Genomic DNA, 60,526 nt, shown 5'->3' on the forward strand with positions numbered 1-60,526 from the left:
GTTGGTTGGTTGAGGCTATTTGACTACCGTTTGCGCCACCTGAAAATATTACACCATTTGTGCTAACCTTGGTTTTTCATAAATCCCATCTTTATATGTTTACCTTGATAAATTATGTATATATATATATATATATCCCAACAAAGGCAACATTCTAAGTGGGTGTGGAGGGGCCCTCAATATGTGGGGTATGAAGACGCGGTCTAAATCGGAACTGGGTAATAAAAAAAGGTTTGAAACCACTGTTGTCGAGTCAAATATAACTTTTGTTCTAAACGTCCTAGATTACTTAAACTTTTGGTTACAAACATGCACGAACAGAAGTTCAAGTAATTAATGAATTATTTTCGTCTTTGTAGATGTAATAGATAACGTAACTTTTGTACAAAGCGCCCTGGATTACTGAAACTTTTGGGTACAATCATGCACATACATAAGTTCGAGTGTGAAATAAATTATTTTAGTAGTAATAATTAAGAATTTCATGAGTTTTTCGGGAGTCACGCTGTAATAATAACACACAAAACAATAACTCTTGAATATATGAGTTATGAATAAAATATCATGCTTCAGCACAACTTACGTTGGCTTAGTAGACTGTTAACCAATACTTTATTCACAATATGGCAATGTTACATAAAATCAAAATATAATATTACTTATTATCACCTGTATTTACCGCCACATTCCGTCCACCGGCTTGGCCAATATTCTGTTGAGCCATTTTAAAGGAAGAAACTTTTTGAAGAAGATATAACAATTCTACCAGAAGAAAGGATGTTACAGAAGCCAGAAAATATCTATACAGTACAATAAAGTCTAAACATCTGTAAGATCTGAATATATTCGAATAGTTATAACAATATTGAATAAAACCAAATCAGTTTATCTGTATTTTTCTCTAAATGTAAGACAATCCGATCCTTAGAACCTAATTCTCCGATTTTCTGTTTCATTACTATCAATACTTGATCGGTGACATTGTCATAGTATCGCATTTTGGCGCCAAATATATAACCAGGAAAGAGAACGCGAACTATTTGAACGGGAGTGGTTTGCGCGCGACGTCGTTGATTGGACGCGCTGAATATTTAAATATTCCGAGCAGCCTCAATGGCCTAGTGATAAGGACGTTTTACCCAACTATATTAGAATCGCAGGCTCAATTTCCGAGCTTCACATCCCATCCGAAATGTATAAAATAAGCCGCCAGTGCCAAACAGAGACGATTCCGGTACTTCCAAAAGATAGTGACTTCTTGCATATCAGTGACAACTTTCTATTACATAACGCTCGACTTTCAGTGAAAGCTTATTAGCCTGATCTAGGATATAAGAAGATAAAAATTTTCTACTCAGCTTCGTTTTAAACAAGTTTATTTGACGCTCATGCTACTTCTTCAAGCTATCAACGAAATATTCCCTAAGGAAAACCTTACAAATATCGACTCATATTCACTCACACTGTCAATACACGTCACAATTAAATATTTACTAAATACCTTTCACGAGCGTTTCCACTAAAAAGAAACATAGTGAGACGACGAGCAGTATCAATTTTTGTATATCATTAAATGAAACAAAACATCACCTGTAGATTACATAAGTACATGATACAAATTAGTGAAAGGCACGCGGAGTATGTCGCATATTATTTCTGAATTCCATTGTCATAAACTGACTTATCATTATAGAGCTCATAACAAATTACTCTCAAAAGGTTTGTCGACTCGAATTCAATTCAACTTAATGTAACAAATAGTCCAGATTATCAACTCAAACAGACTGATTACCAGACTTTATCTATCATTCCAACGCTTGACTACTCGCAAAAATTTTGTGGTTTCTTCCAAATCGAATATCCTTCACAGAAATAAATATAACGGCCGAACTTCAAAATTATAAGAAACAACGGCAAATATCGATTTACCATTTAATTTGTTTAATACGAACGCCACGTGCATTGCTACTGCCTCACCGCTCCAAGTAAAGTTAATTTCTACTGAATATAAAAGTTGATTTGTGGTATCCTGCTCACTCGAAGCGTTACATCGGTGATATTCCGCCTTTAAGAGAAGAGTTTCACTTTACTGTAGAGTCTGTGTAGACAAACAAGAACGCTAAGCAAATATAACCTCGAGTCACGAGCGTCGTATATTCACGTTCGAAGATTAAAAGATATTTGTTCTAACAATATTGAAAAATAGAGATCAGCGGCGAATTTGTAGCGCTATGAAAGGTAGTTAGCTATGACTCAAGTCTTTTTCCATGCCCGCTATACCATCCAGAATGCGGCGAGGCACGAATTGCCTCTCTTTCATTGTTTTATTTCTCTACATTGCCGTAGGAGGGGGTTTGCGTAATCTGGTTTGGACTGATATATCGCCCATTGCGTAATCTGACTTCGACTAAATATATCGCTCAATGGGTCAAATTTGACTATTTTTGGCTGGCTCCGAGCACCCCAGTTCACGTGACCCTGTTGTGGTATGTCTCCGGTCTGACTGCTGTTAAGGATGGAACGCGTTTTTTCGACTGATATCTGTTCATAGACGTTAATATCTGCTGAGAAATAAACTTCTTTACCCGAGTCATCGATTCACCAGACAATCGAACTGTTTGGATTTGCAGCACATAAATCTACTGACGATTGCACTGACTTGCTTATTTGTGAAACTGCACCGCTGCATTAGGCAATGCCCCGACCAGAACGATTGCGGCCCTCCAAAAAATATTCCTTAGATTTCGTTAGATATCAGTGGCTGCTTGGGATGGGACTAATTCATATCGAATGACCTGAATAGGCCGCTTTAAAAGAACAAAACATTTTTAACTTCCAATAGCCTTTGATGCATAAATCCTTATTCAAAATGAAAATGCCATAAGCCTCGCCTAAGCATCAAAGGTTTTTTGAGCTTCCCTCCAATTAGCGCATAATCTGTATACGTTTCAATATCACGGCTATTCCAGTCTCATTATTCTGGAAATAACAATGTGACGCTTAGTCTAATACTCACCGTATTCGATCAACGAGATATTTTCATATGCTCAAATACTTCCGAGCGTTTCCACTAAAAAGAAACACAGTGAGACGACGAGCAGTATAATCATTAAATGAAACAAAACATCACCTGTAGATTACATAAGAATGATACAAATTAGTGGAAGGCACTCGGAATCTGTCGCATATTATTTGTAAATTCCATTGTCATAAACTGACTTATCATTATAGAGCTCATAAGAAATTACTCTCAAAAAGTATCGACTCGAATTCAATTCAACCCAATGTAACAAATAGTCCAGATTATCAACTCAAACAGTCAGACTGATTACCAGACTTTATCTATCATTCCAACGCTTGACTACTCGCGAAAATTTTGTGGTTTCTTCCAAATCGAATGTCCTTCACAGAAATAAATATAACGGCCGAACTTCAAAATTATAAGCAACAACGGCAAATATCAATTTACCATTTAATTTGTTTAATACGAACGCCACGTGCATTGCTACTGCCTCACCGCTTTAAGTAAAGTTAATTTCTACTAAATATAAAAGTTGATTTGTTGTATCCTGCTCACTCGAAGCGTTACATCGGTGATATCCGGCCTTTAAGAGAAGAGTTTCACTTTACTGTAGTGTAGAGTCTGTGTAGACAAACAAGAACGCTAAGCAAATATAATCTTAAGTCACGAGCGTCGTATATTCACGTTCGAAGATTAAAAGATATTTGTTCTAACAATATTGAAAAATAGAGATCAGCGGCGAATTTGTAGCGCTATGAAAGGTAGTTAGCTATGACTCAAGTCTTTTTCCATGCCCGCTATACCATCCAGAATGCGGCGAGGCACGAATTGCCTCTCTTTCATTGTTTTATTTCTCTACATTGCCGTAGGAGGGGGTTTGCGTAATCTGGTTTGGACTGATATATCGCCCATTGCGTAATCTGACCTCGACTAAATATATCGCTCAATGGGTCCAATTTGACTATTTTTGGCTGGCTCCGAGCACCCCAGTTCACGTGACCCTGTTGTGGTATGTCTCCGGTCTGACTGCTGTTAAGGATGGGACGCGTTTTTTCGACTGATATCTGTTCATAGACGGTAATATCTGCTGAGAAATAAACTTCCTTACCCGAGATTCACCAGACAATCGAACTGTTTGGCTTTGCAGCACATAAATCTACTGACGATTGCACTGACTTGCTTATTTGTGAAACTGCACCGCTGCATTAGGCAATGCCCGACCAGAACGATTGCGGCCCTCCAAAAAATATTCCTTAGATTTCGTTAGATATCGATGGCTGCTTGTGATGGGCCTAATTCTTATCGAATGGCCTGAATAGGCCGCTTCAAAAAAACAAAACATTTTTAACTTCCAATAGCCTTTGATACATAAATCCTTATTCAAAATGAAAATGCCATAAGCCTCGCCTAAGCATCAAAGGTTTTTTGAGCTTCCCTCCAATTAGCGCATAATCTGAATACGTTTCAATATCACGGCTATTCAGTCTCATTATTCTGGAAATAACAATGTGACGCTCAGTCTAATACTCACCGTATTCGAGCAACGAGATATTTTCATATGCTCAAATACTTCCGTGTTTGTGCTCTCTTAAAATCACATTACAAATATTTTTGCGACGAGGTTGCAGCGACAGCGACAATATATATATAATTATTCTTACGCTTGATCGCTGTATTTCACAATGAAACGGCCATTCAATACGCGCCGGTGTAACTAATATTTTGACTGGCCTATAAGCCATTACATTAAAGTTATGGAAATATTTTAATAAAAAAATGAATTTCTGGAATTTCTGCTGTTAGCAATGCCGAACTAGAAATACTTACATTACAGAAATACCACTCATTACAGAAATACTTCTTAGATATCGTTAGATATCAATGGCGGCTCGTGAAGGGCCTAGTTCAGATCTAACGATTTGAATAAACAACGTTTGAATTAATCAATCTTACTTTCCAAAAGCTACATGCATATATTTTTATTCATAATGAAAAGAAAACGCGAAAAGCCTTTTTAGCTAAGCATCAAAGTTTACAATGCTGAACATCCCTTCAGTTGAGCTACTCCCGTAGTATGTGTACCAGGTTAGGGTTAGGTCATGATTTTATTCCGATTTCCCTTATTCTAACTCTTCACACAACTTGATGTAAGGTAAGCAAACAAACTTAGATACCTTCATATTGGTACACATACTTCTGGAGCGCCCCAATTAACGCATGAAAACTTCATAGTTCCAATACCACCGCTTTTCAGCATCACTATATAGTCTCGAAATAACAATATGACACAGACAAGCGCTCACCGCATTCGAGCAACGAATTATTATAGGAATACCCTATGTCACAGAGATGGCGAACCACTGACCCACGGGTAACAAAGTGACCCACCGTGTTTTATTCGTGACCCGCCAAGGCACGAATAAAATAAAAATAAAATGCTGACATATATATCAGGGATAAAAATCGATAAAACCGGCCTTAAATTAATCTAAAAATAACTAAACTATTATAATGTACCGTCAGGGCTGCGATCGCTCATATTCAAATTGTTTATTTCCGGGCCGGTATGGTAATTTTCAAAACCCCTAATCTTGGACGCAAGTCTGCACCGCTGTGTACCGTTATCCAGCTATTGACTCTGACATTGTTTATGACATAAGAATGCAATTGATCTGTTCATTTCTCGCAACGTCGAGATAATACGTCGAACTAGATGCTACTTTGCATTTTATTAGTTTGAACCCATATTTGCCTCACCATACGAATTATAGAGAATCGAATAAAGAGCACATTAAAATGATTCAGTTAATATGTGAGGATATTTCAATTTGATTCTGTTCCCAAAAAAGATGGAATACTGAACATGAGTTAAAAGTATGGGTCCAATGGTAGTGGTGCATTTTCGTTCCTAGAAATTCAGGGTTATATAGAAAACTAAAACCAAAAATTTCTTTACTATCTCCAAAAAAATTATTCAATTTTATTTGCGCTTGAACTTCTGTTTGCGTATGATTATACTCAGAAGTTTCGCAAAATTTTCAACCACTCACTTAGTTTTCTGCTGAAGCGCACCTTCTGCTATCAGGACATGGGAATGAAAGAGTCCAAACGGTGAATACAGGACATTACGTGTTCGTGCCGAGAAAAATCTGGACATTACTTAAGGGATTGGTAGAGGTGACCAGCAGTTGTTCAAGCATGACGAGGTGACTCCCCATACATCAAATCGGACGCTTGCTTTCCTGAGATATAAGTCAGCACTCACATGACATCGAGTGGTCACCTTAATTATCGAACTGAAACCTCTCAAATTTCGATATGTCGAGAGACAATTTGTATCAGAACAATCCTCAAACTATTGGTGAACTCAAGGCTGCAATTGCGGAAATAAAATAGAGAAATACCCAAAGAAGAGTGATTGACAATGTTGCAAAAAGAATGCAATTGCCGAGGAGGGCATTTGGAACATATTCACAACACAAATGATAAACCGACATAAAACAATGTTAGACACGACATGATATAACAATTGCCTTTTGACAATTTGTGTATTACTTATGTGGCCTTATTATTCAATGACCCAAGAAATAGAAATGAACCAGTTAAGTCGCAACATGGAGATGGTCCCATCTGGAGTACGTCAGTTCAATCAGATGCCCGGCTCTCACAGGTTGCTCTTAACAAAACCAAAATTATAACATAAGGGTGTTTTACTTAACAATACCGCCTCAAAGTACCATAGAACCCGATAGTGGTATGAAGCTGTTATTCAAAACACTACAATTCCCCCCCCCCCCCTCCCCAAATGCCCAAATCGCCATCAGCCCCTACCAAGTTATGAAAAATGCCCACAAGGAGGCGTTTTTGCCCACTTTGGAAACCGTTGATTTAGGCCTTAGGGGCGTCGCTCTCCATTTTTCCTTTTTCTCTTCATCTGATCAATACTTTAGTACTATTTCCTTGACCGCTTTAATATTTCTGAAGAATGACGGCTTTGGCAACAGTTTTAATATGACCTATAAATATTTGTGATAAATGTTTTTTTAATTGGGCGTGAGACTTGACAAATTCCAAAAAAGGGGCGCGAAAAAGTTTGAGAATCACTGTGCTAGAACGACTACGCGCAATTTTGGAAACTTGGTGCGACAAGTAAAACTGACCCAAATCACACCCGATTCGCATTTATAAAGTTTGCAAGCTATGCAACACATCTTCTAAGCCCTCTGTTCTACATGGATAGATTTTATTTTTATACCAGATTTACATATATACACAAGACAAGAAATACAGTTCGCATAAATGCGTGAAAAAATAATAGTTTAGTCAAATATGAAATAAACATAACTGGCAATTTAAATATAAAGATATAACGGTGAAATTATACATTATATTATACATGAATTATACATTAAAAACAAAATAATCAGATCACAAGAACAACAATTTAATCACTGCTAGAATCACCTAAATTCACGTATTTAGAAAAATATTTTTGTCGCGAGTAATCCCAGCGTCATGACAATGAGTGGCAGTTTGACTCGTGCAGTCGTGGCCCCGTTGCAAAATTCTGTAATAATATTAAAGATAATTAATAACTATTCATTGTATTTAGTTTATTTTTCAGAATGCTGCGACAGCAAAACATTTGAATCACAATCTCAAATTATTATTGAAGTGAACATCACACCTTGTGTCAGCGTAATATGAAAATTGATAGACAATATTTAATAAAAAAACAACCTATTTTTTAACTCATTATCTTGATCGTCAGTTTTCTATATGTTTTATTAATGAAATTTCTAAATAAAAGCTCGTGCCCTAACTAAAAAAAGGGTGTACAGATATATACACCATTCATACAATGACGCTATATAATCGTATTTGTATTCCACAGACATTGAATGAAATCGCTCGTTTTCTAGAATGTAATGAAAGTAGAATGATAAAGCAGCCTATGTAAATATATCAGAATCACCACAATTGCAATAAAACTTAATTTCATCAACAACCAACCAAAACACGTCGATCGAATGACGATCTGACAAGCGAGTATGGAGTTTATTCTAAGTGTAATTCATTTTGGATTCGTATTTGCAACGGAACGTTTTCTCAAGACGTTTAACATTGAAACAGCGATGCTGGCTTGACATATCAAGCAAACAAGTGTTGAAACGCCCGATAAAAAAATATTTTTTCCGACCAAGCACGAAGAAATGTTTTATACTCGTCTCTTTTATTCCTACGTTTCACAGACATTTTAAAGCATTTATTACGACATACATACATGTGGAAGCAATGAAAAATTTAAGATCAATTTTTATTTTATGCATTAAAAGTGAAGTCGTTCGAGGGCGGCAAAAAGTTTGTTCGTGGGCCGCAGTTAGCCGACCGCTGCCCTAAAGTCTACATGTAGTAGATTTCGCTATCACAGATTCCTGATTCCTCACATGCTTGTATAGTCCTCAAACCACAGCAGTAAACCTAGAGTTACTATACAAAAACTTCATATTTTATATCGATTATCAGATTCCGTTCATAATTTATATTCATTACTCGTTTCAAACGTCATGTATTAGGAACTTACCCGTTTTACAATAACAAAATACTCCGGCCCCAACAGAAGCGTGGGTTTGCTTTAAGCAGGCTTCATTATTACTGAATGCGCATCCTCTGATCGTTATTTGGACTCCTGTAACATTTGTAGCGTGTTAAAATTAAGCAGATTTATACAAGATTTCTGAAACTTTTGGGTTCGAGCGCAATCAATATTAAATATTACATATTTTTTTTTTTCGTAGAAGTAATGATAAATTCATGGTTTCCGTTTTAAGGGGGGCATATATCAAGGAACAATCGAAAATAAAATCGGAATTACAAATGGATCGAAAAAATATATATATATGAAACTCACCGTTAGAAAGGCCAACAAATTTGTAGCACGCATACGTAAGCGAATGATCTTTGATGCTGGAATCCCTGACGCACGTTCTTATGCTGGTATTAGGGGTGACTTCTTCACAGTCCTGGCATACGTAGCAACGCCAAGTATAACCTGCAATTTATTTTGCGATTACTCAGTGAAATTTTCTGCATGTGTTCACAATCAGCTAATGCTCAGCGAAGAACACATGCCGGAGAAGATCGACCTCAAAATTTAACTTCGTGCCACCTCATTATATTGCGACCGCCAAAGTCATTCTCTTGTTTTTAAAAAGCGTTTCGTGAATTAAAAAAATACATAATCAAGAACGCCAGTGAAAGTTTATCAAAATACACTAGTATAAATCACAGTTGGTTTATTGTTTTTGAACAATTTTTGCTAATTATTTACTAAAATTGAAAACTTCCATTAGTTTGGCGTTTAAAATCAGTTCGAATATTTGGATAATAAAAGGCAGTGCAATGTAGGACCTGTTTTTAAACGCAACCAGATGCGCGTTCATGGGGACAGTAGTTAACGTTTGAGTTCGAATTGAAAACAGCATGTTTGGGGTTTTATTGTGGGAATAGGGGGGTTTTCTTAAATTTGTCCCATGGGTGATAAGAGTTAAAATCGTGCCTTGGATCGTTTGTTATGAATCGAGTGAGGAATTCACCTTATATTGTAGAAAATACAATAGCGGTCAGCATACCGGAGAAAAATTGTTTTAAAAGCTATTATATGCAAAATGTGAACAAAACTCACCCTTTTCAAAAGCCGTAATCATAAGAATGCAAATAAATATCAGCTTCATTCTGTTGTTCGTATTTATTTTAACTATACTGATCTGTCAAATAAATTAGTATATATGCTTCATAATTGATTTGTTAAATCCTTACTTTTTATTTTTATACGGATTTATTAGTCTTTTTATCCGAACAAGAAACAGAATGGTAATAACTTTAATGCAATTGAAATATCTGATTTGAACGGAGTTTTGAAACCATGGAAAGGTTGGCATGGTAGCCAAATATACGTATTGAAGTTGCCAATATGCATGCAAATCGGTGCTTCCGCTCATGAAAAGCTTGAAACTACACGATACCAATTGATGTTTATAAGACTCGCTGAGAAAATGAAGACATCAAATAAATATCTATGACCCACAGTCTTCTCTTCCATTATAGAATTATAATTTTTGACTGAAAGATTCGGCATTCCTGCTACATTTTTAAATATGGCGAACGTTTCAGTCATAAATTTTATTTCTATAATGAAAGAGAAGACCAATTAAAATCCATATTAAAAACCGGTGTATGGATCGCTTACTATTTTTGAATTGAATCAAAATAAATACGAAACAGCAATGCTCATTTATGTGGGCACGAAGACCAAAACGAAATAGTACGGGCATATCATCATTCGCGAGACCAATACGGAAAAGTATTCATGCGACTTCGACTGGCCGAAACAGCGCAACGCAATTTTGATTATATTATCACACACAAAACAAAAAAACGAATCCCGTGAAACCCACATAAATTTTTGAAATAAATAAAATTAATAATTTCTAGCGACAATAACAATCTTCCACCATTGAGAATTTTAAAGCAATTGGTCCGATAATTAAAGCGGAAAGCGATCTACACGTCCAATTTGTGTCCAATAATAAAAGCTCATAAAAAATAGACAAACGTGGTAATATGCCTTGTAAACATATATTTTTAACTTATAATTTCAGTCAACTATTTTCATTGAGGTTATAGCTCAACAATTGATTATTTTAACTTTTAAACGAAAAAGATTACAACAAAACGCAGTTTCTTCTTCCTAAACAGGCTCGTGATTGCTATTTTCCCGTATAAACCTATCATTTATAACATCAATACAGCACAGACACACAGTTGACAGTGGAAAATTTGTTCTGTTGCTATATATACACTTAATTCATAGACTGGGATTTTTATATCTTTTGTTCACTTTAAAATTCGTCACTTTATGATTTTAATTAAACACGGCTCTCTTCTACGTAATTAAATCTATTTTCCTGGTGGTTTCAGGGAATCGCTAGGCGATTGTTTCCTCAAACTAATATAAGTTTTTTATTAAGGGGTGATGTCTCGAACGTTCCCATGATGTTGCCATGACCAGCCCACCTGCCCTCTGACATTACCTACCTGTGTATTTTGCTTTGAAAAACTTATAAAACGAACGAAGCGTACTCAAATATAATATCACATAGCAAAGAAAGTAAAACCATAGAGAACGCGGTCGTTGGTGTCAATTTATACTGCTAAAACCTCATATTGTTAATATAAAAGTACGATTTAATTTAATGAATATTTTGATTTCCTATCGAATTGTTAAAATTGCGTCGTCATTCTTGAGACAGAAGTCTCGAATGATATTTGCGTGGTGGGCGATGAAGATATTCATTTATATACATAGCGTACTTTATATTAAAACAAATACCGTCGGGTGACAAAATTATTGGGGGAAAATGGTATTTTTATCTGCCTCAATTAGAAGTAAAATATTTAGCTCACAAGTCTTTTGATTATGTAACATTTGTCCGTGTTTTTAGCCAGATTATTTAATTGGGTTTTCATTGTCAGAGCCGGGACTTCCCGTGACTCATTCTCAGTATGTCTGGGTTCTAATTTTTACACTAAACAATTGATATTAATCACATTGATTGGTGTTGCATATGAGTTCATTATTAAACCAAATTTGAAGCGAATTCCTTCTCTTAAACCAAAAAAGAAGCCATTTTCTAATAATTAAACTCTGATTATTCTTGCCTCAGAGCCAGCCTAAACGCGAAGTCCAATTGATTGACTATTTATGCTTAAGTAGTACACAAATCAGAGGACTCTTCCGCCATCCTTGTTCATGCCGACAACAAAATAAGTTCTTTTTATCTAATCCCGGGAAAGGAAAAGTTAATGGCATTATACTAATATGGCGAATCACGCCTCTCGTCCGGCTGCTTGGCAAATTATCTTGGGTTGAAGTAAAATTGAGATATATAACTAGGATGCTCCCGAAGTGTGTGCATCCAGATGGCGTACATGCTGAACATAGTATGTGTACCAGGTTAGGGTATCAGGTTGTGCGCCATCTGATGCACATACTTCTCGGGCGCCATAACTAATCGTAGTACTAATAATCGTGTCCTCTGCTTCCCCGCGACGTTGGACTGGTTTGGGCTTTTCGATTGCAATGGCGGCTAGGGCGTCTGGTGGTTCCAAATTGCATTGCTGCGTACCGTTGTGTAATGGTGATAGCCGTTACTCACCAGACTTATCGTTCCACTCTTTTCCCAAAATTGAAAAAAATGAAGAGAGCGTGGTTTCACAGTATTCGTCGCGATCCTGGTAAACATTTTCAAGTAAGTCAGTATTTTGTGGCAAATATTTTTTTCTTCTGGTTTTAATTTTAGTTTTGACCCTGATTTTCTCTTCTCGCTTCTACTTTAGTTGTTAGGCTATATCTATGCGGTTGTAGGCTATATGTGAGTGTATTTAAGGTGAGCACAGTCCACGACTTTTTTACAGTTATAGCAACAATTATTTAACTAATGATTTGGTTTCTACGAGACTAACTACTTATCCTTCCATGCTTTTGTGCCGGTATGCAGTCCTAAAGTGATTCAAGAGTCTTGCAGTGAGTCTTAGTGTGCAGCAAGACTCTTGGATTACTTAATTAAATTAATTTAACTTCTGCTCTTTTCAAATCTTAGTTAGGTCTCTTCTGATTCTGTAGACCAGTGGTTCCTAAACTGGGTTCGATCGAACCCCTGGGGTTCGGTGGAGCTGTTCCAGGGGTGCGACGAAGGTGCTCTGAAACAGTTGCATATTATGAGACTTTTTTTATCACCCTGCATACTAATTATGCATAAATAACTATAGTTCATGATGACTAATTACTAATGACTTGAACAATTGAATGAAACAATTAATTGGTGTTACCCCTATTCATATTCTACCGTACTAATAAAATTTAACTCAATTTTACGGATAAATCGAAGATAGGCAGTAATTGTACATGAATGAATGCAAAATCATAGCGTGTTTGAATTTCACTAGGTGATAAAGTTGCGACAAGGAATAGTTTATCGCAGAGCTTTATCCGAAATTATTATGATCCATTCAGGACAACCTCGATATGGCGCCGAATTAATCCTATCTCTATTTCTGTAAAATAAAACAATTGGCAAACGACTTTATTCGCATTTCAGTGCAGTTTAAAGTTTGAGAACAAATTGCTTGAACTACCAACGTTTATGGGGTATATTATCATCTTTCGGATTTTCAAAGTTATTTTTTATCAGTTTTCGCCGGTTCACCCGCATAGCTTATACAACAAAAACCATCTGCTCTTTCTGCCGCCAACGCCATTGTGACAAAACAATGGTTATTCCCACATGGTTATTGATATCTAAGGTTTCATCACAATGTTCATATTCTATAACCTTGCAAGAATTAGCTTCCGCTTTATGACGTTACGGTTTGGCTTCTAATTTCAAGCGTTCAGTACAATGGGGTTCGGCGGGAGCTTGCAGAATAGCGCAGGGGTTCGGCAGGCTCACAAAGTTTAAGAACCACTGCTGTAGACTAATAAGTGTTTATTTTATCAATACCGGTATCTTCCTGGTGTACTGAATATGAGAATCAAGCTAAACTTAATAACCTATATTATTATTAGGTGGGCATACATTGCATCCTTGAAGCCTAGCTTCACTCTAGTTGGTGTTATTTATTCAGTTCGTATCAGCTAGTTTATTTTGACTTATTAAAACAGATTACACCAAGCACGCGAGTTTGCGGCAACCATTTCAGACCCGAAGACATTTATAAGACGCCTTCTGGTCGACGCCGTTTGCACCACAACTCAGTTTCATCAAAATTTAGTTGGACAAAGTTAATTGCAGAGAGACCACTGCCAAATAAACTGAGATAAAACAGAATATATCATTTTTTAAGTTAGACTATACCATCATACTAGTATCGAACCAAAATTTAAAATTAACCAATTTGAAAAAATATTTTGACCCAAAGTCTAGAATATCAGGGTAGTCCAACATTGTCGGCTCCGCGAGCCACAAAATTATTTTTTCATTGTTCGCGGGCCACAATAGTGCCAAGAATAGGTAAACAGTGCAATACAAAACAAACACTTTTTATTGTGCAAACACATAGTCATAAGACATAGCCTGCTCTGGCTAATAGGATCCGCATTCGATTCTTAGTTTTCTATGATGCCTATATTGTTAGCATATATTCTCGACCAAAAAGATAGAAAGCCAGATACTAATTTAGACTACCAAGCACATTATTCAACTTCACTAGTTGCCTCACAGCTAGCCATAGCACTAGTCAATTCAGTGCCATTAGAGATGTAACGATATGTAAAAATATTTTTCTGATCAATTTTATTACGAAATGCGATTTCTTGATTCTCTCCGAATGTGATGCGGGCCACAGATAATAGAGCGGCGGGCCTGGGTTTGGACCACCCTGGTCCAGATTCAACTCATTTGGAAAAAATGACTCAAATCTTTTTGTGAGTACACAAATTTTCAGCAACACTGAAACGCGCAAAAATACAATTCTGTTTTTGATTTACACTTATACATGCAATGCAGAGGATTCATACTTGAAGCTGCAATTTGGGTACAATATGACTTTTCACGATATCTGGTTCGTCATATAATTGAGCCGTCTTATCATCCTTCCTTTCCCCAGGATGAAAATGTGATTTCTTTGCTAATGAATTTTATTATATTTGCTCAGAACCACTGATGCCACTGTACCAAGCAGTCGGACCAGCAGTCTGAGTTTTAATCACACTAATCCTACTCAAGTGGATCACAACTACTGCATTGTAGTGAAAACAGCTGAAGAAAAACTTGAGCAAGCTTTGAAAGAAATTGAGAATTTAAAAACTCAAGTTTCAAAGCTGTCAATATCTAAATTCGGTATGGAACGTTTCAAGGCGTTAAGCTCCATGATTAAATATTATACTGGCTTTAGTTCCTATTGTTTATTGATTGACTTTTTCAACATATTGTTGGACTGTGCTCTTAACACTATTTAACACTATGGTCTGCTGTAAGCGAGGAAGTTTATAATGAAGTAGCGATTTTTTAGACCACCCTTGTAAGAAGCGATCGCTTCCACTGGCTGATGAACTATTTTTATTTTTGTGTCGTCTGAGACAGGGCTTTGATGAGATCATTCTTAGTGATGTTTTTTGCATATCACAATCCACTGTCTCTCGGATAGTTATCACATGGGCTAATTTTCTTTATTTTACCTTGGCGTCTATCCCAATTTGGCCTACTCGCGAGCAGGTTTATGAAAATATGCCACAGTGTTTCAAAAACCAAGGTTATGGATCTACACGCATAGTCCTTGACTGTTGTGAAATTTTTTGCCAGTCACCATCTTCACTCATGCTCCAAAGTGAGTTTGTATTGTAGGCAAAATTGTATTTAACTGAATATTATATTGACTAACATTTAAAAAGCTCTGCCATTGCGGGATTCTTCAAGCTTTGTGTAGAGTGCTGCGAATTGTCCTGATGGATTTCAAACATGGATTTTGAATAATTTTTTTTTTTGGATAAGCAGCTGCTTGAATCCTTCGCTTCTTGGATGGTGCCATGATTGTAATTGCATAGTTCCAGTGAGAGCTGGAGGGACTTTCTTTAGTTGGAGATTGCTGAAATGCGCAGTGCAGTACAACAATGCTAATGAATGACAGCAAATTGCTTCTCCCACTGTACAAGAGCAAGTAGCACTCAGTACATTGTCCGCCGCAAAGTTACAAATAATGAATGAGGTGACTCGTCTTTTCCTTGTGATCGATAACATCTTGACTTTGTTAAAAAATTCTGACCATCTTGGAAAACTGTGAAAATAATAATGCATATTACAGTGGCGGCGCGTGGTCATTTTGACAACCGGGGCAAGCTACTGCGGGACCAAGTCACCCCCATCTACGGGGACAGGATGAGCGCTGTAAGTTCTCCCATCATTTTATGAGTATGAAAACCATTCCATCCGTAACAACCAATCGGCAAAAGCGACAATTTTTAACGATAAGACAGTGTCTTTAAAACCGGTCCAAGTCAAGGGATTAATAAATATAGAAATAGTTTATTTCGAAACCTCTTTCAAAAGGAAAGACAATATTTACCCAGATAAATACAATGACATATTAACAGAAACTTCGGGAAAGCAGACAAAACCTAAAATAAGGTTTAAAACGTTACTATGAAGAAAGGAAAGTTAATGCAAAGATAAGGACATGCGTCGCTCACTCATAGATATATATGCTGCTAGACTTCTACTGCTTGAACATATATGCAACACGCCGCGGTTTCTTGGAAGCAAAATGCTCAATAACGCGCTGATTAAAGTCATGCATCCCAGAAATAACGTCTCTGTGAATGGATAAAACAGCCAAGGAATTTAATCTATCTTGCTTCATTGTGTTTCTGAGATACGTTTTAATACGCTTCAGCGTGCTGAATGTTCGCTCTGCGTCGGCGGAAGAAATAGGCGTCGTCAAAATGATGTCCAGAAATTTTGCAGACCCCGCAAAGGTAGTTACTAGAGTGTTATCTATGAGGAACCCATAGAGCGCGCAAGTTGATGTGATGTTCAAAAAAGTTTGATTGGTGTATATACATCGCAATTCATTTTCCAATTTACCCACGTTTATCATGGGGTAAAATTTGGAGCCAGTAGCCAACAAATGGATGGGAAATTGACGTGCAAATTTTGAAAATTTTTTGGGGTTCATCAAAGAGAACGCGGCAAGGTGTTCAGTGCATTCCTTTGCAGACAAATCAAACGCTGCGTTGTTTGCCCGCGGCGTAAAGAAGCACTCCATGTGTCGTCGTATTTTATTGTTTCCCGGATACGAGATACAGCATCGCAGAAGTCTGAAATACACGACGGCACAGACGCTCCATCCATTAGCCTTGACTGCAATGCGCCGTATAATACATCCACGTGATAGAATATTGTGGAGAAAAGAGCGAGAAAAAATGAAAACTCACCATCTTCTAGCAGACGCTTTAGACCTGCCGCCTCCCTCACAGAGCGTTCGTCCCAAACCGGAGAGCTCTGAATGCCATTGAAACACTCAACGGCAGACGGCGGCTACATATCTGGCGAAGGTGGTCAGAGCGCTTCGGCGAAACGGAAAAAATGAAGAAAACCCCGAAACATTTGCAAAAAATATACGGACGAGAGGGGTATCAAGACACATATTTTTAATAACGAGGTTAAATTGGTGTGCATAACAATGTAAAAAATGCGCATGAGGAAAATCTTCTTTTATATAAACTTGAACACCATGTTTCGACCCACTCATGACTGCCGCGCCGTCATAAGTTTGAGCTATCAATTTTGACTTCGCGTTGTAAGGCTGTAACACTTCTTTCAGTACAGCCGATATTCCGCACGCCGTGCGATCAACGATTGGTACAAAGCTGTGAAATCTCTCGGTAGGTTTACCATCTTTCACAAACCGAAAAATCACAGCCAGTTGGGAAGCGCACGTGATGTCAGTTGTCTCGTCAGACTGAATCGAAAGGAATTGGCAATTCTCAATTTCCAGAGCCAAATGTTGTAAATAAATTTTATACATTGAGTCGAGCAAATCATTTTGGATATCCTTAGATGTCCCTTTCGAAACAGTTGCGGCATCAAGATGATCTCTCAATACTGTATCTAGTGATGCGGTGTATTCCACCATATCCAAAAATACCCCTCTATTAGAAGAGCCAGCCCGTTCATCGTGCCCACGGAGGGACAGCTCGTGACAACCAATGAACTTCAAAACATCTATCAATCGACCGAGAACATGGCGGTTTTTCTCGACGTTTTGGTTGTGCCGACGAATAGAAACCGCGCGTCCTTCATCCAACTGTGCTGCAATATTAACATTTCCGAATGTTCGGTATTTTACTGCATTGTCCAGATGCTCCATAGAAGATTGATGATCCCTGGCACGCTCGGAAAGATGTTTAAGATCTCTAAAACCAAATTTACACCAACGTGAGTCACGGGCGGTATCAAAAAGTAGGCAATAAAAATAAAAAAGTGCATTTTTGTCCTCGCTGTAACACAACCATTCGTGTTTTTTATACCAAGTTTCTGCGCAGAATGTACGCCGACGCTTTCCTCCGTCATGGGATTGTTCCAGTGAACAATTTATTGGTTGATAAGGCCCAAGACGTTGTACCTCTAATTTTTGTTCCAGCGGCAGCTGCGAAAACGGAGTGCGAAGTGGTGCATCAACCTTATTCATTATGAGGTCTAAGGCTAAGAAATGCGATGCCGGAAAGAAGTGAGGAGCTCAAAAGGAATGTGGAAAATCGAAAGCAAATGGACTAAAGGTCTCTAACTGATTCAAATAGCGAAACAAGCGACAAAAACGAAGGCGAGGAAACTATCAACTCTTCAAGCAACCAACGAACGAGAAGGAATGCGTGAATATGTCAACACGTTGTTGTAGGAAACGTCGGCATTGTGTCGTCATAATTTCGGGGCTAGCCCCGATCGGCCCCGATGATTTAGTAAAAGAAACAGAAAACAAACGAGAAAAACGCGGCGAGTGGAAGATAAAAGAGAGAATACGATATACAATGAGCAACCGGGGCAAAATCGGCGTCGCCCCGTCGACGTTCGGCGAAGGCTTTGCGAGCGAAAAATGAACCATGTCGGGAGAATATGGCTAGTGTAGACAGTCTGTGCAACCGATATTGAGGTATTTTTCGAATATTTTTTATTATACCGAAAAAACAACCGGGGCATTGCCCCGGTTGGCCCTATTGACGCGCCGCCACTGGCATATTAGTGATAAGTTACAGCTTAATTTGCTTTCAAGGGTTGCATATTCAGCATGGTTTAATCGAAACCTAGGTGTAATGAGATTAGATATTTAATTTATTTCAAACTACTTCATTGTACAAAAATGCCAACAGCAGACGGAGATTCCAGGAAAGCTGTGTAATTTATAAGCTGCCCCTGCCTTATAGATCCCATATAAAAATAAATAGGTAAATCCTCAATAGCCCATGAATAAATATACATCACAAGTCATTATTTACTGAGGTTCTTAATGCTTAAAATTGTAACAGTGGTTACGGTACATGTGACATCATGTCCCGCTCGCTCAAAAATCTTACTTGTCCTACCTAACTAACCATACCTTTGTAATCGTGGATGAAAGACTCCCAGAAGTATTTGTATCCTCTCTTGGCGCTATTTCCATTCCCTGCATGCTTTTCAGCATATTCTGTAACGTCATCAAAACTAAAATCAGGAAGATATTTCAAATCGTCGCTAAAGATACGCTCAGCCATTACACAGACAGATAAAAAAAAAACGCGCCAGAGAAACAATCGCGAAGTCGTCGTCTGACGTCCTGCTGACTATCCAGTGGAGGCGCTAAAGAGGTGAATACCCTCCATAGAGAAACAAATAGGGGAAGATATTTCATGAGACAATACGCTCCAATTTCTATTGTAACGAATCGATACTTTTATATTTGAATATCGCCTATCTACGCAATTTTGGTTTACTTTGTGACACCACAAGATACGGTGTGTGATCAGCTGGTTTTTGCAAAGCGTATATATAATATAAGCGAGGCAACGCTCAGACCTTGAACGCCATCTTGTGCCTATTGTTTAAGGCCAGGGGTGGGCAACCCTTGGTACGCGTGCCAAGCATGGCACGCGAGCCCATTTATTCGGCACGCGAGCGAAGTCTCAGATACGAGATCATTCTCCAAATGAAAAAGTTTCAAAACTCTGAATTATCTGATGAAACTCGATGTTCGTTTATTTATTATCGTTTGTTAACAATCCGTTATTTATTCAAACTCATTTTGTCCTTTCATGACATATGGCTACAAAGAAATATATTATGGCGTACAAATGAGGCAGCTTTCGAGAAATTATGTAGAGAGAGCGCAGAATTCATTTGGCTACATTCTTACGTAATATAGGTCGTCTATGCGAGTGAATACCAAACTGTGGGTCGCGACCCCGAGTCGCGGGTCGCGTGAAAATTTTCCGGGGTAGCCTGATCTCTGTAAAACATTGCGCACAAATGACTAGAATTTGAAAGTTGGAATAGGGATTTTGTGCTGGTCGGTAGGTACCGGAAAAGGGCCTAATTTTGGACAAAATGTCCTTATTTTCAGCAATAACTCGACCATTTATTGTCCAAACGGTGCCAAAATTGCTCGGTGAAACATTTATGCGGTATTTCACCTCTCCACCTGGTAGGCAGGTACCGGTAGGCCTATTAGTAAATGCATTTAAGTAAGAGTGTTATGAGCGCCAATACTGTTTTCCTTTTTGTAGCTTTTTTGATCATGTTACATCCGAATGAGTAATTGACCTTAGTCTTTTTATTTTCATTCATGCGTAACTGCAGGCAAAACCAGTGTCTGACCCGCTAGTACACGAATCGGATTTTTAGCCAGGTTGCAAGAAAATATGTTGGTTTTTTATTTTTACCAGTGTAGCCGCTTGGTTGTTGAATATACCAAGCAAATTCGCTTTATTTGGCAATTGGCCCTTACTCAGGTGTTTGACAAGTGTGTCATTGATTGTCCGGCGGTTTCGTGGCCGAGAAATCATACTTTAGGTTTTGATCAGTTGCGAAAGCGCCTTTAATCACTCTGTACCTGTTTTAAAGGTTTAATATTGTGTATTTTGCTTTGCAAGTAGCATAGCATTTTTTTTTTAATTTTGGCGGCACGCGGGAAAATTTTGTCGTTAAATTGACCCGATTTTGGCACGCGAGCCAAAAAAGGTTGCCCACCCCTGTTCTAGGCCATCTAAAACGGCGCCTTATGAAAAGTTCGCGCACAATTGTTGAAACATACCTATTATTTTCACTAATATTTTAGGTAGAAAAATTTTGAAGGTCGCGTTTTGAAGGAGAATCTTAGCCGAACATGCTGATATCTTTTCATGTTTGCCGAATTACATTTATAGTACATTAAATTGTCTTTGAAGACAAGTATACCGGTTCCAGGTTGCTTCCGAAGTAAATTGGCCATTCTAGTCGTCATAATTAAACATTTGACAATGGTGTTCCTTATGACGTCACAGATGAAAAGTTGTATTTATTCGTCGAAATTGCCGGCCGACTCAACTTCGCTTCAATGGCCGTTTCTATTTTCTGGTTATCATTTTTCGTCTGTCAAGCTCCATATTGCCCTACTGCGCAGCTCCAGGCTGTACTAGAGGAACAAATGACATTGTAAGATTGTTGCGGAGACATTTTATAGCGTCAAACTGGCGTATCACTATAAAATCTTTGAAAAAATGACCAAAAATTGTTATACGTTGAGTTTGTGGTCAATTTAAAGCATTAGATATTGTTATTATTCTCAATTGCGTTATATATTTAGGAAGCATATAGCTTAAAGTTCAAAATCCGCCCTTCGGCTTCATCCTAGCCCTTATAACAGCTGACTTATTCGATTCGGTACAACAACACGACGAAAATTTCCCATAAGACTCCATTGTTTCGCGTTTACCAAATATGGCACAAGATGGCGTCCATGAACTTGTTTACCATTAGGCAAGTTGGTTGCCGGCCGTGGGATTTTTGACCGCCATTATCATGTCGCCTCTGTATGATCAGAGCTTCAGCCTTCATGTCATGTCCTTCATGCTGACTTTCCGTTTTTACTTTGCAAAGTATATTCAGGATTAAATGGGGGGTGTAATAAGGCCGCATCAGAAATATATCGTTATGACTATGCACGTTTGCCATCGTACCAATTTTCCCTGTTCCGGAAGGAAAAAACTGTGAATTGTCAATAACGTTATATCTCTTGTATTATAATAGTTTCTGTGTTCGTGATATATATTGAGCTATCTCTAAAATTCAGCAAATGGGTCTATTACAGTGTATTTGTTAGACTAACGTAGATTCCTAATAAAATATCAACATGCCAATATATGAAGATCGAGCATATGGAGGTTATTAATAGCGTGGGTGAGATACATGGAAGTCCGGCATGGGAGATAAAGGGAGTAAGTATAGTAACTGAGAATGAGACTTGGATCATATCAGGGAAGCTTTAATAAGGTCAGTGGAATTAAGTAAAAAGCTTGGTTTATAGATAAAAAAATAGAATGGCAAAAGCGAGGCATGAGCATTGCACGAATAGGCATGCGCAATGCAAAAGCACGACAAGATTAATCCAGAAGCACAAGCTTTGGGTGATGGAGGGAATATTAACAATTATCGAAATTACTACACAGAATATCTGTGATTCTGCTACAACTACGCAAACCCATGAGATATTTCACAGGCCAAACTAATAAAATATACCAAGCTAGAGTTTCTGCAGATCAATAAACAATATCCTATTAACCCTCTATTAATTCAATTCGCTACGTAGTAATAGTTGCAATTGTATCATACAATATATTGTTTATTCACGCAAAAATTAATATTTTTAATAACAAAACTATGCAGCATTGATGAATAACTTCGATTATAGCAAGCAGCAAAGAATTAAAAATGTGAAACCCTTGACAATTTCACTCACTTCACACAAAAAAAGATAATACAAACTTCACTTTTCTTTTACTAAATTTAAGAAGTTAAGGATAGAATAGTATCGGTAAGGAACCCAATCTAATTGATCGTTATTGGAGAAAAATTAACAAATAATCAAGTGTTTAATATACAGTATTGAACGTTCTAGTTCAAGCGTAGTGTCGTAACATTATAATCGTTTTTTCCAATATTCCAGTTGCTCCTGTTTATGTTTTATGTTGTCATTAAAATCAGATTTTTTATCATCGGGACAATCTTTCACACCTTCTGCTATTTTCAAAGATTTTTTGATGTGTTCAATACCACTCGACTTATTGCCCAGGGTACAGATAGCTTGACCATAATTGGAATATAGATCACTGCGTGTTCTTTCAACGTGGTATCCCACCCCAAGTTTTAGGCTAATATCAAGCCCCTTCTTACTATATTCCTTTGCTTTAGACAGAAAATCATGGCCAATGAAATAAGTTGCGACACTCATCCAGTTTAAAGCAAACGCCTGTGATTTTTGTAGTTTGGCGCCACCAATAATTTCCATATGGTTCAACATGCTATTCATTAAATCATCCAATCGATCGAAACTCTCCGACCATAAGCCAAATTTATTCTGCAAAGGCGACTGGGCAATTTTTTTCTTCGCTTTCGAAATAGGGATTTTTCTAATTGCTTCACTTAATCGATATATACACATTCCTATTTGAAACACATTATTCGAAATAAAAGCAGTGCATGCAAATAATACCATAGCTTTAGCAATTTTCCCATTATTTAGCATAAATATGCCTAAATCTAACAAATACTTTTCGGTAATATCCGAGGAATCGGATTTCACTATCTCTGCTAATTCTTTAACAACGGTTCCAGTATTTGTCGATCCCATTCTAAGCATACTTTCAGACAGTAAAAATTTTGTTCTGAAATCATTATTCTCTGATTGTTGTAATTCTGCGATGGCTTCTCCAAACTTATTCGCCTTGATGGAAATTTCAGCCCTTTCTGCAAGTGGAAAAATATATATAAATACAATATGCTGCAAACATAAGTATGAGCAACCTTGCAAAACTAAACTATTTTATCTCATGGAAATATTTCCATTGATCTATTGATTTAATTAAGAAACTATATTGATAAAAAAATCAAACACGGATTTTTGCGCAAATTGATCTTGAATTTTTCTATGAAGTTACAATAAAATACAATGCAAGATCAATAAATGCAAGACTTTTGCTGAGCAGATTAAGCATACTCGACTAACCGGGTCTGCTCTTCGTGCTCAGCTTCAAAGACCTTCACATCTCATGGGTGGGAGGGCACTTGGTAAGTTTGATAAGTACGTGCAAGGCGATTTCTGGACTATTCGTCGTGGAGGGTTCTGTTTCCACTGGGTTTCTTACACGAACAATACCACTAAACCACTCGGTGATAAAAGAAGGCCTATCGGTATAAAATCTTATACTTGAATACTTAAGGTTCTTTTAGAGAAGCTGGGTAGAAACTTATACTTGACCTAGACTGGTAATCGGACCAGAGATCATGGTCCACCCTACATCTTTTGGCTTTCCAATCTCTCGGTCTGAATCAGAAAAAGAAACGCTTGTAATACAACACTTCAGGGATATAGAAAGTGAGCGAACCTGCTACATTGAATAAAGCAAACACGCCCAATCCAGCATTGTCTGCTTCAGTTTTTATTATTTTCCGATCTTGCACTTTGTCTCTGTCGACTTCGGTCTTTCTTCGTTTCATGTTACGAATTGTGGAGTCAACTGTACCAATAATATATATTTATAAAAAATACCTTAACTGAGTAGGTAAAAATAAACTGAATAGTAAGTAAGTAAAAACTACTCTCTCGTAGTGCTACGTAGTAAGAATGGGATCAACAACAGGTATCGATATATCTGAATGATCATTGATGTTATTTGCGGCTGAATTTCAATAAAGTCATTGCATTGCAATACATACATATAGCTATATACATTATAGCAGCGCTTCCTAAACTGTGTGTCTCGACCAGCGAGCGAGTTGCAAGATAATTCCGGGTACATTGCGAATCAATTCGTTAAAAAAAATTTTATTTTTTCGTGATTCGAGAGAGATGTATGTGGCTACATTAGATATTCTGTAACAATATGGTCGTTAATGTACACAAAAGCAATCTCACACTTCGCATTACTTAAACGTGTATTTATTATAAAAATTTTCCTGTCGGGATTTGATTAGGATTATAGTTACCCGTGCTCGACGAGGCCACTTCTTTGACTTTGGTATCTTCATCATAGAAGGATGGGTTTTCCGTATCGTTTGTTGATTGTCCATCGCTTTCTTGTTCGCCAAACTCTTGAGCTATTAAAAAAAATAGCAAAAATTTATTTTGAAATTCTAAGTGGAAAATAGTAAGCATACAATCATCTTGAGCTAGCGTGTACCGTCTCGCGGAGTTTATTTACACAAGGTTTTCCGTAACTTGCGAAGTTTTTGCTTTAAACAAAATTTGGCAGAACTGTGCATATTCTGAAGTTGGATATTTTTAGCCAGTGTGAGTTATTTAGGCAAATATTTCTATCTTCAAGTAATTTAACGAATGAGGGAAGGTGGTTTGAAATTTGGGAGGAGGTGACATGGATGACCGTATGGTAGTATCGCTCCCACAAGTCTTTACCGAAAAAATAAACATTGTGTCTATTCATTATATGTGTGCTTTCATTTATTTGCTTTTGGTTGACAAATCTATCTTCAAATGTTGCGAACCTAAAATAAATCGAAACTCGATAACAGAACTACTCACTTTCAATTCCACTGTCATTCGTGGATTTATTATCAACATACTCATTGGTGTGATCATATTCTCCTATGATATCAGCTTCTTCTGCCACAGGCATTTTCTGGTCAACGCTGTCTGTAACCAAATAAATACATTGGCGTTATGTTTGACATTCTATCGTGCTGAGTGTTAGACATATGACAACCCGCGCACGGTGGATTACAATACACTTTCTTTACAATTGTGCTGAACTCGTCTTGTTTGTGTTTCTAGGGCTTTTTCCATCCTTCAATTTGATGTAACTTTAGAAAATAACTAGTTGTCGTAGTCGAGACCAAGGTTTTAACCACTTAGCCATTACGCCCAATTATTAAAGTATTCAGCGCGCCAATTGACGACTAAAACGTGCCCATGACTATCTCAACATACAATCGGTTCTTTAAAACCCGGTGGTTTCCCAGGTCAAATTATGGCGCCAAAATGCGATGCTTGAACGACGCTGGTTCAGACAGCTTTTCTTTCAGTCTTGCGATCAAACATTGACCGATAGCGTGCAAGCGGGAAATTGGAGAATTAGGTTTTCAGAATTGGCTTGCCTTTGACTTAGAAAAATATCGATGGACTGTTCAGTTCTATTCATTGTTTATTCTTTACAGATATTCGTCGATATCGCAATTAGACAATTTAGTGTGTCTATGAAACATGACTAAACTGACAGGCTTGGTTTTCTCATGTAGGCATATCTCTCACTAATTTGTTTCTTTTTGTGTTCATTGCCATGACTATTGTTTGAACAAAATAAATATAAAACACTAGACAAACGTTTTAGAAAGTGATTACGGCTTGAAGTTTTATTAGAAAATACACCAAATCAGTTATATCACGACGTATCACAATAATATTACACTAAATACTACTGAAATGATAAACAGAAGACCATTAATACTAAAACCCTTCGGATAGGGGCTGGGAGTCACAAAAGGTTGGGAACTACTGAATATAATCAGCATATATATATTTATTACTTAATAAGGTATATACTTCTTTATCTGTAAACTATAAAAAATTCAGACAAACTGAAAACTGCGCGGAAACTAATTCAGAATCGAAATATGCAAAAAATTCCAATTTGATTTTTTTATATTTTGAACCTGATTCTTCATGTCTTTCAGATGTTCCAGGAAAATCTTCGTTTTGTGCTTTGTCTTTTTGTTCAGTTTCACGTTCACTCTCTTCTTCAGCGAAATCTTGTTCTCCAATTATTCTCGGAATTATTTGTTTGGCAGCTGCGAAATTTTAATTTGAATTTTTTTTAAATATATTTATCAAAGATGGCTCATTTTGGAAACCGGCTAATGTAACGTCGGTCCTAAAAGAATACTGTAGATGGGATTACTCAGACACAATTTTTGACGAGGTCAAATAAAAAAATTACCATAGACATTAGACAATAAAGAAAGGCTATTTCATAAAAATGATTACCAAGTCGCCTTTTCGTACTCTGATATTTAGTTTTTTTCTTGCTGCTGACACTTTCCACTTCAACTGATTTTCTTTTCGAAGCCATTGGTCTCTTTGATTCTGAAGAATGTAATTGAAATAATGGTTATGTTACGTTGTGGTATTGCAGCAGTAAGCCTCAGGCTCGGGGTGTTCCATAACACGTGTTATTTGGATCATCCAAAAACGAAAAAGTAAGTTTCTGATTGATGCCGACACTGATAAATATCCACAGAAATATGACGCACCGTCCTCTTTTCACTAATGTATTTATGAGTTTCCACCCAATCATTAATTTATAAGGGTTCGCAACCCCTGTTATGCTCCCCTAATGAAAGGCAAAGATCAACTAGAGTAGAAGTTTTTACCTACTGATACTTAAGATTCATGGACATGATGTTCGTGTAACCTGTTGATTCGCTGTTTGCTTAAGTTGAGCTATCAAGTTACACTGTTATATAAATCAGCTTGAAACTGGCATAATTTATGGCAAAAGACAGTAAATTTTCTGCGGGTAGAATGCTAAATCTTACCCTGGCAGTATGTGCTTGTGCAGAGTCTTATTCGAAGCGAACGACGTGTAAGTACGTCGAATAAAAATATCCATTTTTTGTTTATCTACCTACAGCTATTTATTGAAACCATCTCTAACTTATAAATACCTTGCTCTTCGTCCTGTGAGAAATCTTCGTCTTCGCTTTGTGTTTCCTCATCTTGCGTAGTGTCATCTCCACTTTCTTCCGTTGTGACGTCATTATCATGGGGCAGTATTGAAGTTGATGCACGATCGCCAACTGAAACAGTTTATGCAACTGAAATATTCTCTTCTCATGTTGAATTATTAATTAAAAGGTATTTCGGTGGGTTTTGGTGAGTTTGAGAGGGTGGGTTTGACTTATTTAGGCATTGATGAATGAAATGTTTACTGGGCAGTAGGCACTCAGGTTAATTAATTTTGGGAAGCGGAAAATTGTTGTATTAGTGTTTCTTTTAGTCGTAGTCTATTGTAATTATGTGACACACAAGGTAATCTTTGTTACGCTCTCTCTGCAGTACTGCGGTGCAACTGTTCTGTTTTCATGTTAGAGTATTGTTTACAGTTCATTAGGGTACGGTCGTGGTGTTAATAGTTTAATAAAGCCTATTGAGTATTCAGGTAGCTTTTAGGTGACAAAATCAACGTTAGTCAGGAATCTTGCATTATTCACATCTATTACGTATGGTGAATTCACCAAGATGTGGTGAATCAGGAATACTAAAAAATCCCGATAGAATTCAGTTCTTCTCAATACAAGTAGGTACATGCATACCTTACCTAGTGGATGCCGTACAGAGCCTTGTTCGGGACAAAAGGCGCAAATAAGCGTAGTGTTGAATCGTAGCAATCCATTGCCATCTGCACGACATCACCCGCGGCAAACAACCCTGTACTGTCTAATTTAGATAGTGATCGCCCACACAGTAAACGCGACGAGTTTAATATTAACCAATCCAGAGAATCAAAAACGTATATATATCGATACATATAGTGATTGTTATACTAACCAATTTCGTTTTATTGAAATACATGTTTGACAAGATGAACAGTTTAACCTCTATTCGGAAATTTGGAAATTTTTGAAAATGTTCAAAATCATACCATGATAAGTACTATCCTTTTGCTTTGATTTTATTTTGCTACGGCCTTTAGAAATAGTTTGTGCAACCATTCTTTCGTCTCCTGAAACAAGTTCATAGCATTAGAATAAGTAATTGTGTTGAAACAAGAAATATGAACGCAAACAATCATCATAAGACGCTTTAGTAACTTCAAGGTTTACATATATAGACAATGGCGAATTTTTTTTCATAATTTATTTATGAAAAGCCTTAGCTGCAGATCGGGAGCAACATGAGTGCAACCATAAAAAATACATGCTACAATAACCCCAATTGGCTTTTCATGCAAAACGAAATTTTCAAACATCATTACTTTGGTTGCTATGAAATTTGACCCCATTTCCTCAACTATTTTAATATTGCAGACGGGACCGTGATCAGAAGTAGTTACTTATATAACAAGATGAAAACCAACAACAACAAATAGTTTACTCAATTGGGAATATCTGAAGACGGTAGTATATTATCAGGTTTATAGGAATGACCGTATTTTTTAGTGTGAAACGTGAAATATTCTTACCGATATTAACATCACAGTTCTTCGCGTTCAAATTGATCAATTTTCCTTCAATTCTTCCTACAAATGAGAATAAGCGAATTTTTTATACCATGTATTCATGCGTTTGGTTTATAATAAAAATGTGTCAAATGACAATGATACCTCGGTTGTATACGTCATTCACAAAAAGAAAACCTTATTTAAAATGAGAAGATTTGAAAAACGTAGTGAGTGCGAATAATATTACATCCGAACATATTTGAATTTAGTTGGCAGCACATTTCAAAACGGTTGCATGAACAGGGAGACAACACGCTGAATATTTTGTCTGAGTATTGTCAAACAAAAGTATTGTCGAAAAATATAACAATTTGCGGGAAAAAGTGCGATGAGAAAAGACATGCACAACGAACTTGTTAAAGAATAATGACGGCTTCCAGGGGTGTCCATAAAGTCCCTTTACAATTTCAATTTTGTTATGAAGTCAGTTCTCAATATATCTTGACCAGATTTGTTGTTATTTAATCAGTTATTATTTTCAGAGAATTTTTACTTCATTTAATACATCTGTGAGGGCCAAAACAATATAGGGTATCGATAAATTCCATTTGCAATTTTGAAAAATTTCAAGACGTTATGGACAGACAACCTATGAATCAAAACATTACTCCACCTGACGCTTTTCTTTTCTGCTTAGATCTCTTGACTTTTTTCATGGTGTAGGCTCTGTATCCGACACAGCTTATTATTGAATATAATAAAAGTGTACGTACTGTAGACGACCTAATTTAGTATAATAGGCCTATCTATTGAAGTTCAAAAGTTTAAATTCTGATGTCACAAAACAGTACAGTGACTTAACCCATGGTTGTGCAACCTTTTATTCAGGAGGGCCAGATACAATTAACTGGATGGAACCGCGGGCCGCACTTTTATTTCTAGTAGCTGTAGACACAAAAATGGTAGATAATGATCTTTTAAATGCGTTGTTCGCTTTGCACAAGCTAGCTGTTAGGAAATTGTAACGTCATAGATAAATTGGACTCGGGTATAGCATAGGCTTTGCATTGGAATTACCCGCATGTATCAGATTAAACTAAATTAAAACTAGTTTTGCGGGCCGCACACCATTCAAACGAACTTCTTCACGGGCCGCACAATTTTTCAATTTGGACCCCAGGTTGAACCCCTGACTTAACCCATGGAAGCTTCGTAGCAAGTGAATGAGATGATACTATTGCTGTCATATTTGATATGAGTGAGGCTAATCTAAGTATAAATCCTTATTTATCCTTACTTACATGTAAACGATGAGTATGCTGTTCACAATTAGTTTTTTCAAACAGATTGCGATGCATCTTAACCACTTTCACTTTACCTGCTCTAAAATTCGAGGAAACGCTCGCTCTGACTTTGCAACGTATTCTATAACGGCATTCCCGCCAAAACATTTAAAAAAAAAACACAAATAAGTTATCTCGTACCCACTGCCTCACCCTGGTACTTCCCTCGGTTAAGGATCAACGTTTCAGTTTGCTTCAAACTATCAATTATTAACAGATCTCAATTTGTGTAATGTTATCACGAACTAAAAATACACGCTCCGCTCATCAAAATACATAACAATGATTTATAATTATAAAAGTTAAATAGAAAAAGTTTGTATGTAGAAAAAATGCTAATTTGTGAGAATAAATTAATTGTTTTATCCAACAACTCGCAAATGTTTTTTTATTCGACGCTTACTCGCTCCAAACAACATCAGGCACAAACGACCATTGATATCTAACGATATTGAAATCTTTTCACTCATTTCACATCGCTGCCGAAGTTATTCAAGCACGCGATTCCATCTAAATCGGTTGGTTTGTATGGAGGGAGAATTGATAGACGGCCGAATCGGTGACGAATAAATTAGAATAGAGTGACTCTCATAGTATTTGTACCTGAAATTATGGCCCAACCCTAACCTGGTACACATACTACGTTCCGGTGTCCGCCATCTTGGTTCACATACTTCGCGTGTAGCCATATCCGTGAGCAAAAATCAAGTCCACATGAGCAAATACAAATCCAAAAACATGTAATGCAGAAAATGGTAGATAGAGAATAACTACTTTAGGATCTAAATGAAGTTGCACTTGTGAAGGGTTCAAGTAAAATTCCATGAAGGCCATATTTTAATTAAGCAACTAAAACCCTTTTCAACGCGATAAATCTTTTAACGTGTATTCAAATTTTTTAATAATCTGATAGCGTCTGACAGAAGGGTTCTTCGGTAGTCGTTCAAGACTGAACAATGTCGGAATCGTTCAATAGCAACAATAACTTTGTTTGTATTTTTACCTGATGTCTAAACATACTAGACTAAAAAAAGCTCACGAATACTTGCAATTTTCTTTAAAATTCACTTTAAAATATATCAATTTATAATTTTCCAATACCCATAACATATGCTCACATTTATATTTAAGTTTGTCAGATTAACGATTCTTGTACCTGGAAAAGGTAAGACTGATATAGGAGTCACAGTAAAAGTTACCGAATAACATTTGTTTAAGCCTTAACTAGAGTTAGTTAAATAAAAGTCTGACTGCAATGATAATAAATATCAAAATGGAACTACAGGCTCAGGTAGTATGTGTACCAGGCTAGGGATAGGGCATAATTTCAGGTAAAAATATTACGGGAGTCACTTGGCTAGTCCCCGAACTCGTAATAGAACTAAAATACAGAAAATTGGAATAAAATTATGGCCTAATCCTAACCTGGTACACATACTACGTTCCGGTGTCTGCAATCTTGGTTCAGATACTTCCAGAGTACCCCTGGAAATAACAATGTGTCATCAGACAGGTGCTTATCGCATTCGAGCAAATACAGAATCATTATTACGCTCGATCTCTACATTATAATAGGACGAGATTCCGTGTTTTACATATTCATTATATATATATACATATATATTCACTTTAAATGTTTTGGGAAATACTATTCAAAATGCTATCGACATCAGCGCGATACAAGGTAAACTTAGTCTAATGTATGTTAAATAGCTATAATACTGGAAAGTTTCCGTTTTTTTTTAATGAAATCCATCTTATGTCCTAATGGCTTTTTGCACAGAGTCTAGTTCAATGCAAAGCGTATAAAATCATTTTCAATCATCAGCGTGCATATCAGTCTTCGGAAAATTGCATTTTTATGGGCATTGGCTCAATGCACACTCATTCAACAAAGGAGATTGATCTCTGAACCAAGTTATGGACAGCGTTTAACGTCATACTTCAGATATGCGGGATGTAATAGATCTGATAGTTGAAAGCTTATATTGACATCGTTTTAGTCGCTTATTTCCTCGGACCTGCTATGTCATTGTGCAAATTGCACCACTGATGAGTACGGGATTTAGGTAGTCTGAAAAGCACAACAAGCCATCAATCTAACACCCATTCCATTAAACAAAATCTTAATAAGCCTGTGTTTGTAGACGTTTAAGTCCATTCTCTCGAAGATATCTCGGAGTAATTTATTTTCTTTAAGCTAGCTGTTCAAGAAGCCTATAGCTGACCAATATATTTGAATCCGGTGGTTCCAATTTGGATTGGTGAATTGGTAGGCATTATTGTGAGCCCACGAATTTGGCATGTTCAACTACTCGTGCTCTCTGAAGTGCCTATACATTGACCCTATATAAACAACAAACTAAAACTTTTTGCGTAGCTAAGACTTTTATATAGAGAAAATAAGTCAACTCATGAACAATGAAACCCGCATTTGCTATTTTCCGGAAGTGACTGCAAATTTACAAATCTCCATTAGAACCTCCAGACCCATGTGTAACTAGCTGATTTGAAAATAATATTAACTTGCTGTCTATAAGTCAGCCCAATAGCCATCTACAGAGAAGGCAATTCGAATGAGGATTGGGTCTGTATATCTAGCCCTATTATTAACATATACGATAACAATCCAAGTTAACCAAGAATAAAGTGATTAACTACACAGGTCGCAAATTAAGTTATGACTGATTGAGCATGATAATTACGCCTTTACTCGCACACACTTTATATACTAAATGTGGCGGTATAATAAGAATCAACTGGATTAGTTTCAAATCATTCCTAATCCTTTGTAAGATAGACTGACACCAATGAGACTGAACTGAATTCGTCTGATAAATATTTGTTAACGTTATTCTAACTCTTTGCACACGGTGACAACGTCACTAATAAGTAAATATTGTTCCTTTCGTAATGGAGTCTGAAGTATAATGTAAAACTGCACATCATTCTCTACTTTTTGCAGTGGATAATTTTTGCAATTGGTGCTCATTATATAGAACTAAGTTTTGATAGATATAAATGTTTTTAGAAATTGCAGTGTGTGCTTCCGCCTTCCACACAATCTTGTTCGAAGTAAATGACGTATAAAACGTCGTATAAAGAATATATATATATCTTATTTTCAGTATATCTATTATCTATACGTTATATATTTAATTGAGACAAGTTTCTTCGAATAATAAATTCGGAATATTCTCCAAAGTAACACAAATTGATTGGGGAACAATTTTATCACATTCGCATTTTCCCGCACTTTCAATAAAATATCAGATTGTCAGATAATTTATATATAGGGTGTTAATAAAGTTACGCAAAATTAAGGTAACATTTTTCGTCATGGCAACGTTAAAAAAGTAACTGTTTAAAAAGCGTCAGTCGTGAAATGTTTAAATGACATTTCACCGTAATTCAATACTCTTTAAGAGGTGTCATGAGTAGCATTTCATCTTAACTTCAGTTCATTTTGCAATACTTTTTTAACACCCTGTATATCTTCAGGTGGAATTCTCCTAGCACTACAACCGATAAAAACACATACTCATGCACAGTGTTTATCAATTGCCAGCTTTCAAGTATCATAAATAATTGCGATGATAGCAGCTTCAACTGGTACAGAGTGACACAAAAACAGAACCCAATTACTTAATTGCTTTAATTATTAATTACGAAAGTTTATTTAAACCCAGATGATATACTATGAGTTTCTGTAATTCTGGACGCCTTGCACAAAGCTTTGTTCTTTGTCGACTATATTTCAAATGACATACGAGGTAAGGCTAAAAAGAAACGGGACTGACGTCAAGTTTGACCCAAAATTTAATCCTAATTCTTTGCTTAATTGTCATTCTGAAATTGAACCCCCTATCGCCAAAAAACTCAATCAAACCTCGCACAGCATTTTTCAAGAAATTTATGAAATTATGGATCCTGACAAGCAAAAATAATTGCGATATTGTGTCAAAACAGCTGTTAAACAAAGAACACATATTACGCCACACTGCAAAAGTGTTGATTACCGATGGTTAATCGTGTTGCGCAATTTATCATGTAATAGGTGCTCCCGAAGCATGTGTGCCAAAATGACGCACAACCTGAACACAGTATGTGTTCAGGTTGTGCGTCATATTGGTAAACATACTTCCGGAGCGCCATAAAATATGCATGGAAGAACACAAACAATGAACTGGGTAGGGACGGGATAAGCGAAGAACTGAAGTCCAAAGCAGGGGTTTGCCAACGCCGGTCCGCGTAGCTTTTCATCGCACCCCGTGGTTATTTAATTGAAGAAGTACCCCAGACTTGGTATATACACGGTTCATCTGCCAAGCGAGAGACGTCACCCGGCCTACAACAACTGTCTGGCGAGATTGCGATACATGGACCACAATGATAAAATAATTTCATCATTTTTTCGTAATAGGATTGACTATTTACTGTCTTAATTAGAAGTAAAATATTTAACTTACAATTCATTTGATAGGTAGCATTTGTCCATGTTTTAGCCAGATATTTTAATTGGGTCAACGACGCAACAGATTTTTAATTATTTGTTGCTTGAGCGGCGAGAATAAAAGCCCACAACATACGACTCCAAAGGAATCTTTCCTCGGCATTTATTTTATATTATTCGTTTCTATCCAAGTACATTAAATGTTGTTACGATTCGTATCAACCCCAAATTATCTTGAGTTGAAGTGAAATTGAAATATGTGTTACGACGTATGTTAGTGAGCGCACGTTGTTGTAGCATTGTCAAAAACGTGTTTTTCTGCTTTTCCACTGTGACGTCACCGACTCGGAAGATTCGATTCGAGTCCTTGATCTATTACTTGGATTCGTCGAATCTCTGTAATGCCGAGCTCGTTCCATCCCTACCAATTTCTATTGTAACAAATACTTTGTTTTGAATATCGACCATATACGCAACTTTGTTTTACTATGTGACATCACAATATACGCCGGATCAGCTGGTTTTGACCGCCATTATCATGTCGTCTCTCTCTGGTCAGAGCTTCAGCCTTCATGTCTACTGACTTTCAGTTTTTACTATGTAAACGCAAGTATATTTAGGATTAAACGGGGGGAGGGAGGCTGCAATAAGGAAGCATATATCGTTATGACTATGCACGTTTTCCATCGTACCAGTTTTCCCTGTTGCGGAGGGAAAAACTGTGAATTGTCAATAACGTTAAATCCCTAATAGACTGTGGTCGCGATATTTATTGAGCTATCTTTGAAATTCGGGAAATTTGTGTATTACAGTGTCTTTGTTAGACTAACGTAGATTTCTAATATAATGAAAGCATGCTCAATTATTTGTAATTAACGTTATATACTATTTAGGCTGTGAATACGGAGCAGGTTATTAATAGCGTGGATGAGATTTTACACATGGAGGTCCTTCACGGGAGATTAAAGAAAGTATAAAATGAAAAGAAGACTTGGATCACATCTGAAAAGCTTCAATAAGGTCAGTGGAATTAAATAGAAAGCGCTGTTTATAGATAAAATAGGAATGGCAAACGCGAGGCATGAGCATTGCATAAATAGGGCATGCTAAATGCAAATGCACGACAAGAGTAAGTGGTACTCCCGTAGTATATAAACCAAGATGACGGAAATCGGAACGCAGTATGTGTACCAGGTTAGGGCTAGGCCATAATTTCAGGTACGAATACTATGGGAGTCACTTGACTAGTAGCCGAAGTCGTAATAGAACTAAAATAATGAAAATTGGAATAAAATTATGGCCTAATCTGGTACACATACTATGTTCGTGTGTCCGCCATCTTGGTTCACATACTACGGGAGCGCCGTGTAATCCATAAGCACAATCTTTGGGTGATGGAGGGAATATTAACAATTATCGAAATTACTACACAGAATATCTATGATTCTGCTATACAACTACCGCAAACCCATGGGCCATTTCGCAGGCCAAACAAATAAAATATACTAAGCTAGAGTTTCTGCAATTCGATAAACAATATCCTATTAACCCTCTATTAATTCAATTCGCTAAATATACATATTATAGTTGCAATTGTATCATACAATTTATTGTTTATTCACGCAAAAATTTTTATTTTTATTAACAAAACTATGCAGCATTGATGAATAACTTCGAGTATAGCAAGCAGCAAAGAATTGAAAATGTGAAACCCTTGACAATTTCACTCACTTCACACAAAAAAGGATGATACAAACTTCACTTTTCTTTACTAAATTTAAGAAGTTAAGGATAGAATAGTAACGGTAAAGAACCCAATCTAATTGATCGTTATTGGAGAAAAATTAACAAATAATCAAGTGTTTTATATACAGTATTGAACGTTCTAGTTCAAGCGTAGTGTTGTAACATTATAATCGTTTTTTCCAATATTCCAGTTGGTCCTGTTTATGTTTTATGTTGTCATTAAAATCAGATATTTTATCATCGGGACAATCTTTCACACCTTTTGCTATTTTTAAAGATTTTTCGATGTGTTCAATACCACTCGACTTATTGCCCAGGGTACAGATAGCTTGACCATAATTGGAATATAGTTCACTGCGTGTTCTTTCAACATGGTATCCCTCTCCTCCAAGATCTAGGCTAATTTGGAGCCCCTTTTGACTATATTCCTCAGCTTTAGTGAAGAAGTCATGGCCAATGAAATAAGATGCGGCACTCATCCAACATAAACCAAACGCCTGATATTTACGTAGTTGTGCACCACCGATAATTTCCATTTGGTCCAATATATTATTCATTAAAACATCAAATTGATCTAAACTTTTGGACCACAAGCCAAATTTTTTCTGCAAAGGCGACTGTGCAAATTTTTTCTTTGCCTTATCGGCTTTCGCCTTTTTGGCTTTTGAAATTGGAATTTTTCTAATTGCTTCATTTAATCGAAATATACACATTCCTATTTGGAACAATTTATTCGAAACAAACGCAGTGCATGTAAATAATACCATAGCTTTAGCAATTTTCCCATTATTTAGCATAAATATGCCTAAATCTAACAAATACTTTTCGGTAATATCCGGGGAATCGGATTTCACAATCTCTGCTAATTCTTCAATAACGTTTCGAGTATTTGTCGATCCCATTCTAAGCATGCATTCAGCCAGTAGAAATGTTTTTCTGAAATCTTTATTTTCTAATTGCTGCAATTCTGCGATGGCTTCGGCAAATTTATTTGCCTTGATGGAAATTTCAGCCCGTTCTGCAAGAAAAAAATATATAAATGCCATATACATGTATGAGCAACATTGCAAACATAGTCTTATTTCCACTCGCGGCATTATTTCCTTTGTTATATTGATTTAATCAAGAGACTGTATTGATAAGAAAGTCAAACACAGATTTTTGCGCAAATCGATTTCAAACTTTTCTAGGAAGCTGAACGAAATTACCGCAAACATTTCTGATTTAATGCAAAACAATAGAAACAAGACTTTTGCTGAACAGATTGAACATAATCGACAAACTGGTTCGACTCTTCGTGCTCGGCTTCGAAGACCTTTACATCTCATGGGTAGGCGGGAACCTGTTAAGCTTGATAAGTACGTGCTAGGCGATTTCTGGACTATTCGACGTGGAGGGTTCCTTTTCTAATGATCGGTTACTGATGCTGCACGAGCAAGGCCCAAAACACCCACCTTCATCCACTGGTATCTATCTATATTTATACTAATGTATATCCATGCGATCAAGACGACATTCTTCCGCTCGGGGTATAATCTTATACGTTTACGAATACTTAACGTTCTTTAGAGAAGCTGGGTAGAAACTCAACCTGGACTGGTAATCGGACTGGAGGTCATGGTCCACCCTACGTTTGTGGCTTTCTACTATCTCGGGATAAATCTGAAACTGTCATGCTTATATTATAATACTTCAAGGATATATAAAGTGAGCGAACCTGCAACATTGAATGAGGCAAACACGCCCAACCCATCATTGTCTTCTTCTGTTTTTATTATTTTCCGATCTTGCATTTCTTCTCCGTCGACTTCGGTCTTTCTTCGTTTCATGTTGCGAGTTGTAGAGTCAACTGTACCAATAAGATATATTTAAAAAAATGCCTTTATTGAGAAACTACTCTCTTGTAGAGCTACCTAGTAAGAATGAGATTATCAAAAGGTATCGATATATCTGGATGATCATTGATATTATTTACCGCTCAATTTTAATAAAGCCATTGCTTGTGCGTATAGTATGGGACATGTCGCAATATATAGCAATACATAAATATAGCGATATACACTATAGCAGCGGTTCCTAAATTGTGCGTCTCGAACAACGAGTTGCAAGATAATTTCGAGTACGGTACATTGCGAATCAATTTGTTAAAAATTAACTCGACTTAAAATGATCAAATCTGTTAAAATTACCACCGGGAGAGATGAGTGTCGCGATATTAGATATTCGGTCGCATTATGGTTGTTTAATGAGCGCTGCCGTAGTATGTGAACCAAGATGGCGGAAACCGGAACGAAGTAGGTGTACAAGTCAGGGTTAGGACATAATGTTATTCCAGTTTTCTTCATTTTTTTCTATTAAGAGTTTGGGGACTAGCCAAGTGACTACCGTAGTATTTGTACCTGAAACTATGGCCTAACCTGGTATACATACTACGTTCCGGTGTACGCCATCTTGATTTACATACTACATGAGTACCGCATAATGAACACATAAACAATTCCAGGACGTGTCACATTATTTAAACGTGTATTTATTGTAAAGGTTTCCCTTGTCGTGATTTGATTAGTATTATAGTTACCCCTGCTCGACGATGCCAATTCTTTGACTTTGGTATCTTCATCATAGAAAGATGGGTTCTCAGTATTTGTTGATTGTCCATCGATTTCTGGCGCGCCACATTTTTGACCTATTTTAAAAATACAAAGAATTTCAAGTTGGTTTGGCTAAAAATAGTAAACATACAATCATTTTAAGCTCGCGAGCAATCGCTTTTTTGCGGAGTACGTATTCACACAAGGTTTCCAGTAACTGCCGTCATTTTTTTTTTTGTAAATAAAAGATGGTGGAACTGTGTATATTTTAAATTTAAACACGTTCAGCCAATGTGAGTTATTTAAGCAAATATTTATAGATTAATGAATAAGGGAAAGTGGTAGCGCAGCGGTCGGCAACCGTTTTAAGCGACGGACCTTTGAAGCTTGACCAAAATTTTGGCGGACCATCTTTGTGTTGACAATATATTCAAAACACAGGGGATGCAATTTATTGCAAAATTTGCATTTGTTTGCTGGCCATTAATTGTTTCCAATTAGGAGGCAAGGTCGACAGTGATACACGTTACGTGTTTCTAACGTTCAGCATACTCCGGTATTTTTTTTTTTGTAGTTGTCAATATTGAAAACCCGACCTCGCATGAGGAGAAAGGTATGTTTTTAGACCATCTATCTGCCGACCGGTACTAATTTTTCCGCGGGCCGGCGATGGGCCACGGCCCGGTGGTTGCCGACCACTGGTATAGCGTATCTCTCCTTCCAGTCATTACCTTAAAAAACATTGTGTCGATTCATTGTATGTATGCTTCCATTTATTTGTTTTTGGTTGACAAGTCAATACATTTGTCTATCTTCAAATGTTGAGAATATAAAAGTAATCGACACTCAAACTACTCACTTTCAATTCCACTGTCATTTGTAGATTTATTATCAACATACTCATTAGTGTGATCATATTCTTCCATGATGTGAGTTTCTTCTGACTCCGATTTTTTCTGGTTAACGCTGTCTGTAACAAAATAAATACGTCGATGTTAGGTTTAAAAAAAAAAAAACGCAGACTAGGAAATAGACATATGACTTCCCTCACACGGCGGATTACAATAACTTTTCTTTACAATTGTGCTGAACTCATATTTGTTGGGTATTTATGCCTTCTTCCAATCCAATGCAACTGGAACAAATGACTGGTTAATTTCATATCGGACCCGGACTTGTAACCGAGTGGTATTGTTCCACATTTGATAGGTTCATCTGATCGGATTTCCTCTCCGAAATAGGAACAACACTAACCATGTCTCAGGTTAGTGTCTCGGATGAAGTTAAATAAATTTTTCATATAATTTAAAAAAAGAAAAGTCCATCCAAAATCAATAGGCCTCTGATCCGAGCTATGATGAATGCACATGCACAATTTGGAGCAGATTCAACCTTTTCGTGAGATATCGCGTGCATCTAACACACAGACAAACAGACAGACAAATACCTTTCAACATACTTACCGATCTTAAGATCGATAAGTAATAACAAAGTGAAATCATCATTTAGTCAGAGTTATATAACAATCAGAGTTATATATTGGAATGGCTAGTCAAGTAATTGTCCCGAATTTATAAGTGGCGATGGAAGCCGTAACGGCGTAACCAAAAAGCGGTTATTTGAGACGCCCTGTAAAGCAGGGGTCTCCAACTCAAACCAAGTCGCGGGCCACTTTTTAAAAGTTATTGACCACGCGCGCCGCAAACCAAGAAATTAGGTACAAAAATAGGTAAGACAGCATGCAAATAGTCGTCCGTTAGTCGTGTGCGGAAGGCTGACTTGCAAACTTTCTTGGTTAAAAAGACAAAATATAAGAACCGCCAAGCATCGCAGGTATGGAACGTGAATTTGCAATTAGCTTTGAAAACCTTATTTCGGGCACAATGGACTGACCGAAACTCGTTTATCACGTCACAATGAACATGCAATAAATGTTGCTGGATATTTATGTCAAAATATTTTCTCTGTTTAATATTTAACATTTTTTATGCTGAAAACATGTGTTTTAGAATTCGACAACGAAAGTGATTTTATACGGGTTTTCATTTTTGACATTGCCTCGCCTTTTCAATGTAATTGGCGGAAAGTTGACTAAGTAGCCGGGTTACGACGTGGAGGACTGTAAGTAGGGTATAGCTATTCAATTAATATAAAAATTTAGCTCCACCGCATGTCTTGTAACATTCGCTACTCAAAATGAGAAGACAAGAGACTGGTATCAGGTTGTGGTAACTTAAACGAGACAAAATATATACCAGAAATTCTTCCATTTGGCGGATCATTCGGTGGGAACTGACGATTTCTTGTTGGCAAATCGTCTTCGGGTTGACTTGTAACTGGAGGTGGTGGCGATGGTGGTCGAGGTGGCTGTTGTGTAGGTTGATCGCCATTGTTGTTAGGTTCGCTCAGATTCTGGGAGCCGTTTCCTGAAATATGGAATGAAACGAAAAATAATAAATATCACACGATTCTGTGTTAATGTCCAAATTGAAAATATATCGATGCTGAAAAATAAAGAGTGACAAGTCCAATTTGCCACACACATGTCCGAGAGGGACAATAACGCGGCAAGTGAGTATGGGGCAAGTGTTGCAAAGTGCGACAACAGTGCTACCTGTATGGCCAAAATGAGATACCCACTTGTCCATGTGGAATGAGTACGAGACAAGTGTGGCAAGGTGGGTTAATCGTGAAACAAGTAGAAAGAGTGTTCTACGAATTGAAAAAACTGTGCACGGCAATTTTGATATAGCGGAAAATATGCCCCAATTACAAATGAATTTTCTAACAGTCCTTCATTTTTCCTACGGCACTATATAAGACTCTGTGCCCTTGCACCCACTTGTATCTAACAATATGTAACAAGCCATTATAATTTGGAATACCGGTTTGGCATTGCTTACCCAACCTATTACCCTGGGGATGAGATGGTCTGGGATTCAAACCCGGCATGTGTGATCTGCGATGCCGAAAAATTGAGTCGAATGCTTCAACCACCAGGGCTAGGCCATCAAGCACATCATCATGTCAGGGTGGTCCAAACTGCGGGCCGCATGCTGCCCGCCGACACATTCCGTGCGGCCCGCAAACAATTTTAGCGTACACTACTAAACCATTGGCAGATATTTGTATTTATTAGCAGAACAATTTTGATTTATTCTTAAACCATTTCAACTGGGAATAGTTCTTTACCTAATCCCGATGTCGGAATTGATGTTTGTTAAAATCACTGAATTTCATCGTTGTATCTATAAACGTCTTGACGGTGGCTATATGGGAATGGCGTCTTGTGATCGTTAAAAGAAGAATGAATTGGCTTGTGCAGGGAGGAACAAGCCGGTGAGATGAGCTCGCGTCAAGTAACTCCTCATTTGAAGAGACGTTTTGTGCCTTCATCTTACTCAAAACATTCCTCTAATTTCAAGCGTTGGGCATGTGACAGCAGTGACGAACCACACAGCTGACTTAGCGCCGTACAATCCAGTTAGTTATTTTATCTGGATCCGAGATCCCTACTTAGACGGACTTAGTTGTTTTTTAACGGTAGCACTAGGCCTAAATTCATCATACAATAAGTGTAGAAAAAAGGTGGCCGAAGTAAACTGAGAGTTAACGTATTTTCTCACCCATAACAACATTAAACCACAGTGTCTGGTGTGTTTTCAAGTAATTTATGTCACGAAAGATAATTTTAAGCGACATTACAAAACCAAACACGAGAAAAGACACCGAAAATACAACGATATTTTTCGGGAAGCAATTTTGAAATAACTACTAAGTTATAGTTTCTTTTGAAAACTGATTAGAGCGATAAACTCTCATTCTCAAATATATCTAAAGTGAGTAAACTCGCGAGATGACCGAATCTTGCATTGAAGTGCCGGACCTCCTGAAGTATGCGCACCAAGATGGCGCACAACCTGAACTCAGTTGTGTACCAGGTTAGAGTTCAGGTTATGCGACATCTTGGTGCGCATACTTCAGGAGTACCGAAGTGCCTATATATTACATTGAAAAGTTATATTATGCTATTACTTAGTGTAAAATAATCAGCTTACCTTGATTGATATGAATGGTAATTTGATTTCCACCTGAAATGTTAACAAATTTAATGATTTATTGAGATAAAAACGGTTGGATAACAGAAACTTGATAATTAGAATTATACTGAGTTGTTTATAGAATGTGAAAATTTCACTTGATCATACATGGTGAAATAAAGAAGAGAATGTAAAAACGATCGCAAATATCTGATTCAGATATCTGTTTCATACGAGTCACAACAAAAACTATTCTTTGATCAAAACCCAAATACGTTAATAGTTAAAAAGTAAAATCTTTAGTTTGACTCACTTTCGTTTCGCACGTTAACGCTCATTTTGTCTGTATATCTCGGTTCTGCACGATGATGTTTTTTATTTAAAACATGTTTATTCAAAGTTTGTAACTATGCTCTGCAGAAAGTAACATATAGTTAGAATTTTACAATATATCCCTGATATGTTCATAATCTGTTTCTAATGAAACCATTGCCGTAATACGAAGAACATAAGTTTAACACTTTCGATGCCAAGATCAGTTTTTTCAATTTTACCGTTCCGTGCCAAGGTGAAAACGAGAGAGTTCTCTCCTATTCATTCTCTCTCGTATTTAGTTTTTGATTCATCGGGAAAGGGGCGAACCCAGCGGTGTCATCAGTTATCGTTCATTCCGACACTTCAGTCGTAGGTGAAAGCACTCACCTACACACGCGTATCTTGTCGGAATTGCTCTCTCATGCTATTATAACATAAGTTGATGATAACTTGTCTTGATCTCTCATTGCGATAAAGATTCAATTCGAACATTTTATTCAGCAATCAGAATCATTTTATTATACGAAAATATCAAATTTGAACAAAGAAAACAAAATCGTTTACTAGCATAAAAATATATCCTTCATTCGCTATATATTCCAATAACATTAATAATGGCCAATTATTGTCACTCACAAGGATAACATATTGCAAAATAAACAAAGTAGTCACATTGCATATTCATACAACTGTAACACATATGTATCTCTATGACCTCGTCACCATTACAATACGTCGAAAGTATTGAAATCGGCCTCTTATCTTGCCATAGTAGTGCGAGTAATTGTCCTTTTCGTATTGAGATGATTTCCCCTTTTTTTAGTTTTGTTTTTATTTCTGCTGGAAGTCCCTTCCGGTTTGCCGTGACTGTTCCCGTTATCGATGTTCTCCTTCGCTGCAATTCCTCGGCTAATGCGACAGAGTTATAGAGTCTAAATTAAAAATGAATATTATTAAAAATTGGTTGTGATAAAACAGTTTATGCAATTGATTGATATATCCGACAATGATTCGTTATCTAAAATAGAACGCAGTATGGCGCCGAGACGTAAATTATCTAATTTGTCTTATCAATACCGAATAATCAACATACCTATCAACAAATACGTGATATCCTCTATCCAGATGACTTTCCATTAGTTGCAAAACTAAATTCGAAGTTTTTGTGACGCCGGGTGGAAGTTGTTCCAAGTTTGGATTACCATAATCTATTTTTACATTGAAAATGTATCCAGTTGTTGATTCAGCAATCGATCTAGCAATGATGCCCCATTTAACCGGTTTGTTTGGCATATATCTTCTGAATTAAACTCTTCCTTTATATGCAATCATGGTTTAATCGGTTCAGTCAGTAAACGATTCGTGGGTTCAGTCAGTAAACGATGAAATTCGAAGTCTTTACTTGCCTCGGCAAACATTTCATTCAATCTGGTATTTATAGCGAGCAAATTTCAATATTCATTATACGCATCCGGTGTCTCTAAGTTGACATAATAAAAAGGTTTAAAGCTTCATCGAAATTCGTCAGTTGATCTGTCAAGAACACGATTTTCCGAAATTGTCATCTCACGCAATTTGCTACGCAAGTCGTCTCGACTGCACGTAGTCCCGTCTTCGTGGCGCCAGACACGTGATCTCTATTACGTAATCAGTACGCCATGGCTGCTTATTGAACTTGTTCATCCGACACAAAGTCGTAGGATTGCATATTTTGCTATAATTATGGTTATACAATAGCTACGGAAGTAATTCAATATGAGCTGAAAGCATACGAGGGGCTCTGTGTTATTGGTAATATATTTCCCACTAAATTACTATATCTCGGATCATATCTCACTGACAAGTAGAAAAATATATGTTCCGAATAATATCAATTTCTCACTTTATTATTTCAAAATGTAACATATCACCTCTCAGGACGATAAAATTTGCTTTCGTTGCAGATGTCCGTCAATCCGTTACCCAAAAATGATAAAAAATTAAAAAAACGTTCAAAAATACCAACATTTTGAATCATTTCATCGTCCTGCCAATAAGACGACGATCATGCATATAAAAATATTCGAATTATTTCACGGTTTAGTAATGTTTTTCTACATCTTCGTAACATGATTGATAATATTATCATCTCTCCTCACACCTTTCAATCATTTCACCGTAAAAAGTTGAAACCGTGTGTTGGCGTCAGTCGGTCTCGTACAAATTTTTGATGATAATTTGCGGCTAATATGTACCTCGGCCACGCTAAATAAGTTGATAATTTACTTCATGGCAGACCCTCCTTCCATCTTGGTATTTCTTGAATGACGCGATTGGCTGACGACGTCATTCTTTCCCCCCAACTTGACAACAAGAGAGAGAGAGAGAAGAAAAAAAGACGGCAAATACCTGAACTCGACCTTCTATCTATTAAACTTTTTCCTTTTCGAATGACGTATATATACGTCATTTTGCATTGATGGCACGGAACGGTTGGCGCCAAATGACGTATATATACGTCCTTGGCATCGAAAGTGTTAACATGCAACACAGATATCCGTCGACGAAAGCTAAGAAGACTGAACTGAATTTGTCTCGATAAAAATTTCCAGATATCCTGGAAGTAACAATGCGTTATCAGACAAGCGCACGCCGCATTCGAGCAACGAAATATAAAATCATTATTGCGCTTGATAATTGCATTATAATAAGACGAGATTCCGTGTTTTGAAGTGAACAAATATTCAATTTAAAAACTTTGGGGGAAATACTATCACGATGCTATCGGCATCAAACTTTTGCACGATGGAAGGTAAACTTAGTCCAATGGTAGTTAAATAGCTTTAGTCCTTACTGAAAAGTTTCCGTTTTTTTTTAATCAAATCTATCTCATGTCCCTCATAGCTTTTTGCACGAAGTACGAAGCGTATAAAATAAAGCTATTTGCGGTCATCAGCGTACCTCCAAGAGTCTTCAGAAAATTGCATATTTCAATGGGCATTTGCTCGAAGCTATGTAATGCTCATATTGCTGGCCTGCTGGGCATTTTCGAACATTTTTTCGAATCTCGAATACTTGGGAGATGATCTCTGAACCAAGTTGGGGACCACGTTCAACACTATATATTAAATGTGCGGAATGTAATAGATCTGATAGTTGAAAGCTTACTTTGCATCGTTTGAGGCGCTCATTTCCTCAAACTTGCCCTGTCATTGTGCAAATTGCATCGCCGATGAGTACGGGATTTAGGTAGTCTGAAAAGCACAACAAACCATCAATCTAACACCCATTCCATTAAATAAAATCCTAATAAGCCTGTGTTTGTAGACGTTCAAGTCCACTCTCTCGAAGATATCTCGGGGTAATTTATTTTCTTCAAGCTAGCTGTTCAAGAAGCCTATAGCTGACCAATATATTTGAATCCGGTGGTTCCAATTTGGATTGGTGAATTGGTAGGCATTATTGTGAGCCCACGAATTTGGCATGTTTAACTACTCATGCTCTCTTAAGTGCCTATAAATTGGCCCTATATAAACAACAAACTAAAGCTTTTTGCGTAGCTAAGACTTTTGTATAGAGAAAACAGGGCAACTCATGAACAATGCATTCGCTATTTTCCGGAAATGACTGTAAATTTACAAATCTCAATTAGAACTAACAGACACATGTGTAGAGTAACTAGCTGATTTGAAAATATTATTAACTTGCTGTCTATAAGGCAGCCATCTGTCTAGCCATATTATTAACTTATACCTGATAGAAATCTAAATTAACCAAGAATTAAAGTAGTTAATAACTACACAGGTTACAAATTAAGTTATGACTGATTGAGCATGATAATTGAAATGCGAAAAATTTCACTTTAGGTATTTGGACCGCCAAATTGCGGGAAACAATCTTGAAAATAACTCAAATGTATCGAATAAAAGACGCTTTTACTCGAACACACTCTATATACTGAAGGCGGCGGTAAATTAAGAATCAACTGGATTAGCTTCAAATTTTCAAATCATTTCTAACCCTTGAAACATAGACTGACACTAATGAGACTGAACTGAATTTGTCTCATAAATATTTGTTAACGTTATTGTAACTCTTTACACACGATGACAACGTCACTTATAAGTAAATATTGATCATTTCGTAATGGAGTCTGAAGTTTAATGTAAATCCTGGTAACTGTGTAGCAAATCCCTACAACTGCTTATTATTCTCTACTTTTTGCAGTTGATTATATTTTCAATTGGTGCGCATTAAATTGTTCTAGGTTTTAAAATATATAAACCTTTTTAGAAATTGCAGTGTGTGCTTCCACACAATTTTGTTTGGAGTAAATGACGTATAAAACGTCGTATAAAGGATATATGTAGTTATATTAGTTATCTTCAGACTATCTTTACTTTAAATATTTAATTGAGACTTTCATTAGTTTCTTCGAATAATGAATTCGGAATAATTTCCAAAGTAAAACAAATGGATTGGGAAACAATAATATCACATTCGCATGTTTCCCACCCTGTAAGCTTTGTGTAAGACCTAGGCCGTATTCTAAGAAAATGAGTCTACTTGTTGTTTCCTGCTAAACCGGAGTGCTACATCGGGAATATTCCTTCTATGAAAAAAGAGTTTCAACTCGTTGTAAACCAGGGGTTCCCAAACCGCGGCCCGCCGGCCAATTACGGCCCGCGAGATGATTTCAAATGGCCCGCCGAACATTAGTGAAACTATAACCGTGAATAAATACTAACACGTGTAACAATTTAAATGTGTTCATCCTTTTACGTCGTAGAGCCGCCAATTGTTACGTCATTATCACAATTTAAGCACGTGTAAATCGTAACAATTCAATTATAAACTTGACTATGATATGAGTAGACATATATACGAAGCCGTACTCCAGATGAGCAAGTAACTTCATTAGTCGCTATCAGTTACAAATCCTTTTTGAAAGTCGTGCTTGTTATTCCTCGCTTATTCTATCACCAGACTATTATACTTATGAATTTTATTTCGTAACAAACTGCGATACTGGGTGTATCTAAAATCAATCTTGCAGCCTACTTTGGTGCCTATTTTTCAAAATTTTCTCAGGGCGCTTGAGCGCGCCCTGAACCCCAGCCTTTACGTCGCGCTTCTTTGGTCATTCTGCTTTACTGGCCCGCGAGTATCCTCACCTTGAATTTTTGGCCCGCGGCCAAATAAGTTTGGGAACCCCTGTTGTAGACTAACAAGAGACGCTAAGCAAGTTTAATTAGAATGAGAGGATAAACGAGAAAATGTATATTCACAATCAGGTATGAGAGCGTGACTTGTTTAAACAAAACGGGTTTGTACGTGTCGTCATTTATTTAGCGGTTGGACACAACTATGTTGGCATCGTATATGTTCATTATCCATATCCAACAATTTCAATGTCAAACCGAGACCATTCCGTTGCTACCAAAGTTAGTTTGTTTTTCAACATAAAAAAAAATGAGTCAATAGATTTGAATCAAATGAACTTCGAACTTGGATATAGTATTGTTTCATTTTTATCAATCTCATCACATCAGTAGCGGGGCTACACGGCCTATAAGTTGGGCCATGTTCCTCTTCATTGTCCATCAGGTATTGTGAAGGAGTACACAAAGTCATGGCAATATTATTGTGATACTGATACGTACGCGATATATCTAATTTGGTGTATTTTCTAATAAAACTTGAAGCCGTAATCACTTTCTAAAACGATTTTCTAGTGTTTTATATTTATTTTGTTGGAACAATTGTCATGAATATGCACGCAAAAAGAAACAAATTAGTGAGAGATACACCTACATGAAAAAACTAACCATGTCAGTTTAGTCATGTTTCGTAGACACACTGAATAGACTAATTGCGATATCAACGAATACCTGTAAAGAGTGAACACTGAATAAAACTGAACATTCCATCGGTATTTTCCTGAATCCAAGGCAAGCTCACTCTGAAACTTAGTTCTCTAATTTCCTTCTTGCACGCTATTAGTCAATGCTTGATCGCAAGACTGAAACAAAAGCTGTCTGACCCAGCGTCATTCGAGCATCGCATTTTGGCGCCATAATTTGAACCGGGAAACCACCGGGTTGAACAACCCGATTGTATGTTAAGATAGTCATGAACACATGATTTCTTTTAGAATAAAAAGGGTTTGTTTTTTTAGTCATCACTGGCGCGCTGAATACTTTAATATTTGGACGTAATGGTTAAGACCTTAAGAACGCATAGACCTCAAGAACGCATACTACGTTCCGATGTCTGCCATCTTAGTTCACATACTTCGAAAGTACCCAATCGTCATGACCAATACATTCTCCAAGTTTCAATAAAAAGGACAAGGCCGAATCAAGACGATTTTGTTACTTCCAATAGATAACCCTTTCGCATATCAGCGACTGCTTGTACAGAGCCTTGTTCGGAGTGAAAGGCCTGAAAACACCGTCTAAAACATGTCGACAAAAATACCTCTTTCAATGTGTTGAGTCTATAGGTTTGAATCGCATGAATGTTAACTTCAATACAATAGCGTTTCATAATAGACTTAACAGTTTTTATAGATTTTATTACACCAGTAACGGGCGTAATGGTTTATAAATAAGGCCATGTTCTTCTCCACCGCCTTTGAGCGTTGTAAAAAATACACAAAAGAAAAGGCAATATTATTGAGATACATACGATGATGTAACGGATTGTGATGTTTACAGGAATAAAAACTTTAAGTCCTAATCACAGGTCTTTAGCTCTTAACACAGTACATAACAAAAACCCAATTAGCCACGTGCTTATTAACGAGCCATATTTGCACATAGGTATAAAACGAAAGTTGAGATAGGCAATAAACTTTAGGAACTTATTTATAATAAAATGATTTATGGCAAAATAGGTATTTCACATTAGCAATTTTTACCAGTGCAAGTAATATATTGTTGTTGTTTTTTACACTCAAACCCTAGTCATGATTATGCCAGACAAAGAAACAAATCATTTGCCTCACATGAGAAAACCAAGCATGAAAACAAACTCTTATCCGAGCATAAAGACCCACAGTCAGTCATGCTTCGTAGACACACTAAATTGACAAAACACTCCGGGTAAACCCCATCAAGGCTATCACAATAAAACTCTCAGAATAAAATCGCGCAGTAGCATACTGAGACGAGAGAATGGTATTACCGTAGTATGTGTACCGGGGTAGGCCATACTTTTATTCCAATTTTCCCTATTTAAGTTCTCTTACAAGTTCGGGGACTATCCAAATGACTCCTGTATTATTTGTACCTGAAATTATGGCCTAACCCTGACCTGGTACACATACTACGGGAGTACCAGATTTTCCCTATTTTAGTTCTAGTACGAGTTCGGAGACTATCTGTGTTAGCCAAGTGATTATGCCCATAGGTTTCAGTCCCTTCACAAAACTTCATGCAAAGTAGGCGAACAAAATTAGTTATCACCATAATGGTACACATACTTCTGGGCGCCGAGAAATATGTAATCACTATGTCAACGTATTAAATTAAACAAAACATCACCTGCACAATACATACGAATGGTACAAAGCTGTGAACTACACTCTGAATCTGTCACATATTACTTGTGAAAGCTATTGTCATGAACTGACTGATCTTCATAGCTATAATAACAGTTATCAATTCAAACAACATAAACTGAGCGTAAAATTCGAGGGACTGCTAGTCTTTATATAATCATGCCAGCCTTTCACTACTTTGAAAAATTGTGTACCTTTCCAAATTGAGGGATAATTCACAGAAATAAAGTAACGACCGAACTATAAAACTATGAGCCACATCGGTAAATAGCATTTCAACATTTATTTATTGGAATACATATACGTCACGCCCATTCAAATATACCTTATTCATTAAAAACCCATCCTACGCGTAAAAAGAAAAGTGATGTAAACAAAAACAATTTTAACATTAGCTCTTATGGGGGGATGTGATCACCAGAGCAGAAATTTGCATTTTGTTTTTAATTTTCTATATATCTTTCATTGTATACGTGAGCAGTTTTGAAGATAGAATATTTTTTAAATCTTTTTTAATATTTTTAGCATGGTAAACATGCCCAAGATTTTTGATAATCGTTCACTGAACATTTAATGAGTGCGGTGTTTTCGATGACGTCATTCTCACTATACCATGACATTCTGCCAACGCGCTCTGTGGGATATGCGCTGCAAATGCGGCGCTAATGTCGCTTTGGGTACGGTACCGGCACTGGAAGCGTTTAACATTGACAATCTATAACTCATACCATTTCTATCACGTTTGTTTACTGGTTTTACGCATTTATACCTGTACAGCTAGCAATCATTTACTGAAGGCATACTGACGTGTTATTCAAACTACCGGTACCAAGGCTGCAAGAGGTGAAAACTAAATTACTTAGTAAATTTTAATGAATAAGGTCTATCGTAGTTATAGTCAATTTGTTGTATTCTCCCGACATGGTTCATTTTTCAAGCCTTCGCCGAACGTCGACGGGGCGACGCCGATTTTGCCCCGGTTGCTCAGTGTATATCGTATTCTCTCTTTTATCTTCCACTCGCCGCGTTTGTCTCGTTTGTTTTCTGTTTCTTTTACTAAATCATCGGGGCTAGCCCCGAAATTATGACGACACAATGCCGACGTTTCTTACAACAACGTATTGACATATTCACGCATTCCTTCTCGTTCGTTGGTTGCTTGAAGAGTTGATAGTTTCCTCGCCTTCGTTTTTGTCGCTTGTTTCGCTATTTGAATCAGTTAGAGACCTTTAGTCCATTTCTTCGTTATTATTTGAGTAAAAATACGAGTCCATTTCTTCGTTATTATTTGAGTAAAAATACGAGTTTCAGTCATTCTCAATTTAAAATTATTTTATTGAAACTTTTTATGATTATTACTTTTCGCCGTTTTTGCGCCCCTGTCCGAACGGCGCACAATTTTCAACACTCGGACTTCTGTCTTTGTATGTATGATTGTACCCAAAAGTTTATTTTGATCTAGGAACGAAAGTTATGTTTCCCCGGAATATGTTCCAAATGATATGGGCTCTGTTTTTGCTGGGGTCACCCTACTAAGTCGGTGATATTTTTTAATTTCATTTTTAGCTGCTTGCGTAATTTTTTAATTCCTAAATTTTCACTATTTGCGCTTGATGCAGCCAGCCTCGACGACATGTTCATTATTAATTTTTCTCTCTTTCCTGACTGACTTACTTCTTTAATGCTCTGCCTTCGTTTTTTTATTCCGCTTATTTCTTCTCTATCTTCCTGGGACGCCTGAGTTTATATTTTCACTTACTTTATTTATTTAGTGGCATCGATGGCTTACCGCTGGTTTCTATTTCCACTCCAGCTTTGTTTGCCTCTCTTTCTCTCCTTGATCGTTGGCTATTTTCTCTGGACAACAACAACAACAACTCTCTCTCTCTGCTTGTTACTTCTAGAACTCGGTCCGGCTTCTTCCATTAATTTGTTTTGTCTTCTTAATTTCTTGTCCCTCCCTGTCTTTCCTGCTGGTACTTCCTTCCGTCTTTCTTGACTGCTCTCTCAGTGACTATTTTAGTTGGGTGGCATGAGCTCGCTGGCTCCTTATCTCCCTGCATTCTTATTTCTTATCTTATTATTATTATCTTATCTTATTTCTTATCTCCATCTTATTTATTTTACTCCTTCTTGCTCGAGGGCCCCCGCCTCTACCCGTCGGTTGCCTCTTTTATTCACAACTTGCATGTCATTTTCATTCTCCTTCGTTCTCCACCTGCCCTTCTTGCCGGTTCTTTTTCCTGCTGCTCTGTTCTCTCGTCCGTGTCGGCTTTCCCTCCTTCTCTCGACCACTTGCCTTTCCTGCGACGCGGTCTGCTATCTAGCTCGTTGACTCTCTTTCCTCCATCGACAGCCTGTCTTTCCTGGTGGTACTCCCTGCAGCTCATTGTCTTTCCCGCTGGCCCTTTCCACAACCTGATCTCACTGGTCCTTCCTTTGGGGTTCGAACCCGTACTCATGCCTGGCCTGTTGTTTGACCAGGTCTCTACGTTACCCCTGCGCTACCGTTACTGACGATTACCGAGTGGATTAGAATCTTACTTAATCAGCAACGTCATGCTTGGTAGCCCACAACGAGGCTAATTACCCCGACAAATTTACTGCGTTGATTCGCGTTGGTTCATTTTAGTTTACTTTTTACAAGAAAAATACGTTGATATGCAATCGGCTGCAAGGCGCATAAGATAATTAAAGGCGTGAATCCGCAAACTAACTGGCCGCCTTAATTCTGGTTTACCGTTTTTAAATTTATAAAACATTCCAGAGAAAAAATGATAAATTGCGTCACTCCGACTGCCGAATTATAAACAATGTCCCCAGCTCTACATACCGAAACAAAAAACAACGTTTGGATACAAATACGCCTCGTCTCGTCTCAAAGCACTCGGTATTCACTTTTGAACTTTCGTTCTGCCAAGTGATGTCCAGCGGAAGAGACTTAATATCTTATTCGCATTTATTACGGATGACTTCTTAGTCAACAGAACCAGTCAGATTAGACCAGGGGCGCAGTCAGCCCAAATTTAATATCAATAAATAGTTTAATGTACAAATACCACGGGAGTCACCAGACTAGTCTCCGAACTCGCGGCAGTGTGGCTCATCGTGCTAAGCGTTAGGAATACGCTCGCAACCGCACGTCTGATTACTCTGCGTGGGTTCGCAGGTTCAAATCCCATGTGGTGTATGTGCGAGAGGATTGCTGGACTCCTTGCCGCCGTAGGGTGGTTCACGTAACCGCTGCTGGTCGGTCAGGTTTCCTCCACCATCAAGTCCATGCTTCCGAAAACAAATAACTAACTAATACCCGAGATGAAATGGTAACCGGGCGGGAGGCCGTGGTTCGCCTTATGATTAAGCCGTCTTATTGACTTTTCTCTCCCCAGGATAAATATGTAAATACTATCTAATAACGATGAAAGTGAGATTGGCTAGATTTGTCAAAATATTTGAAATTACCTCGCGCATTCGACTCGAAGTTTTGACGAACAACACTCCTTTTGTTTCGAAACAAATTCTGCGGATCACCCGAGTCGCAAATGACTAATCACAGTCAGCAATATCCCTGTACTACGTTCCGGTGTCCGTCATCTTTGGGTACGCATACTTCAGGAGTACCCAATACTATACATTTATAAACATTCAAATTTTCGGATAAGGAGGTATGATTACGGGTATATATAACATATTGTCGTGTATCGAACAAACCTTTTTTTTGGCGTTCATAGAGGCTATACTTATAGTGAATAATTAAATATATCATCTACGACAAACAGTTGGAGAAGGTAAGAGGAAAAAACAATTTACCAGAACTTCTTTTCAGTATTGGTAAAGAATAGAGTTGAAATATCTTTCACGCTGAGGCTAGCAACACCTAATTCCAAAATTGTTTTTGTATAACAGTATTTTACCGTGGCATCAGTTCATGATGTCAGTGCATTTGGAGTCTTGACTAAACTGAAACTCTTTGATATAAAAGATTAACAGCCTCTCTTTCCTCCTCATAATTCATTTATTAATATTTGGGCAAATTAATCTGTTTCTGGGTCTGGCATAGAAGATTTCAACATAAGATAAAAATTAAAAGGGGCGCTTCTTGCTGGTAAAAGTGGTGATGTTGCAACTAGTTCGGCATAAATATATATAATAATGTTTAGGTACTCTTGTAGTGGGTGCCGCCGAAGTATTCGTACCAAGTTGGTGCACAACCTGAACATAGTGTGTGTACCAGGGTAGGCTTGAAATCTACCAATGAAAATAACACTATAAATTCCACTGGAATGATAAACAAGGCCATGGGAAGGGAACAAAATTAGTTACCTCCATATTGGCACACCCACTTCTCGAGCGCCAAATTTTATATCATTTGTACAACTGAAGGTGTTCATAATTGAACTACTTTTAGTATTGATGAATGACGCGCAAAGTTTTTAAACATAGTATTGTATATGAGTGAGTTGAAATTTGAACTAGAATTGAAAAGAGGATTTTATGAGGTTTGTTTCATCAAAATCATTCATCAAACTAACGGTAAAAAATAAAACCTTGAAGAATGAATGGAAAGTAGATGGTCATGATTTTTGTGGGTTGGTTACTTGCATACACTGCGTTTATTTCGAACGATGTGTTTCAAATTGAATTGGGCGTATATCAAGTAAGTAAGCAATTTAGTAGCTGACTACGTCATCCGAAAATTACATCACTGCAAAGTATACGGATGAACGTCTAAAACACGGAGGCAATCATCCGAAATCTAGCGAGCTCTTTCTCTCGTTTTTTCATCGTAATACCGATAAAAGAGAGAGATCGCTGGCGTTAGCTGTTAGTTAGTTCATTATGGTCGGCACAGATGCCATTTCGGACGATCGTAGCTATATTTTAGCAAGCTCTATGACGTGATTGTGACGTCGTAGGGACGTAATTTTTGAGTGACGTACTCGGGTGGGAGCAAGGAATATTATATGCATAAAATAATCATGCTACGCTCACTAAAAGTACTTGTGGTTGCGTACTTTAGGAGACCCGATTCCTCATTGAAAAACAAAACAAGAAGTCAAAGAAAAACATTGGACAGTCGCGTTAGTAGAAAAATTTTGGCTTATGGTTTGAAGTCTGGATCAATTTGATGTTTTAATGAATAATATGCTGAACCATATAAAAACTTTTGGAGGCGCAGAACTACAAAAATCACAGTGTCCCATCTTATTTCAGTTCATTGGTCATTATTTCCTCGCTGAAGCTTGCTATGAGCCTAAAACTTGGAGATATAGATGGGAACACCACAAGGTTTTATATTAATGAATAAAAAATACTGGATCACTTATGTTAAGTACAGTGATATCACTTGTAAAGATAAACAATATATGGAAACATTTTCATGCATTAAGGCGATGTTTAAATTCTAAATTGATTTCAAGTAACAGGTCCAGTGCGAACCAAGGCTTGAAATATACAAAAGGCCTTAAGATGGCGCACCAAGATGGCGCACAACCTGAACTCAGGTTGTGTAGCAAGTTATGATTCAGGTTGTGCGACATATTGATGCGCATACTTCAGGAGTACCCATTTTTCTATTAGATTCAACGAAATCTCTAATGCAGGGGTCGGCAACCTTTTGTTGCTCGCGGGCAAAAATTAAGGTTGCAAGTCATTGGCGGACCGCACATATTTTTGGAAAGTTGAAAAACCGAACGGATGATACTTTTTATAATAAAAGTCAAGCAGTGATACATCTCTTGAATGAAATATAGATTTATTTCCTCATTGCATCTCACAAAATTCCATTTGAATATTTTCAGCGCCATTGAACCCTTCGCACTTAGCATCAACTTTTCTGCGTTTTGTTGCCATTTGCTTAATTATAATTAAATTATATGCTCATTAAACGAGTAATTGTGAAATATATAATTGTTAGGTTATAATATAATTTAGTCTGAAGAATATATTCGTCAAAACGGATGTTTTGTTACTATAATTTAGTGAAGCGTCGCGGGCCGGATTATAGTGCTCCGCGAGCCGTTGGTTGCCGTCCCCTGCTCTAATGTAATGCTTGATGATATAATACGATATTACTTAAATGATTAAATCATAAAAATAAATTGCTGTAATAACGGGCTATAATATAATTTTTGTGAGTTGAAAATGCTGGAAGCCCTTTACTGGTTTAATGTATACCGGCAATAGACTCAGCCATCCTGCCATGCCAATGTTGGTCAATATGAATACCGAGTAGCTTAACAGAAATATGCAATGGCAAAAGATTTCATGTAATGAACAACTTACAATTTTATGCTGTTTTATTTGCCCAAGATTTCAAAATAATAACAAAATTTTATTTACATACCTAGGCTATGCTATATCGATGCATAGAATTTTTTTTATTCATCTCTCCTCCAAGGTTCCAAATTTGAGAAGAATATGTTATACAATAACGTTATTCTGTTAATATGATATGATTATAATATTGTAACAAATCATTAAAAACATTACAGAGAAATGACTTCATATTAGATTTTTACAGGTTAGGAAGGTCCCGTTTCTTTAGGTATTTTCCTTAGTGGATATCATGTGAATTAGATAAGACTACTGCCAGGTGCAGTATAAATCAATAAAAATACAGTAGTTACTGTCGTGTAGGTACCATAAAAATCCTTTGAAACCGTGAGGCTGCATGGCTACTCTGCAGTAAAACACAGGTTCGGTACTGGATAACGTACGGTTACAGCTACTGTTCCGCATGGCAACCAATCCAAATCAACAAGCAGTAAGTTAATATCTATTTTATCAACCAGATAAATTTGTCAAACCCTCTTCGAATTCATCAGAATAAATATGAAAACTCCATTCCGTACTTATGAGAACGGAAAAGCGCGGCGACAACGCTAGCGCACTCCGTGGAAAGTCCGAAGTATTAAACTACCACTAGATGGTGTAGACTTTAGGTGACGACGTAAAAGTACGATGCTTGTCATCTTGCTGTTATGTAAAATCTATGCTTGGATAGTTCCCGAACTCATAATAGAACAAAAATAAGGTATATTAGAAAGAAATTACGGCCTTACCTAACCTGGTACTAAGTTCCGGTTTACGCCATTTTGATTCACATACTACTGGAGTACCAAAGTTATTATATTTTTACCGAATGGATTGCTTCATTGCCAAAAACGATTGCATAAGCTTTCTTGCAGACGATTTGTTAATTCCACGGCAATCTGTGACATAGAGTTAAAGCATAATTTAGCCGACAGCGAAGTCAACTTTTCTGAAGTTATATCCATTAGCTCTTGACCATTGAAAATAAATCTAGAAATTCTTCTTTTGAATTAAAGGACCAAACAGTAATATGACAGCGGAAGAGAAATGCGTAATAAACCAACGTAAATCCGTCTTTTCGTATTCGATAAAGTGATCGAGACGGCAGGAAATCAACAAAACGAAATTTCTCGCTGAACCGCAAAAATGCTTTGTGGACCGGCACCGGCGGTTGGGAAACACTGATCTAGTGTGTCAATATGCTGCTGATTTGAATGGCGTTTTAGATAGTCAACTTCGCATTCCCAACCACAGTTTGCCCTTTCCAAATCATTCCTAGGTGTCACTTCCCGACAAACTTTGCAGAATATCACATTCCTTGACACGGAATAGCAATAAATTTCGCAAAATTTAGCAGTTTGTTTAACTTATATATCGGTATCACGATTGCAAATTAGTGTCAAACACTCCACTGTTGCATTTAGCCATTCCACTTTAAAATCAATGTTCTTATTTTTAGCCATGCTACCTGGATATACATTTTACTCACACGTCAGATAAATACCACTAGTATATTGGTTTTGGTCAATAAACCGCTCATTCTAGTAACCTGCTAAATATTAAAACCCTTTTAGTAATTTCTGGTGAAACATACTTATTATATAACATCGGTATCGTTCAGTATAACCTCATGGTCACGTGTGTCCCAATCTGGAGATTCAAGAGCCGACGGCGCTAGCACTCGCTTGAATTCAGTCCTCCTTCAAATTCCAACTAGTTTAGCTCAGCCATACGGCTACGAGCGAGCAACCAACAAATTTTGCCGTAACAAACAGTGGGCATCAGCTTTGCAACATTTGAAACCTATTAAAATTTTAAACCTTCCATATCTCCATCTGTATTGACTACATCACTACACTATAGGGACAATAACAAGATTTTGTCGGATCGACAACACGAAATTCATAGCGCACGAAGGAAATTTTCAAAATGCGGCACCGGCCCACCGACATTCAGAAATCAATGTACTTGAGAGCGTGACATACACGTGTTTAACATCACAATGACCAGTGGTCGCCAAAATACGCGTGAAACATAGATAGAACGAGCATTCCAGTTAAGCGTTAATAAATATGAAATATGAGCCACGCTTTGAAAACGAAATGTTGCAATTGCGCGAGAATGAGATTTTAGTGCGCAAATGTTCTGGTGGCACTGCGCAGTTGCGCAGCTTAGAGAGAACCTTGACGACAAGAGTAATCGGTACTCCCGCAGTGTGTGAACCAAGATGGCGGACACCGGAACGTATTATGCAGTGGCGGCGCGTCAATAGGGCCAACCGGGGCAATGCCCCGGTTGATTTTTCGGTATAACAAAAAATATTCGAAAAATACTTCAATATCGGTTGCACAGACTGTCTACACTAGCCATATTCTCCCGACATGGTTCATTTTTCGCTCGCAAAGCCTTCGCCGAACGTCGACGGGGCGACGCCAATTTTGCCCCGGTTGCTCATTGTATATCCATATCGTATTCTCTCTTTTATCTTCCACTCGCCGCGTTTGTCTCGTTTGTTTTTTGTTTCTTTTACTAAATCACCGGGGCCGATCGGGGCTAGCCCCGAAATTATGACGACACAATGCTGACGTTTCTTACAACAACGTGTTGACATATTCACGCATTCCTTCTCGTTTGTTGGTTGCTTGAAGAGTTGATAGTTTCCTCGCCTTCGTTTTTGTCGCTTGTTTCGCTATTTGAATCAGTTAGAGACCTTTAGTCCATTTGCTTTCGATTTTCCACATTCCTTTTGAGCTCCTCACTTCTTTCCGGCTTCGCATTTCTTAGCCTTAGACCTCATAATGAATAAGGTTGATGCACTACTTTGCACTCCGTTTTCGCAGCTGCCGCTGGAACAAAAATAAGAGGTACAACGTCCTGGGCCTTATCAACCAAAAAATTGTTCACTGGAACAATCCCATGACGGAGGAAAGCGTCGGCGTACATTCTGCGCAGAAACTTGGTATAAAAAACACGAATGGTTGTGTTACAGCGAGGACAAAAATGCACTTTTTTGTTTTTATTGCCTCCTTTTTGCTACCGCCCGTGACTAACGTTGGTGTAAATTTGGTTTTAGAGATCTTAAACATCTTTCCGAGCGTGCCAGGGACCATCAATCTTCTATGGAGCATCTGGACAATGCAGTAAAATACCGAACATTCGGAAATGTTAATATTGCAGCACAGTTGGATGAAGGACGCGCGGTTT

At 37.3% G+C, this 60,526-nt stretch overlaps 3 protein-coding genes across 3 annotated transcripts in view; all 3 read right to left on the minus strand.

Moving 5' to 3' along the window:
• LOC120330026 (uncharacterized) overlaps nucleotides 1–820 on the minus strand; it is a 10,366-nt gene extending 9,546 nt beyond the window's left edge. Inside the window, exons 1-2 of the mRNA XM_078118732.1 lie at nucleotides 670–820; nucleotides 1–39 (exon numbers count right to left, since the gene is read on the minus strand). The exon at nucleotides 1–39 is cut by the window's left edge and continues 54 nt beyond it. Coding sequence (XP_077974858.1) covers nucleotides 1–39; nucleotides 670–724 — 94 coding nt within the window. The 5' untranslated portion in view covers nucleotides 725–820. The remainder of the gene's footprint in view (nucleotides 40–669) is intronic.
• A 21,283-nt stretch (nucleotides 821–22,103) lies between these two features.
• On the minus strand, nucleotides 22,104–29,897 carry LOC144430707 (uncharacterized). The gene is made up of 10 exons (XM_078118747.1): nucleotides 29,650–29,897; nucleotides 28,998–29,054; nucleotides 28,458–28,538; nucleotides 27,481–27,612; nucleotides 26,801–26,899; nucleotides 26,470–26,604; nucleotides 25,343–25,453; nucleotides 24,790–24,900; nucleotides 24,189–24,320; nucleotides 22,104–23,550 (listed from the first exon to the last, which is right to left on the minus strand). Exons 1-10 carry the CDS (start codon nucleotides 29,690–29,692, stop codon nucleotides 22,724–22,726), a joined length of 1,728 nt encoding a protein of 575 aa, XP_077974873.1. The 5' UTR covers nucleotides 29,693–29,897; the 3' UTR covers nucleotides 22,104–22,723.
• A 6,448-nt stretch (nucleotides 29,898–36,345) lies between these two features.
• Nucleotides 36,346–43,565, minus strand: LOC120329958 (uncharacterized). Its single transcript, XM_039396764.2, has 7 exons — nucleotides 43,463–43,565; nucleotides 43,168–43,200; nucleotides 41,365–41,535; nucleotides 39,969–40,079; nucleotides 39,097–39,204; nucleotides 38,236–38,367; nucleotides 36,346–37,536 (listed from the first exon to the last, which is right to left on the minus strand). Exons 1-7 carry the CDS (start codon nucleotides 43,485–43,487, stop codon nucleotides 36,683–36,685), a joined length of 1,434 nt encoding a protein of 477 aa, XP_039252698.2. The 5' UTR covers nucleotides 43,488–43,565; the 3' UTR covers nucleotides 36,346–36,682.
• Nucleotides 43,566–60,526: the final 16,961 nt, after the last annotated feature.

This window comes from Styela clava, chromosome 12 (assembly GCF_964204865.1).
Source record: "Styela clava chromosome 12, kaStyClav1.hap1.2, whole genome shotgun sequence".
Lineage (NCBI taxonomy): Eukaryota > Metazoa > Chordata > Ascidiacea > Stolidobranchia > Styelidae > Styela > Styela clava.

Bases quoted from the DNA above. Each gene is read 5' to 3' on its own strand.
- LOC144430707 (XM_078118747.1), bottom strand. From the start codon at position 29,692: ATGAAAAAAGTCAAGAGATCTAAGCAGAAAAGAAAAGCGTCAG. The intron at 25,454-26,469 runs GTTCAAAATATA...ATTTGGTTACAG, and splicing joins TGAAAGACATGAAGAATCAG to ACAGCGTTGACCAGAAAATG. The intron at 23,551-24,188 runs GTTCGCTCACTT...TTCCACTTGCAG, and splicing joins TGCTTTATTCAATGTAGCAG to AAAGGGCTGAAATTTCCATC.
- LOC120329958 (XM_039396764.2), bottom strand. From the start codon at position 43,487: ATGAGCGTTAACGTGCGAAACGAAA. The intron at 38,368-39,096 runs GTAACTATAATA...TTATTGGTACAG, and splicing joins ATTGGCATCGTCGAGCAGGG to TTGACTCTACAACTCGCAAC. The intron at 37,537-38,235 runs GTTCGCTCACTT...TTTTTCTTGCAG, and splicing joins TGCCTCATTCAATGTTGCAG to AACGGGCTGAAATTTCCATC.